This window comes from Hordeum vulgare, chromosome 7H (genome assembly GCF_904849725.1).
Source record: "Hordeum vulgare subsp. vulgare chromosome 7H, MorexV3_pseudomolecules_assembly, whole genome shotgun sequence".
In the NCBI taxonomy this organism is placed as follows: Eukaryota; Viridiplantae; Streptophyta; class Magnoliopsida; order Poales; family Poaceae; genus Hordeum; species Hordeum vulgare.
This window is the reverse complement of record NC_058524.1, coordinates 2,837,644-2,909,732: the sequence shown is the minus strand read 5'-3', so window position 1 is coordinate 2,909,732 and position 72,089 is coordinate 2,837,644. Positions and strand designations below refer to the sequence as shown.

At 45.0% G+C, this 72,089-nt stretch overlaps 2 protein-coding genes across 2 annotated transcripts; one reads left to right on the top strand and one right to left on the bottom strand.

The window, feature by feature from the left end:
- The first annotated feature begins 31,809 nt into the window (after positions 1-31,809).
- Positions 31,810-36,329, top strand: LOC123412702. Its single transcript, XM_045105642.1, has 3 exons — positions 31,810-33,060; positions 35,075-35,260; positions 35,337-36,329. Exons 1-3 carry the CDS (start codon positions 31,900-31,902, stop codon positions 36,255-36,257), a joined length of 2,268 nt encoding a protein of 755 aa, XP_044961577.1. The 5' UTR covers positions 31,810-31,899; the 3' UTR covers positions 36,258-36,329.
- Positions 36,330-47,151: 10,822 nt separating this feature from the next.
- On the bottom strand, positions 47,152-49,034 carry LOC123410604 (E3 ubiquitin-protein ligase WAV3-like). The gene has a single exon (XM_045103546.1). It carries the CDS (start codon positions 48,872-48,874, stop codon positions 47,309-47,311), a length of 1,566 nt encoding a protein of 521 aa, XP_044959481.1. The 5' UTR covers positions 48,875-49,034; the 3' UTR covers positions 47,152-47,308.
- Positions 49,035-72,089: the final 23,055 nt, after the last annotated feature.

Sequence of the window (72,089 nt, the reverse complement as noted above, 5' to 3'; positions counted from 1 at the left end):
GATGGTTACCACGCCAAACGCCGAGTTGCCCCGGGTAGCGTTAATAAGCTGCTCTATTTTGGACCAACACTCATGAGGAGCACTGGTCCGGGGGTTGATTAAAATAGTCCGCGGGTGGCGGCGGGTCCCTATGCAATTTTATTAGGTGATTAGGCAAATGTAGTACCAAAGTTGGGCCTTGCCAGACCAGCTTTAATCTAAAACGAATTATCAAGGGGGTCCCCATAACAACCCTGATCGTGTTAGGAGCGCTCATTTATGGAACATAACACTGGTAGCCGGTAACTAAAGGGGGCAAAGGTGGAACAAAACACCAGGCTAGAAAGGCCGAGCCTTCCACCTTTTACCAAGTATATAGGTGCATTAAATTAATAGCATTAATAAGGTGATATAACAAGGAACCCATGCTTTCACATGGAAGCATCTGCACCTGCAACTAGCAACGCTAACAACAGGGTTAAGCAAGCAGTAACATAGCCAATCAGTGGTTTGCTAGGTCGAACAGGTTGAAGGTTAACATGGCATTGTTGACAGGCTGATATTTAACATGTGGTAGGCAACGAGACATAAACGGTAGCAACGGTAAAACTAGCATGGCAATGATAGTAATGGTATCTGGGGAAATGATCATCTTGCCTGAGATCCCGCTTGGAAGAAAAATGACTCCGTGAAGCAGACGAACCAACGTAGTCGGACGGGTCCTCACAATCCGACAGGCTTGCGGAACTCTAACGAGACGAAGCAAACCGGAAACAAGAATCAACACACGATATTCACCACACGATGCACAACACAAATGATGCATGAGCAGCGGAATACATGCAAGTCACGGCATGACAATTCACACAAACAGACACTACACATTAAGTGAAGTTCAATATGCAACGAGTTGCATATTGACGAAACTCCACGTTAATTATTTAGTTTTATCCCGATTAGATACACGACAATATTAACTGTTGTTAACATGGCAAGGGGTGAAGCGGTGATTCTACATGTCATCCTAGTCGGTTAACACGTGGACCATAGAACGGAGCTACGTTCAAGAGACACGCACAACAGGAAGCACTAACTAAAATGATGCATGGATGCTCAAACCCTAACTATGCACTTACACCAACCCACGAGGTCAACAAGTGCCACCTCATCACAAAGTGACACCTTTGCATAACTGCTCACAACTGGAATCCACTGCCACCATTGGATTCATTGGGTTCTTCTACCCCAAATCCATATATAACACTGCTATAAATGTGTGCAGAAAAACACCAAAACAGCAAAGGAGAAACTACACAGGATCAAACTACGCTAATAACAAGAACATGAGCTGTTCTTGATATGCCAGATTTGGCAACAATATGCACAGGGAAAAAAATAACATGGAAGAAGGGGGACTCGAACCCACTTCCTACTTGCAACACAACAGGACAATCACCACTGAGCTAGGCTCAAATCACTGCCCTAACAGGAGAAATAACCTACTTATGCCACCTATGCAGGCAACGCAACCACATGAGAACAAAATAGCAAAACAAATTGGGTTGCCTGGGGTTTGATCCCAGCACCTCTCGGTTGCAAAACGATGAGCTAACCAGCCGGGCTATTGTACCTCTATGATAACAAAATGATCCTTACTTTACTTAAATCTTACCAGACGCCGGTGGAACAACAGGGCGCTGACCAGCTGGGCTAAGGCCGACTCGTGGTAAGAAAAAGGATGCCTATGCTACATGTACAAAGTCCACGTTGAACGTGGAACCTGAACAAATCTGAATCGCAGGATGGGGAAACTAAACCTGACGAACACGGCTGGCCCTGGTTCTGCTCGCGGCGGCGCGGTGCTGTAGCGGCTCTCCCGCGCGGATCCTAGGGGAACGGAGGTGCCAGACCCGGCGGTTGGGGCTCCATTCCCATCACCAGGAGCTCGAATCGAAGTGGGGACGACCAAGGCATGAGCTGCGAGCTCTCGTCCATGGCGGGGTGGAGCTGTACCTGTTGGACAGGACAGAGAGGGAGAGAGACGAGGTGAGAGAGGGAAGAGGGAAGGGAGAAGGAGCAGGGCAGGCGGCACGACGAGGCCAACCTGGAGGTCCCGGCGGCCGGCCGGAACAGGGCCACGGCGGGCCTGGAGGAGCACGGGGCGAGGCTGCGCGGCGGATGCTGGCTCCAGCGACGCTTGCTGCAGGTGACGGCGGCAGGGCCTGAGCGGCAGAGGAGCTCCCGGCTGCGCTTGGGGCAGACGAGGTGCGCGGCGTGGTTCCCTCCAATGACCACGGCAGGGACGACCTAGCGAGCTGCTGCTGACTTAGCAAGGCATTGGACGCAGCTGGCCTTCCTCGAGGCCGAGGAAGAGCTCGGGCTCCTGGCTGCTGCTTGCGCACGGAAGAAGAAAGCCACGAGCATCCATGGAGGCGTCCGGGAGGCAGGGGAGGAGGCTGACTCGAAGGCTTGGGTTCTTGGCTGCTGATTGGATCTGGGGGATCCCGAGGTGGAAGGAGACCTGGAGTGGGTGGCGGCGGCTATTGGACACGGGGAGGATTTGACGGATGGGACACGGGTCCTAGGTTCTAGGGTTTCATCTGCTTAAATAGCTAGCGGAATCTCAAGCCTGATCTGGACCCTCTGATTTGATCGGACGGTCGAGAATAAATAGCCTGAGGAGTCTAATGGACAAACCGATGACGATTTGCAGTAAAACCGGGTTGATCCGGACCCAACGGTCACGAGCACCCGGTTCGGGCTTCGGGAAGTTTTCGAACTAGGTTGCGTGTAGGGTCGGTGCACTGTGCAGAGGGGCTAGGCGGAGATGAGAGGTAAAACGGGCAGCCCGGCAACGAGATTTAAAATACCGGAAAGCGTCTGACGGTAGACCGAATACGGTGCCGCTACGGTCGACCGTTCGGGTACCAGACGGACTCCGATCGCGACGATATTCGACAGGCGGCCTAGCTATATCTAATCGCGACCGCGTGCCAAGTTTCACCTGGATCAGAGAAAGTTTTAAACGCACTTTAAAAACAGGGTTTCGACGGTGCCGCGGGCGCGTGCGAGTGCGGTCGGGCTCGGAACGGACAACGACGAGAACCGGCGACTACTAACGAATGCAAGTTTTGAAAACGGGCGGCAATGGAGACACCGATGCAATGCTGATGATGCGCATGATGCGATGATGACACGAAAAATAAAATAAGCCAAACGACGAAAACGGAAAGAGAGGGGAAGCTTCTAGAACGTCGGCATCGGGCTGTCACAGAGTGTTTCATCGGCTGCCCTCCCCATTAGGGTTCGTTCAAGCACATCTTTTCCGGTAGATCCCAAACCATCAAACGACTTAGCCAGTCGGTTGATAAGACACATCTCCTCCAGCTCTGCGGGGGCTTAGGTTTCCAGAAAAAGAGTCGGAGTAGTTATCCTGCTCTTCAGTTAAGTGAGTCGGTCAGGAACTGGCAGTCGACGTGGTTCTACTGCCAGGATATCGCCTGTCCGAATGCGTCGACTGGGCTGCCTCCCTTTAGTTTAGATCGGCCCGCCCCGCCTAAGCAGCTCGCGCTCACGAAGGCGGAGAAGAACGACATCCAGCCTTTGGTGGAGGCACTCGTAGATGTCGTCAGGAGGGGGGTCACTGGAATAGACTTGCTGGAGGTCTTCCTCGGTCGGCGTATCCAGCCTCTGCAGGCTCGCGACCATGCCATGTGGCATTACACGGGGCCCGAAGACTCCACTCGGACCAACGTGGTGGGCGTGACTGAGGAGAAGGTGACCTTGTGGGTGCTCCAGATCACAGGCCCCTGCGAGAATCCGAAAGGATCTCGGCGAGTGAAGCCTTACTGCGCGGATCATCCTCCTCCGAATAAGGTGAGTAACACTTGTCGAGTGCGCTTAACCGTCTTAATTCTTGTCGTTTGTTTGAATCTCTGCGTGATGTCTGATGTTGCCGACTGAGATTTATGCAGAAGTGGACCAACTGGTTCTCCCCCGTCTCGAATGGGAACCCCGCCAAGGAGGAGGAGGAAGGCAGCCAGGAGGACAGCGTGGAGAGCGCTGAGTATGTCTCCGACAACGGGGAATCGGAGGAGGAGACTAGCAAGGAGGAGGAGGAAGACGAAGAGCAGGACTCGCCGCCTCCGCAATTAGAGCATCGGACCAAGTGCCGACACGAGCCTGCCGTTCCCTCGTCTCCTCCTGCGTCCTCGAGTGCTCCGCCCACTGTCCCGGTGGCCCCGAGTGTTCAAAGTGCCAAGAGGGGTAGGGATGCCGCCGCGGAGCCCGCAGGCAGTCTTCTAAGGCGGCCAAACCGAGTGGGCCTAAGCCACGGAAGGCTCTACCGCGAATGAGGGTTGCTGTCCCTGTCACCTCCACGTAAGTGTATCAAGCTTTCAATTCCTTCTGATATCCGAGTGAACTTCTATTTACTGGTCGAATGGATTTCACTCAACAGAGTCGCTACTTCTGCCACCTCTCCGGCGCGCCAGGAAGATGACCCCATGGACACGGACAACGTCGTCTCGTCCCAGCCATGTGTGTTGTAGTGACGCCGAGTGCTTTATACTATCGCGTCTCAAATTCTATCATAGGTCCTGCTTCTTTCTTTTTCTGAGACCTCGTGTCATTCGGCCTGTCACGGGCGATTTGCCTGGACGAGGGCGACCAGGGGAGAGCCGAACCAGCTGCGGAGCCTGTTCTTGAGGCTGCTCCACCTGCTGCTGCTCTCGCCGCCGACGTGCAGCCGACTGAGGCGCTGCCACAGACTGAACCGGTGCTGGTGGATGAGGAGCCGACTGGAGCGGACCTTGGGATGCCTCGGGAACTTCCGACGCTGCCAGGCCCGTTGAATGTCGAGTTCAACATTCAGCGTCTCCCGGAGGAGCAGGTGGGAGCGGCCAAGGGAGCCATGGTGTAGGCGGAGCTGATGGCTGGAGAAGGCAAGAGGGCCTACGACTCTGTCGCATCCTTGTACCAGCGGAGCTTGGAGCTGCGAGATGATATCCGAGTAAGTGGGCTAGTAAGTATTTACTTTTCTCTTGTAACCCACTGGGTGTTCTTGGATGGCATCTGTTGTTTGCAATGGGTTCACTCTGAGTGAACCCAGTGGGTGTAGTCCCCGAGACTTCTGTCGAGTGCTTGCACCGGCAGTTGTCTTTATGCATAGTGTCCTTGCTTTTGTCAGGTCTGTAAACAGTATGACCGACTGCGAGCAGTTGTGGCACTCGGAGTGCACTTACTGTAATAGTCCCCGAGAGTAAGTTTTAGTTAGGTCGGGTAGTATTGGCCTCGTAGGCGTAGGTGGTAACAGGCATCTCAATAGGGCGGGCCTGCTTGAGTTGCATGCCAGTGGGGTCACAATTAGTGAACCCACTGGGTGCAGTCCCCGAGACCGCTGTCGACTGCTTGCGTTGGCAGGGGTCTGAAGAAAACTTGTGAAATGGGAACAGCCTATGAGACTCTCAGGGCGGAGAGGAATCAGTTCGCTGGTGAGCTGGAGGCGGCGCATCTTGCAATGGCTGGCATGAAGGATGCTCTGGAGGGACGAGAGAAGTCATTGGAGCAGGCTCGTGAAGCGAACAAGGTGTTGACTGAGGAAGTGGAAAAGATGAAGAAACAGAGGACTACTCTCACGGGTCAGATGGTCGTGCTGAATAAACGATGCATAGCTCAGGAGAAGTATGTCAGCGACTGGGCTGGGCAGATGATGACGCGTCTGGCTGGTAAGTCCTGTTTTTGCCGAGTGTTTGTCCTATGTACATCACACTCGATGCTTATTGCTTGCTTGTCCTTCTGTTGCAGATTTTTGCGTTGATGCTGAAGTTGAAGCAGCGGACGTGGAGCGATCGATTCGCGACAACGTGCCACTCGGCGAGGACGCCAATCGGGATTTGCTCCGGGCGCACATCCGCGTGGGCAAAGTTGGCCCTTTCATCGGTCGACTGAGAGAAGTCGTCGGCCGAATCGACAAGAAGCTTTGGCCAGAAGATGAGTCGCGGCAAGAGATGGAGAACCTCATGGCGCGACTGGAGGAGATTCCGAACCGAGTGTAGTCGTGGAAGAAATCTGCAGCTCGTTGTGGTGCAGATGTTGCTCTGTCCTTGGTCCGAGTCCATTGCAAGGAGGTCCGCGAGGAGAAGCTGAAGACATTGAAGGTCGCCAATACGAAGAAACTTCGATTCGAAGACTTCATGGAAACTTTCCTTGAGAGCGCTACCCGCATCGCCGACGGTATTCATCTAGACACGTTCGTAGAGCCCTCCAGTCCTTGCGTTAATCCGGATGAGGCGTAAGAACACTTTTATCCTCGGTATGCCGAGTGTTTATCTGTAAGGTACTTTGGCCACTGCTGTTGGCCGTCACATTCTTAGATCGGTGCGGGTAAGCTTGATCCGCACCGAGTGAGCTATCTTTGCTAGAACTTTTGAATCTGAATCAAAGCGTTTGCTCTTGTGTTGCAATGTTGTTCCGAGTGCGACCTTTAGTGCACACTCGGAGAAAGTTATTACTTAGGTGATCCTTGATCATAGCGAAGTCCCCGAGTGCTACGTTTAGTGCACACTCGGAGAAAGTTATTACTTAGGTGATTCTTGATCACAGCTAAGTCCCCGAGTGCGACGTTTAGTGCACACTTGGAGAAAGTTATTACTTAGGTGATTCTTGATCACATCTAAGTCCCCGAGTGCGACGTTTAGTGCACACTCGGAGAAAGTTATTACTTAGGTGATTCTTGATCACAGCTAAGTCCCCGAGTGCGACGTTTAGTGCACACTCGGAGAAAGTTATTACTTAGGTGATTCTTGATCACAGCTAAGTCCCCGAGTGCGACGTTTAGTGCACACTCGGAGGAAGTTATTACTTAGGTGATTCTTGATCACAGCTAAGTCCCCGAGTGCGACGTTTAGTACACACTCGGAGAAAGTTATTACTTAGGTGATTCTTGATCACAGCTAAGTCCCCGAGTGTGACGTTTAGTGCACACTCAGAGGGAGTTAGAACTTAGGCGATTCTGGATCGCAACTAAGTTTTTTTGTGTGTGACCGGAGTCCGCGACCACGGAAGAACTCTGAATCTGCAAAAACTGAATCTGCTTTGTATTATTTCATCAATACTTGTTCTTTACACTGCTTCAGTCGACGATCACGTGTAGAAGCGCTTCAGGAGGTCTCCATTCCATGCACGCGGTTCGTCTGTCCCCCTCTCGATGTTGTAGAGTCTGTATGCTCCGTTGTTCAGCACCTTGGAGATGATGAAGGGTCCTTCCCAGGCCGGGGCTAACTTGTGAGGTCTTTGCTGATCCACTCGGAGCACCAGGTCGCCTGCTTGGAACGTGCGACTCCTGACGTGGCGTGCGTGAAACCGCCGCAGATTTTGTTGATAGATGGTTGAGCGAGTCAGTGTCATCTCGCGCTCCTCCTCTAGAAGGTCCACTCCATCTTGCCTTGCTTGTTCTGCTTCAGCTTCGGAGAAGAGTTCGACTCGTGGCGCATTATGAAGCAAGTCACTCAGAAGGACCGCTTCTGCTCCATAAACAAGGAAGAATGGTGATCGTCCTGTAGATCTGTTCGGGGTTGTGCGGAGACCCCAAAGTACTGAAGGTAACTCAGTGACCCATGCGCCAGCGGCGTGGCCCACCTCTCACAGGAGTCGGGGCTTCAAACCCTGAAGAATAAGTCCATTCGCCCGCTCTAATCCCCAAACCGCAAACGGCCACACGAGCGGGATTGTCTTCAACGCAGATGTCGGCTTGTGGGACTTGTTGGAGTAGAACTGACAGCCCTCACATTGGTCGACCATCTCTTTAGCCATCTCGTTCGCCTGCAGCCAGAAAAAACCAGCCCTGAATGCCTTGGCGACGATTGCTCTCGAAGAGGCGTGATGACCGCAGGTCCCCGAGTGAATATCTTCCAGGATCAACTGCCCCTCCTCTGGGGATATGCAACGTTGGAGAACGCCTGAAACGCTCTCTTTGTACAATTGACCATCAATGACAATGAATGACTTCGATCTGCGGACTATCTGCCTGGCCTGGACTTCATCTTCTCGTAGTTCCTGTCTCGGGATATATGTAATGATCGGCACAGTCCAATCGGGGATGACAGTAAGAATCTCCACGACCAGATCAACCACAGCAGGTACGTCGACTTCAGTCGGATCTGTTGAACTCTTTGGTTGTACTGGTTCTTCTGTAAAAGGATCTTCTTTGACCGAAGGGAGGTGAAGGTGCTCGAGGCAGACGTCACTCGGGACTTGTCTCCGAGTGGATCCGAGTTTCGCCAATTCATCTGCTGCTTGGTTTTTCAGTCGCGGAACATGATGGAGTTCCAAACCTTCAAACTTTTTGAAAAGGACGTGGATGTCGCCTAGAGGGGGGGGGGTGAATAGGCGCTTTAAAATAGTTAAGGTTTAGGCTTGAACAAATGCGGAATAAAACTAATCGTTTAATATGTCAAGCACAAAACCTACAAACAACTAGGCTCACCTATGTGCACCAACAACTTATGCTCAGCAAGATAAACAACTAAGTGATAGCAAGATATATTACAATAAAGAATATGTCTATCACAAAGTAAAGTGCATAAGTAAAGGGTTCGGGTAAGAGATAACCGAGGCACGGGGAGACGATGATGTATCCCGAAGTTCACACCCTTGCGGATGCTAATCTCCGTTAGAGCGCTGTGGAGGCACAATGCTCCCCAAGATGCCACTAAGGCTACCGTAATATCCTCACGCCCTCGCACAATGCAAGATGCCGTGATTCCACTAAGGGACCCTTTGTTGGGGAACGTCGCAAGGGAAACAAAAATTTTCCTACGCGCACGAAGACCTATCATGGTGATGTCCATCTACGAGAGGGGATGAGTGATCTACGTACCCTTGTAGATCGTACAGCAGAAGCGTTAGTGAACGCGGTTGATGTAGTGGAACGTCCTCACGTCCCTCGATCCGCCCCGCGAACAATCCCGCGATCAGTCCCACGATCTAGTACCGAACGGACGGCACCTCCGCGTTCAGCACACGTACAACTCGACGATGATCTCGGCCTTCTTGATCCAGCAAGAGAGACGGAGAGGTAGAAGAGTTCTCCGGCAGCGTGACGGCGCTCCGGAGGTTGGTGATGACCTTGTCTCAGCAGGGCTCCGCCCGAGCTCCGCAGAAACGCGATCTAGAGGAAAAACTATGGAGGTATGTGGTCGGGCAGCCGTGAGAAAGTCGTCTCAAATCAGCCCTAAAACCTCCGTATATATAGGTGGGAGGGAGGGGAGGAGGCAGCCTCAAAACCCAAAGGTTTGGCCGAAATTGGAGGTGGAGGAGTCCTACTCCAATCCTACTTGGAGTAGGATTCCACCTTCCCACTTGGAAACTCTTTCCACCTTGTGTTTTTTCCTTCTCAAACCTTATGGGCCTTAGTGGGAACTTATTCCAGCCCACTAGGGGCTGGTTTATCTCTTCCCATAGCCCATGAGACCCCTTGGGGCGTGACACCCCTCCCGATGGTCCCCGGCACCCCTCCCGGCACTCCCGGTACACTACCGATGAGCCCGAAACTTTTCCGGTAATGCACGAAAACCTTCCGGTAACCAAATGAGGTCATCCTATATATCAATCTTCGTTTCCGGACCATTACGGAAACCCTCGTGACGTCCGTGATCTCATCCGGGACTCCGAACAACATTCGGTAACCAACCATATAACTCAAATACGCATAAAACAACGTCGAACCTTAAGTGTGCAGACCCTGCGGGTTCGAGAACTATGTAGACATGACCCGAGAGACTCCTCGGTCAATATCCAATAGCGGGACCTGGATGCCCATATTGGATCCTACATATTCTACGAAGATCTTATCGTTTGAACCTCAGTGCCAAGGATTCATATAATCCCGTATGTCATTCCCTTTGTCCTTCGGTATGTTACTTGCCCGAGATTCGATCGTCAGTATCCGTATACCTATTTCAATCTCGTTTACTGGCAAGTCTCTTTACTCGTTCCGTAATACAAGATCCCGCAACTTACACTAAGTTACATTGCTTGCAAGGCTTGTGTGTGATGTTGTATTACCGAGTGGGCCCCGAGATACCTCTCCGTTCACACGGAGTGACAAATCCCAGTCTCGATCTATACTAACTCAACGAACACCTTCGGAGATACCTGTAGAGCATCTTTATAGTCACCCAGTTACGTTGCGACGTTTGATACACACAAAGCATTCCTCTGGTGTCCGTGAGTTTATATGATCTCATGGTCATAGGAACAAATACTTGACACGCAGAAAACAGTAGCAACAAAATGACACGATCAACATGCTACGTCTATTAGTTTGGGTCTAGTCCATCACATGATTCTCCTAATGATGTGATCCCGTTATCAAGTGACAACACTTGCCTATGGCCAGGAAACCTTGACCATCTTTGATCAACGAGCTAGTCAACTAGAGGCTTACCAGGGACAGTGTTTTGTCTATGTATCCACACAAGTATTGTGTTTCCAATCAATACAATTATAGCATGGATAATAAACGATTATCATGAACTAAGAAATATAATAATAACTAATTTATTATTGCCTCTAGGGCATATTTCCAACAGTCTCCCACTTGCACTAGAGTCAATAATCTAGTTCACATCACCATGTGATTCCAACGAATCCAACACCCATATAGTTATGGGGTCTGATCACGTCTTGCTCGTGAGAGAGGTTTTAGTCAACGGTTCTGAAACTTTCAGATCCGTGCGTTCTTTACAAATCTTTATGTCATCTTATAGATGCTGCTACTACGTGCTATTCGGAAATACTCCAAATATCTACTCTACTATACGAATCCGTTTCACTACTCATAGTTATTCGGATTAGTGTCAAAGCTTGCATCGACGTAACCCTTTACGACGAACTCTTTAACCACCTCCATAATCGAGAAAAATTCCTTAGTCCATTAGTTACTAAGGATAAATTTCGACCGCTGCTAGTGATTCAATCATGGATCACTCTCTGTACCTCTCAACATACTTTGAGTCAAGGCACACTTCAGGTGCGGTACATAGTATGGCATACTTTAGATTCTACGGCTAAGGCATAGAAGACGACCTTCGTCTATTCTCTTTATTCTGCCGTGGTCGGGTTTTGAGTCTTACTCAAATTCACACCTCACAACGCAACCAAGAACTCCTTCTTTGCTGGTCTATTTTGAACTCTTTCAAAAACTTGTCAAGGCATGCATCTTGTTGAAACTTCTATTAAGCGCTTTCGATCTATCTCCATAGATCTTTGATGCTCAACGTTCAAGTAGCGTAATCCAGGTACTCCTTTGAAAACTTCTTTCAAACAACCTTGTATGCTTTACAGAAATTCTACATTACTTCTGATCCACAATATGTCAACCACATATACCTATCAGAAATTCTATAGTGCTCCCACTCACTTCTTTGGAAATACAAGTTTCTCATAAACCTTGTACAAACCCAAAATCTTTGATCATCTCATCAAAGTGTATATTCCAACTCTGAGATGCTTGCACCAGTCCATTGAAGGATCACTGGAGCTTGCATACTTGTTAGTATCTTTAGGATCGTCAAAACCTTCTGGTTGTATCACATACAATGTTTGCTCAAGGAAACCGTCGAGAAAACAATGTTTTGACATCCTACGTGCAATATTTCATAAATAATGCATCAACAACTAACATAATTCCAACAGACCTTTAGCATCGCTACGAGTGAGAAAGTCTCATCATAGTCAACTGTTTGATCTTGTCGAAAACATCTTTGCGACAAGTCGAGCTTTTCTTAATAGTGACTTATCACCATCATCGTCTGTCTTCTTTTAAAGATCCATCTTTACTCAATAGTCTTATGACCATCAAGTAGTTCTTTCAAAGTCTACACTTTGTTTTATACATGGATCCTCTCTCGGATTTCATGGCTTCCAGCCATTTGTCAGAATCTGGGCCCACCATCGCTTTCTCCATAACTCGTAGGTTCACTGTTGCTCAACAACATGACCTCCAAGACAGGGTTACCGTACCACTCTGTAGTAGTATGCGACCTTGTCAACCTACGAGGCTTGTAGTAACTTGATCCGATGCTTGATGATCACCATCATCTGCTTCCACTTCAATTGGTGTAGGCGCCACAGGAACAACTTCCTGCACCCTGCTACACACTGGTTGAAGTGATGGTTCAATAACCTCATCAAGTTCTACTACCCTCCCACTCAATTCTTTCGAGAGAAACCTTTCCTCGAGAAAGGATCCGTTTCTAGAAACAAACACTTTGCTTTCGGATCTGAGATAGGAGATGTACCCAACTGTTTTGGATATCCTATGAAGATGCATTTATCCGCTTTGGGTTCGAGCTTATCAGACTGAAACTTTTTCACATAAGTGTCGAAGCCCCAAACTTTCAAGAAACGACAGTTTAGATTTCTCTAAACCTCAGTCTATACTGTGTCATCTCAACGGAAATACGCGGTGCCCTATTTAAAGTGAGTGCGGTTGTCTCTAATGCATAACCCATAAACGATAGTGGTAATTCGATAAGAGACATCATAGTATGCACCATACCAAATAGTGCGTGGCTATGACGTTCAGACACATCATCACACTATGATGTTCCAGGTGGCATGAACTGCGAAACAATTTCCACATTGTCTTAACTGCGTACCAAAACTCATAACTCAGATATTCATTTCCATGATCATATCGTAGACAGTTTATCCTCTTGTTACGACGAACTTCACTCTGAAACGGAATTGAACTTTTCAACATTTCAGACTTGTGATTCATTAAGTAAATACTCCTGTATCTACTCAAATCGTCAGTGAAGTAAGAACATAATGTGCCTCAGCACCCATTGGACTGCATACATCAAAATGTATCACTTTCAACAAGTTACTATCTTATTTCATCTCAATGAAAACAAGGCCTTGCTCATGTGGTATGATTTGCATGTCACTAGTGATTCAAAATCAGGTGAGTACAAAGATCCATCAGCATGGAGCCTCTTCATGCAATTTATACTAACATGACTTAGGCGGCAGTGCCACAAGTAAGTGGTACTATCATCATCAACTCGTATCTTTTGGCACCAATATCATGAACATGTGTAACACTACGATCGAGATTCAATAAACCATTGAAGGTGATTATTCAAGAAAATAGAGTAACCATTATTCTCTTTAAATGAATAATCGTATTGCAATAAACACGATCCAATCATGTTCATGTTTAACGCAAGCACGAAATAACAATTATTTAGGTTTAACACCAATCCCGATGATAGAGGGAGCGTGCGACGTTTGATCATATCAATCTTGGAAACACTTCTAACACGTATCGTCACCTCGCCTTTAGCTAGTCTCCGTTTATGCCGTAGCTTTCATTTCGCGTCACTAATCACTTAGCAACTGAACCGGTATCCAATACCCTCGTGCTACTAGGAGTACTAGGAAAGTACACATCAACATCATGTATATCAAATACACTTCTTTCGACTTTTGCCAGCCATCTTATCTACCAAGTATCTTGAGTTGCTCCGCCTCAGTGATTGTTCCCCTCATTACGGAAGCACTTAGTCTCGGGTTTGGGTTTAATATTGGGTCTCTTCATTAGTGCAGCAACTGTTTTGCCGTTTCACGAAGTATCCCTTCTAGCCCTTGCCTTTCTTGAAACTTTAGTGGTTTTACAAACCATCAACTATTGACGCTCCTTCTTGATTTCTACTTTCGCAGTGTCAAACATCACGAATCGCTCAAGGATCATTGTATCTATCCTCAATATGTTATAGTTCATCACGAAGCTCTCACAGCTTGGTGGCAGTGTCTTTTGGAGAACCATCACCATCTCATCTGGAAGATTAACTCCCACTTGATTCAAGTGATTGTCGTACTCAAACAATCTGAGCACACGCTCATCGATTGAGCTTTTCTCTTTTACTTTGTGGACAAAGAATCTTGTTGGACGTCTCGTACCTCTTAACAAGGGCACAAGCATGAAATCACAATTTCATCTCTTTAGAACATCACTTATGTTCCGTGACGTTTTACAACGTTTTCGGCGCCTTGCTTCTAAGCCATTAAGTATCTTGCACTGAACTATTGTGTAGTAATCAGAAACGTGTATGTCGGATGTTCATAGCATCCACAGACGACGCTCGAGGTGCAGCACACCGAGTGGTGCATTAAGGACATAAGCCTTCTGTGCAGCAACGAGGACAATCCTCGGTTTTACAGACTCAGTCTGCAAAGTTTGCTACTATCAACTTTCAACTAAATTTTCTCTAGGAACATATAAAAACAGTAGAGCTATAGCGCAAGCTACATCGTAATTCGCAAATACCATTAGACTATGTTCATGACAATTAGTTCAATTAATCATATTACTTAAGAACTCCCACTCAAAAAGTACATCTCTCTAGTCATTTGAGTGGTACATGATCCAAATCCACTATCTCAAGTCCGATCATCACGTGAGTCGAGAATAGTTTCAGTGGTAAGCATCTCTATGCTAATCATATCAACTATACAATTCATGCTCGACCTTTCGGTCTCATGTGTTCCGAGGCCATGTCTGCACATGCTAGGCTCGTCAAGCTTAACCCGAGTGTTCCGCGTGCGCAACTGTTTTGCACCCGTTGTATGTGAACGTTGAGTCTATCACACCCGATCATCACGTGGTGTCTCGAAACGAAGAACTGTAGCAACGGTGCACAGTCGGGGAGAACACAATTTCGTCTTGAAATTTTAGTGAGAGATCACCTCATAATGCTACCGTCGTTCTAAGCAAAATAAGGTGCATAAAAGGATTAACATCACATGCAATTCATAAGTGACATGATATGGCCATCATCACGTCCTTCTTGATCTCCATCACCAAAACACCGGCACGATCTTCTTGTCACCGGCGTCACACCATGATTTCCATCATCATGATCTCCATCAACGTGTCGCCATCGGGGTTGTCGTGCTACTCATGCTATTACTACTAAAGCTACGTCCTAGCAAAATAGTAAACGCATCTGCAAGCACAAACGTTAGTTATAAAGACAACCCTATGGCTCCTGCCGGTTGCCGTACCATCGACGTGCAAGTCGATATTTCTATTACAACATGATCATCTCATACATCCAATATATCACATCACATCGTTGGCCATATCACATCACAAGCATACCCTGCAAAAACAAGTTAGACGTCCTCTAATTTTGTTGTTGCAAGTTTTACGTGGTGACCGGGGGTATCTAGTAGGATCGCATCTTACTTACGCAAACACCACAACGGAGATATATGAGTTGCTATTTAACCTCATCCAAGGACCTCCTTGGTCAAATCCGATTCAACTAAAGTTGGAGAAACCGTCACTTGCCAGTCATCTTTGAGCAAAGGGGGTTACTCGTAACGATGAAACCAGTCTCTCGTAAGCGTACGAGTAATGTCGGTCCAAGCCGCTTCAATCCAACAATACCGCGGAATCAAGAAAAGACTAAGGAGGGCAGCAAAACGCACATCACCGCCCACAAAACCTTTTGTGTTCTACTCGAGAAGACATCTACGCATGAACCTAGCTCATGATGCCACTGTTGGGGAACGTCGCAAGGGAAACAAAAAATTTCCTACGCGCACGAAGACCTATCATGGTGATGTCCATCTACGAGAGGGGATGAGTGATCTACGTACCCTTGTAGATCGTACAGCAGAAGCGTTAGTGAACGCGGTTGATGTAGTGGAACGTCCTCACGTCCCTCGATCCGCCCCGCGAACAATCCCGCGATCAGTCCCACGATCTAGTACCGAACGGACGGCACCTCCGCGTTCAGCACACGTACAACTCGACGATGATCTCGGCCTTCTTGATCCAGCAAGAGAGACGGAGAGGTAGAAGAGTTCTCCGGCAGCGTGACGGCGCTCCGGAGGTTGGTGATGACCTTGTCTCAGCAGGGCTCCGCCCGAGCTCCGCAGAAACGCGATCTAGAGGAAAAACTATGGAGGTATGTGGTCGGGCAGCCGTGAGAAAGTCGTCTCAAATCAGCCCTAAAACCTCCGTATATATAGGTGGGAGGGAGGGGAGGAGGCAGCCTCAAAACCCAAAGGTTTGGCCGAAATTGGAGGTGGAGGAGTCCTACTCCAATCCTACTTGGAGTAGGATTCCACCTTCCCACTTGGAAACTCTTTCCACCTTGTGTTTTTTCCTTCTCAAACCTTATGGGCCTTAGTGGGAACTTATTCCAGCCCACTAGGGGCTGGTTTATCTCTTCCCATAGCCCATGAGACCCCTTGGGGCGTGACACCCCTCCCGATGGTCCCCGGCACCCCTCCCGGCACTCCCGGTACACTACCGATGAGCCCGAAACTTTTCCGGTAATGCACGAAAACCTTCCGGTAACCAAATGAGGTCATCCTATATATCAATCTTCGTTTCCGGACCATTCCGGAAACCCTCGTGACGTCCGTGATCTCATCCGGGACTCCGAACAACATTCGGTAACCAACCATATAACTCAAATACGCATAAAACAACGTCGAACCTTAAATGTGCAGACCCTGCGGGTTCGAGAACTATGTAGACATGACCCGAGAGACTCCTCGGTCAATATCCAATAGCGGGACCTGGATGCCCATATTAGATCCTACATATTCTACGAAGATCTTATCGTTTGAACCTCAGTGCCAAGGATTCATATAATCCCGTATGTCATTCCCTTTGTCCTTCGGTATGTTACTTGCCCGAGATTCGATCGTCAGTATCCGTATACCTATTTCAATCTCGTTTACTGGCAAGTCTCTTTACTCGTTCCGTAATACAAGATCCCGCAACTTACACTAAGTTACATTGCTTGCAAGGCTTGTGTGTGATGTTGTATTACCGAGTGGGCCCCGAGATACCTCTCCGTTCACACGGAGTGACAAATCCCAGTCTCGATCTATACTAACTCAACGAACACCTTCGGAGATACCTGTAGAGCATCTTTATAGTCACCCAGTTACGTTGCGACGTTTGATACACACAAAGCATTCCTCTAGTGTCCGTGAGTTTATATGATCTCATGGTCATAGGAACAAATACTTGACACGCAGAAAACAGTAGCAACAAAATGACACGATCAACATGCTACGTCTATTAGTTTGGGTCTAGTCCATCACATGATTCTCCTAATGATGTGATCCCGTTATCAAGTGACAACACTTGCCTATGGCCAGGAAACCTTGACCATCTTTGATCAACGAGCTAGTCAACTAGAGGCTTACCAGGGACAGTGTTTTGTCTATGTATCCACACAAGTATTGTGTTTCCAATCAATACAATTATAGCATGGATAATAAACGATTATCATGAACTAAGAAATATAATAATAACTAATTTATTATTGCCTCTAGGGCATATTTCCAACACCCTTGAGGGCGGTCACCGAACCCGTACAAATGGAAACCCTTGGGGGCGGTCACCGAACCCGTACAAATGGCAACCCTTGGGGGCTGTCACCGAACCCGTACAAATGGCAACCCTTGGGGGCGGTCACCAAACCCGTACACGTGGCAACCCTTGGGGGCGGTTACCGGTACCCATACAAATTGCTCGGGGCAATCTCCACAACCTAATTGGAGACCCCGACGCTTCCCGGAGCTTCACACCACACTGATTGAGCTCCGAGACACCACCAAGCTTCTAGGACGCCAAAGCATCCACGAAGAACAATATCAAGGGTACTAAGTACCAAAGGTAGTAAGCTTCTCAACTTCTCACTTCCACGTATCACCGTGGAGAACTCAAACCGATGCAACTAATGCAATGGCAAGAACACACGAAGTGGTCAAGTTCCTCACACTCAAAATCCCTCCACAACAACAAAAGCTATGGAGAAATATGAGAGGAAGAACAAGGAGCTCACAAAGAACTCCAAGATCAAGATCCAAGGGGTTCCCCTCACATAGAGGAGAAAGTGATTGGTGGAGATGTGGATCTAGATCTCCTCTCTCTTTTCCCTCAAGAACAAGCAAGAATCATTGGAGGGATAGAGAGTAATCAAGCTCTAAGAATGACAACAATGGAGATAGAACAATAGCTCAACGGATGGATAAGACCAAGGGGGAAGAAGACCCCCTTTATATAGTGGGGGAAAGAATCAGACCGTTACCCCCACTCTCTGCCCGAACTCCAGCGGTACCACCGCTGGCTGTAGCGGTACTACCGCTGTCACTCCAGCGGTACTACCGCTGGCACTCCAGCGGTACTACCGCTGGGCCCCTGGTAGTGCAAAGGCACTACCACCGCCAAGAAAGTCTTCGCAAAAAGGTCCGTCCACGAACAACCGCTAGGCGGGCGGTACTAAGCTCCTGGAGCGGTACTACCGCTGACCAGGGGCGGTACTACCGCGAGCCAGCGGTACTACCGCTAGGGCCAGCGGTACTACCGCCAACTCTAGCGGTACTACCGCTAGGTCCAGCGGTACTACCGCTCGCCACTGAAACAGCCATAACTTTCGCATACGAGCTCCGAATCGAGCAAACCCAAGCTTGTTGGATTCAGGACGACAAGGGCTATCCCAAGCTTGTTGTTGGAAATCTTAAGACCATGCGGTTATGAATATGCCAAAGATATAGAGATGTGAGTCCTCTATGAATGATGAACCGGCAAAAACTCCAACATCGAAAACATCATAGTAGTTGCATATGGACTCCGTTTTCGATGAACTCGAACTTGTCATGAAGATGACCATAAGCTCTAAAACTCACAAAGAGAAACACCAAATAAGAACCAAGAAGTATGATGCAAGGATGCAAATGGTTTGAGCTCTCAACGAACGATACGATCAAGCTACTCACTTGAGAGCCCCCCTTGATAGTACATCAATCTATCCTAAACAGAAAACCTATCAAGGGCAAACCTATACCTTGCACCTTGTCCTCTTGAGCTAGATGATGATGATCTTGGCTTCCTCAAGATGGACCACCTTTCTTGATTGCGTTGGCTTGACGAAGACTAGTTGATTGCTCCCCCATACTCACTATGGGTGAGCCACTCTTCAGCATATCTTCACAAGTCCATTGCCACCACAATGAACAGCAGGCTTCAAGCAAGATATCTTCATGTTGATCCACTTGAACTTGCACACCGCCATCTTGATGACGATCACCACTTGACGTCATCCTTCATGGGTTGTATGAGATCTTCCTCTAGACGCAAGCCCATGGAAACACACCTAACCCCCACATAGAACTCTCACAAAGACCATGGGTTAGTACACAAACACGTAATGGACAATGCTTACCATACCATGGGATCACTTGATCCCTCTCGGTACATCTTGTACGCTTTGTGTGTTGATCATCTTGATTTACGCTTTGTCTCAGATCTTGATCAACCTTGTGTCTTGATGACAATCACCACTTGATGGCATCCTTCATGGGTTGTATGAGATCTTCCTCTAGACGCAAGCCCATGGAAACACACCTAACCCCCACATAGAACTCTCACGAAGACCATGGGTTAGTACACAAACACGTAATGGACAATGCTTACCATACCATGGGATCACTTGATCCCTCTCGGTACATCTTGTACGCTTTGTGTGTTGATCATCTTGATTTACTCTTTGTCTAAGATCTTGATCAACCATGTGTCTCTATGACCATTCTTTGGATAATACCTTGAATACCATCTTGGTCATCATATAAACTCCTTGAACCCAACTGATGGACTTCAAGAAGTGCCTATGGACAAATCCATACCATGGGATCACTTGATCCCTCTCGGTACATCTTGTACGCTTTGTGTGTTGATCATCTTGATTTACTCTTTGTCTGAGATCTTGATCAACCATGTGTCTCTATGACCATTCTTTGGATAATACCTTGAATACCATCTTGGTCATCATATAAACTCCTTGAACCCAACTGATGGACTTCAAGAAGTGCCTATGGACAAATCCTATAAATGTAACTTAAGGCAACCATTAGTCCATAGGAATTGTCATCAAGTACCAAAACCACATATGGAGATATATGCTCCAACACTTTTTCTCGAGCTTCCTCACTGCATTGCAGTATGTGGTCATGGTGGGGTTCCTGACATCCCACTCTTTCATCACTTGATTGACCACCAAATCCGAATCGCAATAGACCATCAGGCGACGGACGCCGAGTGAGATGGCCATGCGCAATCCGTAGAGGAGAGCTTCATACTCCGCCTCGTTGTTGGAGGAATCGAAGTGTATCTGCAGCACGTACTTGAGTTTGTCGCCCTTTGGCGATATGATCACAACGCCAGCGCCGGAGCCATTCAACATCTTGGATCCATCAAAGAACATTGTCCAATGGGCCGAGTAGATGTGAGTCGGTTGCTGTTGTTCTACCCATTCTGCTATGAAGTCAGCCAGGGCTTGAGACTTAATAGCTTTCTTGGCCTCGAACTTGATATCGCAGTACAGCATCTCCATTGCCCACTTCGCCACTCGGCCTGAAGCGTCTCGATTGTGGAGAATTTCCGACAACGGAGCATCAGAAACGACAGACACCGAGTGGTCTTGGAAATAATGAGCCACCTTCTTTGCAGTCATGTAAATCCCGTAGATAAGTTTTTGATAGTGGGGATACCTCTGCTTGTAAGGAGTCAGGACCTCGGAGACGTAGTACACTGGTCGCTGAACTTTGTATGCTTTGCCTTCTTCTTCTCGTTCGACTGTAAGAACAGTATCGACGACTTGATTTGTAGCCGCGATGTACAGAAGAAGGGGTTCTTTACTGAGCGGAGCAGTAAGAACCGGCTAGGTGGAAAGTAGGACTTTGAGGTCGTCGAATGCGACTTGGGCTTCATCTGTCCACTCGAAAGTATCTGATTTCTTCATGAGTCGGTACAGAGGAAGTGCTTTCTCGCCGAGTCGACTGATGAACCTGCTCAAAGCCGCTAGGCAACCTGTGAGCCGTTGAACGTCGTGTATTCTGACCGGCCTCTCCATTCGAACGATGGTCCCGATCTTTTCGGGGTTGACATCGATCCCTCGTTCGGAAACAAAGAAACTGAGTAACTTTCCGCTGGGAACGCCGAATGAACATTTGGCGGGGTTGAGCTTGATATCGTACCTACGAAGGTTGGCGAATGTTTCTGCTAAGTCAGTCAGCAGGTCGGAACCTTTGCGTGACTTGACTACGATATCATCCATATATGCCTCCACATTCCGACCGATCTGGTCGAGAAGGCAATTTTGGATCATGCGCATAAAGGTAGCTCCTGCATTCTTCAAACCAAATGGCATAGTGATGTAGCAGAAGCACCCGAATGGGGTGATAAAGGCTGTCTTTAATTCATCGGGACCATACAGACGGATCTGATGATAGCCCGAGTAGGCATCAAGAAATGACAAATGCTTGCACCCCGTAGTCGAATCGACAATTTGATCTATGCGGGGGAGCGGAAAATGGTCCTTCGGGCAGGCCTTATTGAGGTGCTTGAAGTCGATGCACATTCGGAGCGACTTGTCCTTCTTGGGCACCATGACAACATTGGCGAGCCACTCGGAGTGGTGAACCTCGCGAATGAAGTTGGCTGCCAGCAGCTTGGCCACCTCCTCCCCGATTGCTTTCCTCTTGTGCGCGGCGGACCAGCGCAAGCGCTCTCGGACGGGCCAAGCGACGGGGTCCACATGCCGTCGGTGCTTAGCCAACTCCCTGGGTACACCTGGCATGTCAGAGGGTTTCCATGCGAAGATGTCCCAGTTCTCACGGAGGAATTGGGTGAGCTCGGCTTCCTATTTAGGATCGAGGGTGGTGGAGATGTTCGTCGGGGCAGCAGTGTCGTCCGTCGGGTGGATGCTGACCTTCTTCGTCTCTCCTACCGACTGGAATGCGGATTCTGAAGCTGGCTTCTTCGAGCGCATCATGTCGACGGGGTCGACTGTTTTCTTGTACTCGTCGAGCTCGAGGACGGCCATCTGCTGGTCGGCGATTCTTGATCCTTGCTGCAAGCATTCTTCGGCTCGCTGCCGATTGCCTATGATGGTGATCACGCCTTTTGGGCCTGGCATCTTCAGCTTCAAGTATACGTAGCATGGACGAGCCATGAAACTCACATACGCCGGGCGGCCCAGGATTGCGTGGTAAGCGCTCTGGAAATCCACCAACTCAAATGTGAGCTTTTCCTTGCGAAAGTTCTTGTCGGAGCCGAAAACAACGTCCAACGCGATCTGGCCGAGTGACTTGGCCTTCCGTCCAGGGACGACTCCATGGAACTGCATACTGCTCTCGCTGAGTTTGGACATCGGAATGCCCATCCCCTTGAGAGTGTCGGCGTACATGATGTTCAAACCGCTGCCGCCGTCCATGAGGACTTTGCGCAGTCGGACTCCTTCCACCACTGGGTCGACGACCAGAGCTTGTCTTCCTGGGGTGGGAACATGCGCTGGATGATCCGACTGGTCAAAGGTGATCGCAGTCTGAGACCATTTAAGGAACTTGGGGTTGGTTGGAGTGGCCATGTTGACCTCCCTGTTCACCAGCTTCAGTCGACTCTTGCTTTCGACGTCAGCAAAAATCATGAGTGTCGCATGGACTTGGGGGAACGGATCCTCCTTATCCTCCTCATCTTGTTCATTGACCTTCTCACTCGGTTGCCCTTCGCCGAACCCATGGATCAGGAGGCGGCACTGCCGAGTGGTATGCTTCGGATATATGGGGTTGCCCTCTTCGTCCATCTTCGTATGAACCGGGCATGGTTGGTCCAGGATGGGATTATTGAACGGCTTCTTCTTGGGGGTAAACTGCGCCTTCCCTTTGCCCTTGAACTTGGCATTGGTCACGACTGCAGCTTCTTCCTGCGGAGTGGATGAAGCTTTTTGCTTTTGCTTCCGAGTGTTCCTTCCATCTCCGTCGCCGACTGTCTTGTGCTTGCCGCTTCGGATGCGGTCTTCTTCTTCGCCATTTGCGTAGCGAGCTGCTATCTCCATCATCTTGCTCATGGAGATGTCACATGTTCGACCGAACTTCAGGTACAGCTCTCTGTACCGCACGCCTGCCTTGAAGGCGCAGACTGCTTGATGCTCGATGACGTTCTCCACCGTGTGGTAGAGAGTTGTCCAACGCTGGATGAAGTCGCGCACGGGCTCATTCGGTTTCTAGATGCAATGCTGGAGCTCCACGAGGCCCGCAGGACGCTTGCACGTCCCTTCGAAGGTCTTGATGAACACTCGGGCCAGATCTGTCCAACTGTAGATGCTCGAGGGGGATAACTGATTCAGCCACGCTCGCGCCGAGCCGTCGAGCATCAGAGGGAGGTGCTTCATGGCGACATGGTCGTCCCCTCCTCCGATCTGGACTGCCACTCGGTAGTCGTCTAGCCATGTTTCTGGCTTGGACTCTCCTGTAAACTTACTGATTCCCGCCGCCAATCGGAAGTTGGGCGGGATGTCAGCCGAGCGGATGGCTCGACTAAAACACTCGGGACCAGACACGATGGTCCTGCTTCCACTTGGACGGTCCATATCGTGACCATCACGGTGGGCTCGGCCCCTGTCGACTCTTCGCTGGGCGATACGCCCTCTTGCGTCGGGTCTAGGGTCGTAAGTGTCGCCGACTAAACGCCGATCATCATGATGTCGGGACCCATAGGGTCCACCCCGCGGAGGGGTGCGTGAGCGGCAGCGATCTTCGTGATTCGTGGAACGGCTGCCTCCCCTGCGGCGCTGATGGGAACCAGGGCTATGAACTGACCGATGCGTATTCGCATGAATGGAACTGTTATGGATCCTGTTGTGCGACTAGGAGACCGCCGAATTCTGCTGCTGCGCCGTGTGCAACAGGGCTCGGATCTGCTCGATCCCTCTTCCTGCCTCTGAATCAGTCGGCTGGAGGGAATCGGCTATCTTGGCAGCCGCAGCCAAGTTGAGGAGGGGTGTGCGGAACAACTCTACGTTGCTCCGCCGAGTGTGCCGACTGGCAGAACGGCAAGGTGGACGGCGCGCGCCGGGCGTTTCGCCGACCTCGCGCTCGCTTCGGCTAGCTTGACGGGGATCTTCATGGGAGTTGGCCATGTATACTTCTGCTGCGAGCCTGCGACCCGCATACTCGAAAGGAAACTCAGTCGAAACCGAGTCCGAGTGCTGGGACAGCGGGGCAACCACAACAGACTCTAGAACTGCCACTTGTGAAGATGCGTTCTGGCGCGCCTGGGCGTGTTGCACCCAACGCTGGAGCCGCGGACGGCGAGACCGCTTGCTGCGGCGCGTGACGACGGTGCGGGTCGACACCGGAGTCGACTGTTGGAGAAGAAGAATGCCGCGGGCACCGGCACGGAAGTGCGTAGCCCCACGACGGGGAAGCGCCTCGACGTCGAGAGGAGCATCCCGAAGCCACGCCGAATCATCGACGATGAAGGAGAGAGCGCCGAAGAAGATCTGGTGACCCATGCTCGAACCTCCACCGGACGACATGACGAAAGGAAGTAGTCGCAAACTCGCCGGAAGTCGCTTAGACGCCTGCCCCACGGTGGGCGCCAACTGTCGTGGGTATAAGCCTGACAGTAGATGTCTAGGGTACGAAAAGGATGGGCAGAGTCCTAGCTACGGCGAGGATGTATGAGTTCAGGCCCCTCTGCGGTGGAGGTAATAGCCCTACGTCTCAGTGCTCAGGGAGCTTGTTGTCGAGTGGAATAGGGAATACAATGAGTTGCTAACCCCTTTACCAGCGGAGGAGGGTGGCTTATATAGAGTGCGCTGCCCTCCACAACGGTTCCGGTACAGGGGTGGAATAATGGCGATTGAATGTGTACGTTACAGGTAACGCACGTCCTAAATGCTAATAAATGCACCTGGAAACGTACGACCGTTTCCCTCCAGGGGGTTACGATGTACCGAGTGGTATCCAGTCGGTTAGCTTGTTATGCTCCGAATGCTAGTCTCCGACTGGATGATCGAGGGTACGTTACCGACTGGATGACAGGGACTCCTTAATTCAGTCGGAACTGACTAAGGGTCTAGTCCTTTGCGAGGGGTAGTCCTTGGGTAGGACCTACAGGGCAGGCCTATGACCCTACCCTAGGACTATAACCCCATCACTCGGGATATGTGCGACATGCCTCACCTGCGAGACGATAGGTTCTTCAGCATGAAGTTTGACGAGAACCGCGATATGTACCTCCCTTGTCATGCAAGAAGGTATGTGTTGGAGAGGCTCGGTTTCGAAGACCACGAGAGAATTGAGACGAGGAGCGCTAAGCTAAGAACTATACATGGTCACACATTTGTTATCCAAGTATTTAATTCAGTTTTTCAGACAGAATTTGGATGCCCAAAGTGGAAAGATCTTTGCAAGGCATAAGGATTTCAGAAGGGAATGGAAATCACATTCGATCTTCGTCTTGAAGATAATATGCCAGACAACATCGACATTTGGGTGGTTGTCGATGATATGCTTCCTGTTTTACCTCCATGTGAGTTTCTCAACCATATTTGTCAAGTAATTTGCATTTATATTTATAAATAGTTGGTGTAGTCAACCTGTTTTCCTCTCGCAATTTACATGTCATGTGGTGTTCATCGTATATGAAAACTTTGGCCACACGTTGCAGGTTCCTAGTTATTGGGCCATAGTTATAATTATATCATGTTACATATTGTACAAACAACAACAACAACCCAAATTGTCCTTTGAATGATCGTAGCACATGTGGTCGTTTTGAATGGTTTATATAATGCCCACATCTTGTGGACAATTACAAAATTTCTAATATTTTTGAAACATTAAATTATTACAAAATTTGTGTGGTTGTCGATGATATGCTTCCTATTTTACCTCCATGTGAAGTAATTTGCATTTATATTTAGAAATAGTTGGTGTTCATCTATATACTAAATTTGTTAAATTATAATTTACAGCTTATTTCGTTGCTTCGACTGAATTACGAAAATTAATTGACACGACACACTACACGTATGGATCACATCTAACTTGGGAGGAGAAGGATGATCTTCTCCACTTTCTTGTTGCTATTGTTCTGGCTTCTAGGGATACCTTCCCGTATCATTTTGGAATTGGCCAAAATTATTCATTTTACATGCCACTAGTGCATAGGTTGAGTCCAGATGACATTCGCCGAAATGTCTTGGTAAGAGTTTCCTAATTAAGTACGCTCGACTATTGCATAAATGGTGTTGATTACATTGCTAACTAGGTTATTATTATGTTTCTTCAACAGCAACTGCCACATGATGTAGTGCCTCCGTTAATGGACCCAGAATGTCAAATGAGAATTAGAAGCCCGCTGAGGGCTGAGTTCTATGCTCAATACTTGATTAACTTCAAATCAAGATCAAAAAGACTCCAAATTGAAGCATGGAGAGAAATAAAGAAGGTTCGCAAGCCACAAGCTGAAGACCGTTGGATCTCTGGGATTCATCATGGAGCCATAGGTCTTCTATTTTATGACATTATATCTAAGAGCGAGGACTAGGTCTTATGAGAGACAAGTTATTCTAGTTTATATTATTACTTGACATGGTCGATTAATTAGGATGCATGATGCATATGATGATATATATATATATATTATAATGTTTCTCTGTTTTATTTTATGTGTATCATATGATAACTTGGTATATGATTAAGTTGATGATGAGTTGTTAGATGATCGATTAGAATACTATTGCCATTCGACGAAAATGATATAAAATGATATAGTGTAAAAAAGATGCATATATGTGCATGTAACTCGTGTCTACATTTTGTAAATATGTTCGACAAAGCACGACGGATGACCAAGCACGGAGATATATAAGAGAGGACACTTTTCTCTATTAGCTAGCTAATAACAACCTAAATTAACCCCTAAACCAGCCCCTTTAAAAAAAACTCAGCTCCAGCAAGGTGCTGACGCGTGGATGCCTTTTGGTCCCGGTTGGTGTCATCAACCGGGACTAAAGGCCCCCCTGTCTGGCCTGGCCGCAGCGGCCACATGGAGGCCCACCTGTCCCGGTTCGTCTAAGAACCGGGACTAAAAGCAAAGGGCATTAGTAACGACCTTTTTGTCCCGGTCCCAAAACCGGGCAGAAGGTCCTTATGAACCGGGACAAAAGGCCCTTTATTCTACAAGTGAAAATAGAATCCAGCCCTGCCGGCCCCTAGTACAGTTTTTGATTGGAAAGACAATTCAATCAAGGGATTAGCTAACACACGTGCAAATTCATAGAGATATCATTAGTTCTGAACGAAAAACGCACATATATTACAGAGATATTGGCTCTAAAGATCATAGACAGAATTTGGCAGCTGATCTCAAAGAAATATTGCATGAATACTTGGCTCAGACAGATTATTAAGAGATGAGGGATCCCTATTCCCTAACCTTAATTTCGGCGGAGGATTCTTAGTTTTCTTATTGAAGGAGCTGCCGCATCCGATTGAGAGAAAGGAGGGGTTGACGCCTTGAGGGACGAGTAGATTGCCTGGGCACTTGGCATCCGCTCCATGCCGGCAATGCGTCTCGCCATCTAGGGTTCTAGCCGCCAGTCCCTGCGCTCGCCACCTGTGAGAAACAAAGAGATAGGGATGTTGAGCGATCCATTCGTCGATTGTACGTATGTCCTCACCACGTGAACTCGTGTTACGGAAGTTGTTTCTGCCTGGACTGCAGACTGGAGTTCAGTTAGGCTGTGAACCTAAGAAACGAAGGCCTAAATTATTTTTTACCTGTGTAAAGCAAGATGCCGAACATGGTTTAGTCCTTTATTAATCCGTGGGCGGTGCCAGCCAGCGAGCCTGGACAAGTGCCCAGGGTCGCTCGGCGGTGTCTCCGCCACTGATTATGAAGATAATATCATACAGTATTATCATATGCATGATACTACTATATGATACTCTTCACTATGACCAGCCTAAAGGAATCTACTCTATGAGGAGTAACAAAGAGCATCATGAAAAAATCTCACCAACCAAGGTAGATGGCGAGTGGTGGAATAATTTATGTGGTTTTCTGAAGTACCCAATTAATGGGTTTGTTTTCCTCAAGGCTTAAGAAAAAACTCACTGACTAATGCATGGAACCATTTAATGCGCCATAAAATCTTAACATTTGAGTGGGAGTAAAAAATCTAGACTTGTAAAATGGAGAAACTATTTTGTTGATATATAATAAGCCCTGTAAACCGGAAGGGAAGGAGTCGTCTCTTCTTATGAATTTGGATGATAATGAGACGTGTCACGTACTATACATATTCCACTGGTTAGATCCAATCTACTGGAGTATCAAGGAGCCCTTGCAACCACAGTTGGAGTTGAAGAAGGTGGTTGAGGGAGGGGCTGGCTTACTCAATACCTTAACTGGCCACCCAGAGAGACTTGTCAAACAACTGATTAATACTCGGTACATGCACCAGCAGCTGCACATGCACTTAAGGAGTTAACTTCGTGTCGACGAACATGCACCAGCTGCTTTGATAGCCTTTTACGTGTCAGGGCAGGACCAACGGAGTACTGGCACAGCTACCAACTGCCCCCAGCTCGACGGAGGGTAGCACATGCGTGGGCGTGCAGATCGATGGCTACCATCACGTCATCGTGCTCACCGTGGTTGTCGTCACTTAACCTGGGCGTTCGGATATTTTGGTTATTTCGGTTTGGATAGTTTGGTTTATGGCTAATTCGGGTATTCGAAAATGAAAACCAAAATTATCTTTGTTAAAAAAAACCTGAATCCAAATTATCCAAAATTCGGTTCGGTTAATTCGGGTACTTAAAATACCCAAAATATTCGAAGCATACATCAACTTTTGATATGAATAACTCGGATAGTATGGGTATTTTTGATAATATGTGTATTTTAGTTAGTATGGGTAACAAGTTAGTGTAATAATAGCATGAAAATTTTAGACAATATGAATAATTTGGATAGTATGAGTATTTTGGGTTCTACAGACTAGAACCTAACCCTAACCCAAAAACTGAATAGTTAAGAAATGAGAACCGAACCCTTACCCGATACCCGAATAATTCGGATAATTCGGTTCAGTTCGGTTCGGATTCGGGTACCCAAACTCCTAGGATGAGTCGTTACCATGGGCGTACCCCACTATTATTATGTACGCTCACTGAGATGCATGCATGTTTGTTTGCTCTTCATGGTCATGAATGCTTGCGCGTCTTGCCCGTTCACACACTGACGCCATTATAGTCTGCACTCACTAGATACACGCATGTTTGTTGTTGTTTAGGACATGTTTGGTTCATGACTAACTTTGCTACAATTAACCTTAGGCAAAGTGTAGCTGCCACAAAAAGTGTGGCTAACAAAATGAACACCACAAGTGTGACAAGATTTGGCAAAAAATTAAGTCTATGACATGTGGACCATATACCTATAAAAGAGTGGCAAGCCACAGGTGTGGCAATGAACCAAACACATGCCTAAAGTATTATGGCGTGACTAAGGTTAGATGTGGCAACCTTAAGCTGGAAACCAAACAGCCCCTTAGTCGACCCACACTGAAATCATATTTATAAGAATAGAGAGAAGACTCTCAATCTGATTCTCGTAGGAAATGAGTAGACTCGAATTCGGACCGATGTGCATGTATACGTGGACGCGAGTTGTCGTAGTATACATATACATGTATGTAAGCTAGTTTGCAATGTGTTTATAACAAACTGTCCACTTATGTCATTATGTGTTTTATGCAAATATATCAATCTCATATACAAAGGCTATCAAAGCAAAAAAAAAAATATTGGCTTTGTAAGCCTTTCTCTGTCCTCTTGTTATAACAAGTTTTTAGCAATCCAATATACAAAGGCTATTGGAGATGCTCTAAAGTCGTATTTTTTTTATGTTTGTGTGCGTTGTTGTTAGTTGTGTGTCCTAATCATGGAGAGACCGAGTGTAAGCGCATGATGTACTTGTTGGTTTGTTGTTCATAGTCATGAATGCTTGCCCGTCTTGACAGTTAACACACTGGCATCACTATGCTTACATGTTTGTTGTTGTTAGGAGGCCCACACTGACACCATATTCACCACTCATCTACTTAGGAGCATCTGCCCGGAGAACCACACTTACAAATCAAACAATGGGCTTGCAACTGAGGTGAGAAAAAAGGCCGAACTTGTTTACAAACAAACAAGGACGAGCAAACCCCCTAGTTGACATGCACATCCTCCTCGTGTCGTCTATATTAAACAATCAAAAGGAAATGCAGCAAGAAAATGAGCAGGCAACAACAAAATGGACGTGATATAGAAGCGACAACAAGCGAAGACATGTCGCTTGCAATTCTATAACACAGACTAGTAATGAACAACAAAAAAGGGCCATGGAAATGGTCCAGGAAAAAACAAACATGCCAAACGAAAGATGGGCCTAAAAAAGAGTGCGTCCGGCACGAACAACCCGATAAACTAGACATTCGGATGACTCGGCCAAGAAATAACGCACCGAAACGGGCTGCCAACACGTCATGATAAATGGATCGACAATAGTGAAGCCAAAATGGCCAACAAAAAGATGTGCGACAAACGAATAGTGACCAGGGAGGCGAGGGATCGAGCGCTTGAATGAAAATTATAGACACTAAATAGAATGGTGGCAAACTTAGATGAGACATCACTTCATATGAAAAATCATTTATGAATTTAGAAGGTGTTTTCATAAAAATATTCACAAATTTGAGAAAAGGGAAAAAAGACAAAATGAAAAAGAAAGAAAGAAATAAGATAAAATAAAAACGGACACAAAAAGAAAAACAGACAGAGCTAATAGTGAAAGGAAAGAAATCTACAAAGAACAAAAAGGTTGATAATGAAGGAAAGAGAACGGAAGATGTAAGAGAGTGACAACACAGAGTTAGAGGAAAATCGATGAGCGGTCTTGGTTTACATGGGTTAGCCGGTAGACTTTCGAATCTCGCAAGCCATTGAAAAAACGAACAAAAAAAGCAGAAAACAAGCAGAGCCCATCCTCACGGCGGCTAAATAACGGGTTGATAGGGAAAATAAATGATAACGGTTCAAAACAATGACCATGACGAAGCGCGCTATAGAACGATGTGAATCGCAGTTGCGGCTCCATCAATAGATAAAACGGTCAATAACTTACTCCATCCGTTCCTAAATATAAGACCTTTTAGAGATTACACTACAAACTACATACGGATGTACATAGACATATATTTTATAATGTAAATTCACTCATTTTGCTCCGTATGTGGTCGTCGAATGAAAACTCTAAAAGGTCTTATATTTAGGAACGGACGGAGTAGATGTGAGATAACTATTTCACATCTAACACAAAAAAATTATTTATTTGATGAAACACAAAGATTGATGCAAGTCCACGTGAGAGGGAGAGAGTCAAGAATAGAAAAATCATAAAGACGTTACGTATTGCCTAGATGTCTCGCAGCAGTTCAGTGAAAAAAGCCCAGTGAAAAAAGCAAAAGGCAAAACAGGCCCAAGCCCGAACGCAAGGACAACGGGCCACACAACACACAAGGAAGGAAAAAAAAACAAAAGGCTACCTACGCGGGACGTCAAAGGAACGGAACGTACGATCCTCAACATGGTCAGCGACACGAATCAAAGGGCACGAAAAAACAAGCGACAAACATATCTAACGGTGATGGATTTAGATGTAAGATACTTATTTCACATCTAGATGTAAAATATCAAATCAAATGAAAAATTATCAATTTTGCCTTCTTCTTTTTTTACCTCCGGTGTTAATGTTTTTCATCGTGAAAATTTAGGAACATATTGAACATGTAGAATTTGTTGACCCTCCAAAATCCAGTTTTCAGAATTTTCTAATGCAAGATTATTGGAGGAGCTCGAGCACACAAATGCCGCACTTATTATAAATAAAGCATCCAATCTGAGCAAACAAACTCAGAGCAGAGCTAGAGGAACCGATACAGAGAACAACTTATTGCTCAATCTATCGCACGCCCGCCAGCCATGGGGGGCGACGACAGCGGCCGTGGCAGCATCGCCTTCTTCGGGACCTACCGCCCGCCGGTGCCGCTGGACATCTACTCCTGCCCGGCCAACCCGCCGCCGTCCTCTCGGGAGGACGAGCTGCACCTCACCGACGGCGTCTCCTACAACCAGAACGGCCGGGCCATCCCAGCGCCCGCGCTCAAGGATCTCCTCGCGTTCCTGGGCAAGAAGAACCCCGGTCTCGCCGCCGAGTGCGGCGCCACGCCGGACGACGCCGAGAAGGGCCGCATCGCCGGCCTCGTCTTCGTCTCCGAGAGGGACAACGGGCTCGAGACGCTGCATGTGGCCCTTGTGCGCCCCAGCGGCGAAGGTGGTGCGGTGAAGGTGCTGAGCCTGGGCGACGTCTACGGCGCCGACACCTTCGGGGGTTCGCGGCTGGAGGACAGCGGCTGCATCGCCGGCGGCTTCAAGGTGGGCGCTCGGGCCGTCGGCCACTCGCTCGTGTACGTCTCCACCAAGGAGCCGGTGACAAGACGCCGTACGCCGTGGACCGTGGTGTACAGGACCAACCTCGGCGACGGCAAGACCGAGCGCCTCACCCCGCCAGGTCAGTACGATGTGAGCCCGGCCGTGTCGCCGTCCGGGAAGATGGTGGCGGTGGCCAACTTCCGAGGGAACAGGTGGACCGGCGAGATCGAGCGCCTCAACACCGACATCGTCATAATGAACGTGGACAAAGCGGCGCAGGGCGGACTGGGGCGCAAGATCCTCATCAGGGACGGCGGGTGGCCAACGTGGGGCAGCGACAACGTCATCTTCTTCCACCGAGGGACTGGGGAGTCCCCGACGAACTGGGCCGTCTTCCGGTACGACATCGCCACCAAGAAGACTGTCCAGGTGACGCCGGTGAGCATCGACGCCATGACTCCGGCGGCCATCAGCGAGACCAGGGTGGCCGTGGCCACCATCCGCCAGAAGTCTATGCAGGCCGCCATGACCACGCCACGTGAGGATGCAGAGTACCGGCACATCGAGATCTTCGACGTCGCGTCACCGGAGCCGCCCGTGCAGATCAGCCAGAAAATCAGGCCGAAAGCCGACCACTACAACCCTTTCGTAGTCGACGGCGGAAGCCGCATCGGCTACCATCGGGTCAGAACTGATGATCTCCTCATTGGGGTATGTCTTCTCTTTTGCTAATTCTCATTTGCCTGATATAAATCTCAACCAACTAAAATTGCACTCTCTTAACCATGGAACTTCAGTGAAACAAGTTCTAGTTTTTATGTCGATTCTTAAGTGATTTTATATGTGGAAACGGTTGGAAATATAGCTAAGATGGATAAATAAATGATACCCCGGGCGTTGCTATGAAAATTTGTTGCGATTAATATATATTCATGAGACTTAGTCGTCTGATATTTGGATACACAAATAGAAAATAAAAATACATATGTTTTAATGTTTTTGATATAATTAGTTGTTAGTATTTCTCATGCATATGCATGATGGAAGAATATAAGTAGTGGGATCACCCTCAAAAAATAGGACCCTGATATTCACCGGAGTGCGGCGGGCGGGCGGGGGGGGGGGGGGGGGGGCATTGAGGGAACGCCCCATGAAGATATCAGCGAAAATCTATTGGGGTTCCTGTTTTTAAAATATTTTATCTCTTAAATGAAAATTCTGATTAAAAAATTATTTTGACCATTAAATATGTCGAGATGAGATCTTTAAAACTAGATCTCATATCAATATGTTTCGACGAATTTTATTGTTTTGGTTAAAATTTGAAATACTTATTGCACATAAATTGCCAAGGTGTTTACACTTAATTTGTCATGATATGTTTCAACTACTTTTCCTTCGACAATTAAAGTAATTTTTTATATATTATAAAAATTGGGAGTTAAGAAACTAAATGTGTCACATAAAGCTGTCATGATCCATGAAATAATTTTGACCAGGTACATTATTAAAAACAAAACTGTGCGTAAGTACTTTAAAAATGCAAGGTTAGTGACTCAAATTCCATGAACCATAAACCAAAATTGCAACGATGAATTGGTTAAATTTGCGATGATACATGCACTCAAATTTACCATGGTTCATACAAAAAATAATTTCGATGGTCAAAAAACTAGAATTGCCATGGTCAAAAATACTAAAATTGCCATGATCTATAAACAAAATTTGCCATGATGAATTACTGAAAATTACCATGATGCATGAATTCAATTTGCCATGGTTAATTCCTAAAAACTGACATGGTCAATTAATTAAATATTCTGTGAAAAGTAGTAGAAAAGAAAACGGTAGCTTTAAATCTAGAAGAAAAAAAATAGACAAATCATATCATGACAACTTTAGTGTAAACTCTATAGCAATTTCAGTGTAAATATCATGGCAACTTTTGGCCCTAAAAGAAGTCATTAAAACATATAAATATGGAATCTAGTTTTAAAGATCTCGTCGAGAGACTTATTGATGAAACGGACTTTTAATCAAAAAAATTGTTTAAGAGATAAAATATTTTGAAGTCCAAACAACCGAACAGATTCCCATGATGACATATGTATGACGTGCCAAGATGGATGAGGGTGGGGCATTTAGACCATGTTGATTCGTGCCACACATATGCCATTCGGCTTTGCTAAAAATCAGTCGACTGAGAGAAGTCTCAGTCGATATTGTAGTCCGTTGATTTTGCATCAAGATTCGTGCAAATAAAAAAAATTCCCAGTTTTTTTTCTTTTCGCATGCTATATTACTTGACTGAGACTTGGTGAAGTCTCAGTCGACTGAGACGTAGGCAATCCCTATGCCATTTATCGTATGGGGAAAATATGAGGGGAATGCTAAGGTGAAAAATGTGGCGAGTTGGGATGTGTGTGTGGCAATAAAGAATATAAATAGCATTTCCCATACATGGTGAGAGAAATACATGGATGTGAGGTGGCATGTGTGGTGAGGTGGCAAATGCGTATGCTGAAAGAAATAAAGTAGTGGGGATCAACTCTTTAGGTATATAGGATTAAACACGTATTCATGACCTTTTGCCTTATCTCATTCATCATAATTATACATATGTATGCACATACAAGATGAAATTATCACAAGCTTTGACAAATAATAATGTGTTTAAATGACTCCTGATTAAGATTACTTAATTGTGGGCATGATATGTATGCAGAATAATGTTGCTGCCCCTACGAAGAGCTTCGACAAGATACACTCCCCTCACATAGATGTGGGGTTGTTCAGAGTGACAGGTGTGTTCCCAACCATTTCCAAGGATGGCTCCAAGCTTGCCTTCGTCGATAACGAGTTCAAGGCCGTCTGGCTTGCCGACACCCAAGGCTTACGCGTCGTCTACGAGGTATCTATCTACCATGCATTGTCCCTCGAGAAGTAGAAAGAATTAATAGAAATCTCACACAAGGAAAAAATTGCAGAAGCGGGGTCCCAACAGCGTCTTCTCGACGGCGTGGAACCAAAACCCCGACAAGGACACATTGTACGTCTGCGTGGGGCCGTCCTTCTCTGCCAGCAAGCCGCTAGAGATCTACGCCATCTCCAATGCGTCTGGGCCATCCGCTGGCCGAAAGGTGCAGCGCCTCACCGCCGGGAACTTTAACAATGCCTTCCCATCGAGCAACGCACAGGGAGACAAGTTTGTGTTTCGATCGACAAGGGATGGCGGCAAAGAGAAGTTCCACAAGAACCTCTACATCATGGAGGACGCAGAGGAGGGGGAGTTTGGTGAGGGCACAGTGAAGCGGCTCACCAATGGACCATGGACCGACACCCATTGTAGTTGGTCACCCAAGGGTGACTGGATCGTCTTCTCTTCCACGCGGGAGATGCCAGCCAGCGCGCCGGAGAAGGCTTTCCTCGACGCCGGATACTTCGCTGTGTACCTAGTGAAGGTCAGCAACCCCACTGTGGTGGTGCGGGTGGTGCAGAGCTCGGCGACCCTTGCAGGACACGTGAACCACCCCATTTTCAGCCCCGACATGAGGAGCATCGTCTTTGCCTCCGACCTCGCCGCCGTCTCCAATGAGCCCATCTCCATGCCCGTCTTCCTCCACTCCGTCAGGCCCTACGGTGACATCCTTTCCGTTGACCTCCGCGACACTGACGACATCACCAAGAACAAGGACATCCAGGAGTTCCATCGGATCACGCATAGCCGATACGAGTACTCCACTCCAACATGGACAAAGTTCGCCACGAACGACCCCAACGAGCAGTGGAACATGCTCGCTGCCAAGGGCAGCACCCCCTTCAGGCCAGCGTGCCCCTACATGTACCCTGACGGAGGAGAAGGGTGGCACATGGCTGGTCACCTCACCATCCCAAAGAGATGCTGCTAGCTTCCTCAATTTGTTTCCATTTTATAATTCTGCTGAATTGTGCAATTGAATAAAGTGTGTTTTTATGTTCTATTCTCTGCATACATTCCTCGCCTTCCTTGTTACGCAACAATCCAATAATTTACACTTTCTCTGTTTTTAAATATAAGACCTTTTCAAAAAATTAATACACACAATATACATAGCAAAATGAATGAACTATCACTCTAAAATATATGCATATACATCCATGTATAGTCCATATTAAAATCTGAAAAGTCTTATATTCAAAAATAGAGGGAGTAGTAAATAGTAAAATTTCGCGACCTATGAGCCTTGTGAGCGCTTTGACATCCTTGCATGCCACCTTCTCAGTGCTTTGACATCCTTGTCCGTCTGATCTGGAACCAAACGTCAGCTAGTCAGGCAGCCACAATATGCATGGGCCAATTTCACCGTGCGTGCTATAATCGGTCCTATGTAGTTGGGCAGCTGCTCGATGAATCGTGAGTGGACATGCAGCGACGCGAGGTTGATATCCACATCGTTTGCAACTCTAATACAACGAGCCGGTATAATGTTTTATATACCTCGTATACTAAGTGGTATAGTCTGCGTATTACGACTGACCGCTCCTGCTAACAAGTCAGACTCGCGCATTGAAGTGAGGCTAGCGTCCATGACATGTCAGTCCCAATGAGCTACTACCCACAGTCTTTGTAATTTTCTACTCTCTTTGTACACTAATATAAGAGCGTTTAGATCACTACTTTAATGATCTAAATGTTCTTATATTAATTTACGTAGGGAGTAGCTTGCAATCATTCTTCTATGTGCTCCTTCTCTATTTCTCCCAGTCTCGCCGTAGTTCACAAGCATGTGTTCATGGCCATGATGAAATATGGCTGAAGAACATTTCCATCCCGGGGCTCCTAAACCTACTGGGGATGGGCATGAGGTTCATGCACAAACTCTGAAGCTTATACCCTCTGCGAAGGGACTGCTGTTGTTTTTCATAGGTATTTCATTTTCATGTAGCTGCTAGTAAGTGTTGCATGCTCTTGATCTTACCTCTTAACCCACCAACTTCATCATCAAGGGTTAGGTATTATAGCAAGTCGTAATAGAGCGGTACACAATTACGTGAACTCTAATTACGAGATACCCTGCAAAACAAATGAAAATACACCAAGCAGCAGGACCGACATTAATATAACGCATTGTGCCTGCACCACATCCACTCAATGTCAACAAATCATGACTGGACTGGATAGCCGACATGCGTTTAACTACACAACAAAGGTAAATTAAAACACCCATCAATTCCACCGAGCTCCCCTTACAGGTTGCAGCCCATCACGACTCTCAGCAAATTGTGTTAGTGTTGTTTCCAGTGCGATTACCCTTTCAACACTCGTATTCTCTTCTGTGGCAGCTCTCCTTTTCCTGAAATCAGCGAGCAACTGTCTTTTTTCTCGTTTGAAACCACAAGATCTGTTCCTTGGCCAACATCAACGGAATCCTACAAATCCGTAAATCTGTTGACGGTGGGCACATTCGCTCATAGACAAAGAAAACAAGAATAACGGATCGGGTATAGTATAGTCGGGCTAACCTGTTGAACTACGTTTCTGCAAAGCTAAAGAAAAGCCCGTTTCTGCAGAAGCCATATCCTATTCTCCCTCTGTTTATCCACATGGCACGATTTGGACAAGATCTACAATGTGAGCCACTAATGAGCACGCGTGGTTAATGATGTCTGCCTAACGTCTAAGAGCAGTTATGCCATCGCCCGAAGTGTGACATGGGCGTCTAACAGACAAGCATGTATTCCTACGAACATAAATTCCGTGTGACCCAGTAGCTGGTTGTATAGTACGATGTAGGGGGTGTTTGTTTCCAGTGACCTTTTGATGTAGGGACTAAAAAAAGTCCAAAAACTCCCATATGAAACAAACAGGAGGGATTTTTAGGGACTAAAGTGGGGTGTTTGGGACTATTTGGAGAAGTACCTGTGGGAGGGACCTTTTGGAACTTTTTTCTACCCTGCCCATCGCATCGCGTTATCCGCTCGCTCGTCTCCTCCAGCCGCTCGTGTCTCCACCTCCCGCTCGCGTCTCCCACCTCGGCCGCCGCCGCCGCCGCCAGTTCCCTCGTCCGCCGCCGCCGCCGTCGCCAGTGCGCTCGGCCGCCGCCGCCGCCGCCGCCAGTTCCCTCGCCCGCCGCCGCTGCCAGTGCGCTCGGCCGCCGCCGCCGCCCGTTCCCTCGCCCGCCGCCGCTGCCAGTTCCCTCGCCCGCCGCCGCCGCCGCCAGTTCCCTCGCCCGACGCCGCCGCCAGTTCCCTCGCCCGCCGCCCCCGCCGCCGCCGCTGCCAGTGCGCTCGGCCGCCGCCGCCGCCATGGATGAAGACGACGAGACGCAGCTCCCCTCTCCGTTCCGCACGCATCAACCGACATCTCAGGGCTCCTCCGCCGGTGGCAATCTGAGAAGGGGATTCGGTTTTTTTTATCTGAATAGCAACGTGGATGACTTCCCCGATTTGGGCTCCTACCAGCAGCTTCTCCTTGACGAACAGGCCGTCCATGGTTCTCCTTCGGCTGGCCCTGGTCGTGGTGGGGCTGTGTCTCAGGGAGGAGGAGGCCTGACCCGGTCTGTGAGCATCGACAGCGCTCACAGACGTCCATTCGTCGCCCCTGCCGCAGCTTCTGCTGGCGGAGGCGTCAGAGGGCGTGGGAGGCCCTTGTTCCAGGGCACTGGACGTGGTGTTGGTCGAGCCCGTGGTGCCTCATCAACTGCCATTCGAGGTGTCGCAGGACGGGGCTTTTCCATCTCTGCAACCCGGCAACGTGCATCATCATCCGTTGTGCCTTCAGAACAAGTGTTATTTAATAATATGGTCAGGGGTAACATGATCTTTTTACATGTCATTTAATGATCTTTAGTCCCTGTTTAGTCCCTGGAAACAAAACGGGTAGGGACTAAGGACTTTTAAGTTGTGACTAAAAAAAGTCCCGGAACTTTTGAAACAAACAGGGCCGTATTCACGAGCGCTGGGATTAACATGTCAGGTAATGCAAATGAGGCTATAATAAGTAGCAATCGCGATGCGCACGCGAACGCACAGGATTTCGGCATCGCGTGGCCGTATGTCCCAAAAAATCGCGCCCGGCAGCTGGTCCGCTAAACTATCTGGGCCAACTCACATTCATCCAACGCTCCAGTCCGTCAGATTGGAAATAGTTGGCCAAGATTGGCATTCTCGATAGCAGACACCCTCCCGTCCCGACACGATAGCGATGGTAGTCTTCTGTTGCCCTGTTTCCACGCCCGACATCACTCTCTACGCTCCCTACCGACCGCCAACGTGTTCTCGTCTAAAGGTTTGCCCCTCTCACAAACCGTACAAGAACAATATGGTCATTTAACCATAAGGTATACCCACATCTGTATGTGGCATGTACAGGCTGTAGGTAGACGTACACAATCGATTTGCCTGCCGTCTTAGGGCCTGACCCATATATTTATTTATTTATTTTAAATCTGTTGGATTGGAAATAGTTGGCCAAGATTGGCATTCTCCATAGTAGACACCATCCCCTCCCCACACGATAGCAATGATGATCTTTTATTGCCCCGTTTCCTCGCCGGACATCACTCGTTATGCTCTTTCCATGCTGGCCGCCAATGTCTTTCCTTCTATCCATGCTCTCCTCTATAACTCACTTCCTCTGCGGAACGGCTCACCCCTATCAAGAGGCAGGTCAAGCCTCAAGGGCACGCAGGAACCAGGGTTGTACAACTCGTTGGGGCCCATAGGGACCCCAGTTTGCACGGGGTAATTCTTTTTATACATGTGATACTCGTGTAGGAAAGCCTAACTATGGCGTGACAAAAATAGTTGCTGGCATGGATACCCGACGCCATCAAATATGACGCCACAGTTAAAAAATATTGTTGGTGTTCGACCCAACGCCAACGGTATTTTGAATACCTATGGCATCGAATTATGTTATACGTCGTCATTATGATCTTTATCTATGGCATTCACATTATTCCGACATCATAAATACTAGAAAACATTGCAGGCGTTGTAACTTATCAGCACGCCATTACTTCATTTGTAAGAATCGGAAAATCGCTGCCGCGGCAGCTTGCGAACAGGAACGTTCGGATGACAAAATAAGGTAACAAGTAAAGACATTCAAAGACATTGAAGACAACCATGTAACATCGTACATAGTGCTTAAATAATTAGGGCTCCTTTGATACAAAGGAATTTCATTGGATTTTTGGAGGATTTGGATCCTTAGGATTTTTTCCTACGATGGCCGTTTGATTCATAGGATTGAAATCCTTTGAAATTTTTTCATAGGATTCATTTATACTACATTTTGAAGGAAAATTTCCATCCACTCAAACCTCTTTGTAGAATTCCTTTGTTTTTCCTGTGCTATCAAACACACTTCCAAATTTTGTAGTGTAGAAAAGGACATGCCACTCTATTTCTACGTTTTTTCTATTCTTGTATTTTGAAAATCCTACGAATCAAAGAGGCCCTTAGTTAGGCTAGATAGCTAGTCAAGTTTTGAAGTACGATAACACAAACATGTAGGTGATCAAGCTAGTAGTAAAGTAAAACCAAGAACATAGGTAGCTGACACTATCCTATTACATATTGGCATATGTATCATTAACGTATTTCTTCGACGGATATGCGATAGACACATGACCGTCATCATCAAGCCCCTACTTTCGAAGGCGAGCTTTTATCTCCTCCGGGTCGGAAGGTGCGCCGCCATTGAAAAGCCCGGCATGGTCGATGTCATCCTTGTTGAGGATGGTAGGAAACTCACTTGGATGCCTCTGAATCCATATCTGTTATTTCCCGGGCTACTTTCCTCCATTTTATTCCCCCATGCGATGACGTCTGAGTTCTTTGTAAGGCGTTCTACCTCACGTATGTACTCCTCCATGTGGTGGATGACGTAGTAGCCGTCTATATCACTATTTTCTGGCTGCTGCATGCAACAAAAGTTTGTTTTGTGGCCGAAGTGTACCGCTTTAAATTTGTCGAACTTCCGATATCCGTCTCTAATCACTCCTTCCCGTCTGCTATACTCAAAAAGTGCTTCATCCAGGACCTTTTTGATGCCTCTGTAATCTTTTTTTCGCTTTCCTCATCGAATCCAAGAAATAAGTTTTGGAGAACTTCAGGGTAACAACGATGAGGACACAATATTCTTTGTGTAAAAAGTCAAATAAATGGTTTTACTTGGAATCATGCATAATGAGATTGTACAAAATAGTAATCTAGCTAGACAAAATGACTTACTTCGGATAGTAGGGCACGAGAAGGCAGTCTTTGTCCATGTTGGTAATCATGAAGTGTGTCAAATACTTCCGCATAGCTTGTAGGCTCTCAGGGTGATTGGCATTGCTCTCGTGCATGAGGTAAGGGTCCGCTACAGCGACATCCTTGTTGAGCTCACATTTGCCAGTGTAGGCAGCATTGATTGCCCATAGGGGTACTAAGGAAGAACTAAGCTTCATTTGAAGGAACATGTTGAAGATGTCTTCGAACGGCACATAGAATATTTTCATGGGGAAATCATCGCACAAACCAAGATTTGGTGGCACCATCACTAAAAAAACAGGGCAAAATCCATCTCCAGTGGAGAATGCATACTTCTCCCTACATAGAAATTTATCATGCAGAATCCTCAATCCTGTCTGCAGAACATCATTGAGCTCCTTTGGAAGGACGGGATCACCTGGAAATGGTAATTCCACCATGCAATGACGGGCCGAACTTGTTTACTCTTCTGAACCGGCTGGCTGGCGGCATTGACCTCGTCCTATTACCTGGTCACTTTCTCTTTTCTTGCGTGTCGGGTAAGGCTGGCTGGCTATATTGTCTGGCAATGCTTTTGTGACCGTCGCATTGAGTGTGTTTGGACTCAGCAATGCTTCCCTATGTGGTGGCACATGTGTGTGTGGTGGCCTGAAGTCCTCACTAAACAGACTCTTCTAGCAAGAAACAACACGTTCCTGTTAAAAAAGCATATCAGCTGGCATAGATGAGAATGCTTCCACAGGACCAGCAGACATATGTCCATCAAGATTGCACATGCTGGCAGCTGATTTCTGATATTCGTCAATCATGAAGTGTCGATAGACAAGTAGAGTCTCCTCACCGTCAAGCACGGACATTTTTTGAATCTTGAAAACAAAATTTAGAAAAGAAGAACAATTTGGAAAAAAAAACCGAACAAATTTGAAAGTGCAGACAAATTTTTAAAGCACAAACATTTTTGGAATTTTGACAACAAATTTTGATATTGGGTACAATTTTAAAAAGAGTGAAAAAATTTGGAAGCGCAAACAAGTTTTTAAAGCACGAACATTTTTCGAATCTTGAGAACAAAAATTTGAAAAGGAGATTTTTTTGAAAAAAAACCGAACAAATTTGAAAGCACAAACATTTTCTGCATTTTGAGAATTTTTTGAAACCGAGAACAATTTTCAAAAAACGTGCACAAATTTGGAAGCACGAACAATTTTTTAAATACACGAAAATTTCTTGAATGTTGAGAACAAAATTTTGAAAAGGAGAACAATTTAAGAAAACGCCCAAACAAATATCAAAGAGCGAACAAGTTTTTAACAACCAAATATTTTTTGAATTTGAAAACAATTTTTGAAACCAAGAACAATTTTAGAATAATGTGAACCAATTTGGAAGCGTGAATAATTTTTGACGTACATAATTTTTTTGGATAACATAAAAATATTCATAGTTTACAGAAAAATTATAAAACATGAGCATTTTACAAACATAGAACATTATTCTTAAGAAAGAACATTTTTTTCAAATTTGTGAAAAATTCTTGAAACGGGAACATTTTTGGGACTTATCTACATTTTGAAAACAGGAACATTTTTTGAACTTACGTACATTTTTTGAAACGGCAAATTTTTTTTGTAAATTAAGAATCTTTTTAAACTTTCCGAACATTTTAAAATCACGAATAATTTTAGAATTGGCAAACAAAATTTGAACTCCTTTTTTAATTTGTCAACAAATTTTTAAAAAAGAGAAACATTTTTCGTAAAACCGGAGCATTCAAAGATAACTTTTGAAACACGAAATTTTTCAAAAGTTGAAAAAAATTTGGAAGCAGAAACTTTTTGAAGCACGGACATTTAAATATAAACTATTAAAACGGGAACATTTTTTAAATTGAAAAAATATAAAATATCAAACAAAAAAATAGGAAAAGGAAAAAATTAAAATGGAAACAATAACATTTTTTAGAAAAGAACATTGTTCAACAATGGCGAACATTTTTTGAAAATCTTGAACATTTTTTAAAGCTATGAATGTTTTTGAAATACGGTGAATATTTTAAATTTAGAACATTTTTAGAAAATCAAGAATGTTTTCTAAATTTCATGAAAAGGTTTAAAACATGAACTTAGGTGACAAAAATACGATAGAAAAACAGGAAAAAAAAGAAACAGAAGAGAAAAAATGAAACGGCAAAAAGGACAAAAAATTAAGCTAAATCCGGAACTTCCTGCAGAGGGACATAGGCGCGGCCCTGCTGCTGGGCCAGCCCACCTTGGGCTCGCCCCCAAAATGGGCTGGCCCAGCTTACTTTTTGTTTGAGAAAATCAAATATTTGTTTTCCCTTTTTACAAATTCTGGAACATTTTTTCAAATTCTGGAATATTTTTTCAAATTGTGGAACCTTTTGAAAAAATTCCGGGACCTTTTTTCAGATTCCGGAATATTGTTTGCAAATTTTCGGAAGATTTTTAAAATTCCGGAACATTTTTCCACATTACGGAACAGTTTTCCAAATTCCGGATTTCTTTTTAAATTCGAGAACATGTTTCAAATTCCGGAACATATTTTCAAATTATTGAACATTTTTTAAAATTCCGGAATATTTTTCAAATTCCAGAACAGTTTTCAAAATCTGGAACATCTTTTCAAATTCCACAACATTGTTTTAAATTCCAGAACATTTTCTCAAATTTCGAAATATTTGTTTTAATTCCAGAACATTTTTCGAAAATCTAGCACAGTTTTGAAACAGAAACACAAATAAAAAAACAAAAAAAATAAAGAAAAAAAAACGGTTCAGGAGATCTTCAAGAAAGTTCTCAAACCTACAAAAAAACCGGTTAAAATTCTCTAGAAAGTTCCAGATTATGAAAACGGTTAGAAACCTCTGAAAAACGGTTAGAAATCTCCAAATAACAGTTTAAAATGGGGATCGGTGAAAGTGCTAACGGGGCAGCTCGTGTGCGTTTACCCACCTAACTGAAAGTGATGTGGCTTCTTTCGCATAGGATAGAACAGCGATCGTTTCAGGGTGGGCTGTCCCGTTTAACGTTCCGACGCCTCTGGTTTTAGGAACTTTTAAAGGTTCCAGGTGGTTATATTTGATTTGTAAAAACTTCTAGAAGGTTTTCAGAACCACTTTTTCGATTTGTTCTGATTTTTATTTCTTTTTTCATTTTTCATTTTTCATTTTTCTGTTTTCTTTTCTATTTTATTTTTTAAATTTAAAATTTGTGCGCAATTTGAAAAAGTTTAAGGTTTTACAATTTCTGCACAACTCAAAAAGTCTTCAAGGCTTCAAACAAAATTGACAAGTCGAAACATGTTTATGGTTTCAAAATTTGTTCAAATTTTTTTAGTTTTGTTAACAAATTTGTAATTTGTTCATGTTTCAAAATTTGTTCACAACTCGAAAAATGTTCACATTTTATGGAAAAATGTTCATAATCTTACAATTTTATTTACGAATTTAAATTTATTCATGTTTTAAATTGGTTCAGAATTCAAGATATATTTACGGTTTCAGAATTTAACCACAATTTGAAAAAAAATCATGTTTCCAATTTTGTTCACAGTTTGGGAAATGTTCATAGTTTCAAATTTTTGTTCAAGAATTTGAATTTTTTTTATGTTTTAAAACTTGTTCACAATTCGAAAAACGTTCTCCGTTTCAAAAAATGTTCGTGGTTTCTAAATTTATTCACAATTTAAAAAATGTTCAAAATCTGATAATTTTGTTCATGAATTTGTAATTTGTTCACAATTCAAAAAATATACGAGGAATCAAAATTTGTTGACAATTTGGAAAATGTTCGTTATTTTATAATTCTGTTCATGAATTTGAAATTTGTTCATGTTTCAAAATTTGTTCACAAGTTGAAAATGTTCGCGGTTCCAAAATTTGTTCACAATTAAAAAAATGTTCATAAATTTATAATTTTTTCACGGTTCTAAAAATTGCTTGCATTTTCAAAAAATGTTCGTAATTTCGAAAAGGTTCTCCAATTCAATTTAAGAAATTCAAAAAATTTATAATTTTCAATTTTGTTAATTTCTGTTAAATTAATGTTTAATTTTTTAAAAATTATAGAATTTGAAAACATGATATATTTTTCAAATTTGAAATTGGAATAGAAAAACATCTTCACTTTTCCGAAAATGCGTCATTTCAAAACTGGTTGCAATATACAAGAATTGTTTTCCAAATATCAACGTTATATACTACAAAAATATAAAAAAAAAATATTTTTTTAAGATAAAGGTATGATGAGCACAACTTTCTTTCAAGCGGCCCGCAACGGCGACCCCAACCACTAGTTTCAATAAATCATGTCATCTCTCTTCATGCTCTCAACGGTTAGCGCTAATAATAGCATGATATATCTTCTTGTCATCAAAATAAGCATATTTCAATTTAAGGCTACTATTTTTTGGGAGAAAAAGATGTTGAAAACAAATCTGGATGCTAGCAGTTTCCATATTTGTAGTTTATAGCCTAAAAAATCATGCTAAAGTTGAAAATTGAACTCAAGACTTCAATATTCTGATCTTAACACACTAGCCAACTCACCCAGTATTTGCCCCCTCACAAGTTGAAATAAAATATCGCTTTTTTGACCATACGACATGAAAAAGTTGTAGAAATATACCCTGATAACTTCTGTGTAAATAAGATGGTAACTTACGTACAACTAACCTGGTAACTTACATCTAAATACACTGATAACTTTTCAACTTGGACGAAATGTTCTAGAAATATCCCCTAATAACCTAGTGCATATAGTATGGTAATTTACGTACCAGACACCCGATAACTCACATATAACATATTAATAACTTTTTACCCATAAAAAACATTACTCAAACATGCCTCGATAACTTCTGTGTAAATAGCATGGTCATTTATGCACCGAGCACATCATAACTTGCGTTCAACCACCATGTTAACTTTGAATTCGAGGCAAATGCATTGAAACATTACTCCTCTGATAACTTTCACGTAAATTTATGACAATTTTATGCATCACAGACTAAATATCTTACGTTTAAACACCATGTTATCTTTCATCCAAGGGGAAAACGTTTTTGAAATATTTCACCGGTAATTTTTGTGTTAAGTTAGCATACTGTCCCATGCTTTAACCTTCTCGTACTGTAGTTATCAGTCTTATCATGTTATAGTTATTATGTTACTCATACTATATTTATCACGCTGGTCATGTCAAAGTTATCAAGTCAATCTTTATTATTTTTTCTGACATGACATTAATAAGAAAGGTTCAAATAGCATTGCTTATCTACAATAGGCAACAACAAAAGGTGACTTAGTTGGTTAGTAGACTCAAGAACTATTGCATACACCTGTGTTTGAATCTTTTTCAAACACTTTTATTTTATTTTCATATTATATGCAGCAAAAAATCAGAAAAAAAAAACACTAACGATTCACTATCGAGAGAAGGAAAAAAATCAAATGCAAACGAGCATGGGATAAAAGCGATCAGGTAGAAACGAATTGTACGGATGTGTCGCTAACTATCGGTAGACTGGAAGTTAGCATTATCCTTAATTAAACAGTGTCCTTTTATTCATTTCAACTCAGGATGGAGCAAACTAAGATACAGGAAAATTACAATCACGCATGAAGATAAAATGGAGTACATGGAGTGATGAAACGCGTAGTACTAAATGGAGTGATAATATAATCATGGCTTGTTGTTTTTTATTTGGTGGACGGGGCGACGAGCTGCTCGATCTCCTGCAGCGCCTGGATGGCGACCCTGATGTAGAATGCGATGGGAGCCGAGATGGCGGCGATCGGGTTGGCGGCCATCTCCTCCTTGACGTCGTCGTCCGCCGACGGCAGCGGCGCAGTGGGGTCCTCTTCGAACTTCTTGGCCTGCTCCAGGTAGGTGTCCATGCGCGGCGTGGCGAACAGCCGGACGGCGTCCATGTCGCCGCCCCTGGCCGCGTACCGCTGCCGGCCGTGCGACGTCTCGGAGGCCAGCGCGTACGGCCGGCCCTCCGCCTCGTACAGCTCCTGCGTCTCCATCAGGTCCAGGAGCTGCTGCAGCTCCGCCCGGAGCATGCCCACCAGCTTCTCGCCGTCGTTCAGCACGATGTCCTCCAGCGCGTTCTGAGCGTCCGACAGCTTGTACCGCGCGTCCTCCAGCTTCTTCCCGTCCGCCATCTCCCGGGCCTCGCCGATCGCGCCGGCGTGCTGCCGACGTGCCATCTCCGCCAGCACCGTCCGCGCCTTGCCGCTCACCGCGTCCTCAGCGGGCGGGTTCGCGGTGCGGTTGATGAGGATGTCCTGCGGGGTCTGGTTCTGCACGGCACCCTGCACCGTGTAGCTGTGCTGCGCCTCCGCCAGCGGCGCGTCGTAATCGTCCGTGTCGCTGCTCTCCAGGAGCGTGAAGTTGACGGCCACCTTGCGGGTCTCGCCGCTGAAGAGGGTGCCGAACTTGATGGTGATGACGCCGTCGCCGTCGGTGGTCTGCGTGTAGTCGGTGCCGGGCGCCACCGTCATGGTGTCCAGGTCCCGTGGGTCGTCCGTCTTGGGCGTGAGCGTGAGCTGCACGTCCTGCGCGACGATGGTCAGGAGCCCGCCGAGGAGCTGTGAGAAGGGGGCGCTCACGTTCCCGCCGTCCGGCACCGAGTTGAACGTCCCGCCGGGGGACTTCTTGGCGATGTCGCTGAGCAGGGCGTGGTCGGCGTCCTTGCCGAAGCCGAACGTGTAGACCGCCACGTTCCCGGGATCGACTTGCCTGGCGTCGCCGTCGGTCTGCTGGCCGTCGGACATGAGGAAGACGTTGGGCGTGCGCGCTTTGGTGGTGGCGCGGCCGGCGATGACGGCCAGGGCGGTGTCCAAGCCGGCCTTGATGTTGGTCCCGCCGTTGGCGACAAGGCCGTCCACGATGGCTTTGAGGTCGGTCTGGGCTTGCTGCGTGACGGAGCGGAGCGGGCAGTGCCTGGTGGCGGAGCTGGAGAAGGAGACGACGGAGAGGCGGTCGACGGGGGTGAGCTTCATGATGACGAACTGCATCGCCCTCTTCATGCTCTGGAGCTTCTCGCCCCGCATGCTGCCGCTCACGTCCAGCACCACCACCAGATCCAGCCCTTCCCGGACGGCCGTCGACGAGGTGGCGTTCAGCTCCACCACCGCCGTCACCTCGTCCGCCGTCAGGGCCGCCGCGTCCTTGCTATACGTCGGCGTGGTGATCGTCACCAGGCCCTTGGTACTGCCAACATTAGAAGCAGGAGGCTTCTCGTCGTCGTTGAACGCCATGGATTACGAGCTAGCTAGCACCTAGCAGAGCAGAGCTCAGCTCACACTCACACACCAAGCAGCTAGCAGAGCAGCTTGCTTCTGTTTCTCGTGTGTCGTTGGACGCGCATGCACACCTTTTTATAATTATACATACCCTAATCTCGCGTGTGATTCTTCCTTGTGAAATTGTTTTCAGCAATGAATTATGGGAAAGTTTTACCTTGCACCTGCTCATCCGCGCGATCCATCCCGCTCGTCTGTTGGATCTCGCCTCGACCTAATAACCGTTTTCTGAAACTGGACCGTTGTTTCAGAACTTGGGTAGTTGTTTCAAAAATTGGAACAGCGTCTAATCGCGAACCATTTCCTAAAACTGGATCGTTGTTTCAGAAACTGGGCAGTTGTTTCAGAATCTGAAACAGCGTGGTGACCAGCTTCCCAAAGGCCGGGAGCACGTCGGCAAGGTCGGACCCGTGACGGCCGCGAACGCCGAGGGCGACTGCGGAAGGTCGGCGTTGGGCACGACGAGCAGCGTCAGTAAGGACCGCCTGGACGTCGATGGCAGCGGTCGGAGGAGCGCCAGCAGCAGCCCCGCCAGCGCGAGGAGGATGAGGCACCGCGAGATCTGTCCCCGCATCTATTGTTTTCGCAACGCGGCTATTGTTTCTGCAACTCGACCTCTGTTTCATGAACTATTGAGTGCGGGAACGTAGATCGGACGGCTGCACCGATACATCCAAAGATCGTTGAGGTGGCGGATGTTTATTAAACATCCGTCGGTGGACGCGTAGCAGCCCCATGAATTATACTGTATACTTTTAGTTTACAAATAAATTCCAAATTCAAATATGTTTTACTACTAGTACGGAAAGTAAAACAACACGTTTCTAATTAAGACATCATCTCTTTTGTAGAATAGAGGCCTAATGCATGCATGCTGGACGGGGTTAGAGAAATGCTATATTTATGGGCAGATCATTACAGATTGCTAATTACGTGATGATGTTCCATCATGTGTTGTTGGACGCCTATGCATCCCTTTCTATAGAGTGTAACCTAACTTAGCTAGCACGATTCTTCATTGTAAAACTATTTTCTATGATGAATTATATACTCTGTCCATTTTCTTATACAAGGTCATTATGGAATTTACATTTTGCATCACAAGGCTACAAATAGTCATCGCAAAAAAAAAGCCAAGTTCAAGATCTGCGAGAAGAGTGGTGCTGGTGGTGAATCTTTTGCAGCTGTGGTGAAGAAGAGCATGGATCCACGGATTCAGCAACGTCCTAAGAAGCAGCCTGTCAAGAAGGGAGGTCACGGTGCTCCTCCCCCACAGCCTGCAGCCCCTGTTGTTGTGGGTGCACCTGCAGCAACCAAAGCCCTAGGTAATACTACTAAGGGAGGTCCAAATCAGGTGACAACCTCTGTACCTCCTCCAGGACCTGTTGTACAACCCCTTGATCCTAGGTACAAAGACATGATCTGCTTCAATTGTAGTTGGTCTGGTCACTATGTGGGGAACTATGTTGAAGCCAAAAAATGCTTCATATGTTCTGGCAATCACAATGTGAACAACTGTGTGGCTTGGGCCAAGTTACAACCTGCAGCTGAATATTTTGGAAGTGCAGCAGTAGGTTTGGGATTTTATCACATTGATATCCCTGTTTTTGCTGAATCTAACTGGATGAACTTCAAAAACTGTGCAATTCTGAAGGTGTTGAAAGGAGAAGTTTCTGCTTCTGATCTGATTATTCAACTGAATGGGATCTTCTGCAAAGGTAAGGAATGGCCATGGCAAATCAGGGAGTTGGAAGAGAAGAAGTTTTTGCTGAGATTTCCTCATTGGAAAAAGGTTGAGGATTTAATTGAATTTCCAGCACTTGATCTCCCAATTGATGGAGTTTCTGTGAAAATCTGTGAATGGGCTGGGATGATTGAATCTTATGGAGAACTAAAAGAGGCCTGGATTCAAGTGGAAGGGATACCTCCTAATTGGTGGGCTTGGAAAGTATTTGCTCAAGTTGCTTCATGTTTTGGAATATTGGTGGATGTGGATTGGAATGGGATATTTAAGAGTTTCTATGAAAATATTAGAATTAAGGTGGCTTGTAGAGATCCCACCAAAATTCCATTTGAAAGGCTGGTGGAGATGAAAAAGAAGATGTATATTCTGGCCTTTACTGTGGAGGTTTTTTATCAGATTGGTGATGATCTTGATGAGGATGGTGATGACCCAGATCTAGACATTGAGGATGAGGACAAACCTGAGGATGATACTGATGTGAACAAAGATTTTCTAGATGGATATTGTGAACCTATTGATGAGTTAGATGAGGCTAATTTCTCTAAAACTCAGAAATCTGGATGTGGAAATGGGAAAGATGAAACATTTGTTTCTGCAACTACGTTTCATCCCAGGCTGCTGGTGGATGAGGTGCATGAACAGTTTATCAGAGAAGCTGGAATTAATAAGTCCTATGTCCAGATAGAGGAAACAAAAGATGGAATGATCCCAGACAAAGATGATTTTGACATCCAGTCTCATATGGAATATTGCTCTGCTCAACTTAAGAACTTTGAGATGGATGTTGATGGAGAGGAAGAGGAGATGGACCTGCCTGAAATGGTGTGCCTACATTTGGAGGTGGCTACAAAGATTGGCTCTGTTAAGATATCTCTGATTGAAACAATGGAAGAAACTGAAAAAAGCAATGTTAAGAAGGGAGATCCTACCTTGAACAAAAAATGGGGTCCTGCGCTAGCTACCAGACCAGTTACAAGACAGCATGGGAATGTGAAGATCATGGAAAAAGCTACTGCCTACCTGAAAAAGAAGAATCTGGAGATTCCTGCTTCTTTCCAAGGTAAATCTTTTGTTAGCATTGATACTGATCTGCTTGCTGCACAAGTTTCCAGTATTGATATTATCATAGGAGATAATTGTGATGAACAGGAAGATATAGTCCAAGATTTAATACTGAGAGAAAACATTAGATGTTTAGATTTTGCTGATTCCAATCCAGAAACTGTTTTACCAGAAAATTTAGATACTCCTCCGCATGGGATTGAGAATGTGTGCTCTGATTTTGGTGCTAGAGTTAATCTCAAACTAGGTGACGCTGCTAGTTTGGATAATTCTTGCCCAGACATTAAGCAAACCAAGAGGCTTTGTAGCCTGTCTCACCCCTTTAAAATATCATGATAGGTTCCTTTTGGAACGTTCGGGGGCTTGGTCAACCTGGAAAGATTCAGCGTCTGCAGGAATTTATTAGAGATAACGGAGTGGATTTTGTTGGTTTCTTTGAAACCAAGAAAGAAGCTATAGATGAGAATAGTTAAAAAAGAATTGCGGGTAATAGAAATATGATGTGGCATCACTTACTTGCGCATGGCTCAGCTGGTGGTGTGCTTGTGGGCATTGATGGTGATATATTTGAGATTATTGGTTTTATTGATAAAGAATTTTGTGTGCTGACTACTATTAGGAACAAAACTGATAACTGTGTGTGGCAATTTGTTGCTGTGTATGGGACTGCCTATAATGATAGGAAAACTGCATTTATTGATGAACTTCATGAAGTGCTTGGCATCATTTCTTATCCTGTTATTGTGGGAGGAGATTTTAATCTCATCAGATCTGCTGCTGATAAGAGCAGTGGCAATATTAACCAATCTATTGCTTTTCTTTTCAATGATTGGGTCAATAAATGGGGTCTGATGGAGATTAGTATTGCTAATAAGAAATTTACGTGGAGCAACAACCAGGAGGATCCCATTTATGCTGCTATTGATAGAGTCTTTGTGTCCCCTTCCTGGGATGCTCTTTTTCCTTTATCGACTTTGAAAGCTCTTCCGAGAATTGGTAGTGACCACACTCCCCTTCTGATTGATACACTGGCGAGGAGAATTACATCTCCAAAATTATTCAGATTTGAGAAGTGGTGGCTGGATCAACCTGATTTTAAGAACATAGTTGAGAATTCGTGGAGATCCCCAGTTTTTGTGAGAGTTGCTATAGATGTTTGGATGTGTAAATCTAAACGTCTTAGAAAAAAGATTAAAGGTTGGAGTGTCAATATCGATTCTGCTATTAAGAGATTAAAGAAAGACCTGATTCAAGAGTTTGACATCTTAGATGTGTTTAATGAGAATGATCGCATTTCTGTGGAGGACAAGACTAGGATGAAAGAAATCAAGTTGGAATTAGAAAGTATTATGAGGAAAGAGGATACTGCCTTGTGGCAGAGATCTAGAGATCGTAGAATTAAAGATGGGGACAAGAATAATGCGTATTTCCACGCTCTAGCTAATCATAGACATCGTAAGAATCACCTAACGGAGTTAGTTGGAGAACGTGGGGCTGTGCACACCACGGGGGAGATGTTAGACGTGGCAACTTCTTTTTATAAAGATTTATTTAGCCACGAAGAAAGACATAACATTAGTCTGGGACCTTCCTTTTGGAGGGAGGAGTTGATTTCTGAAGAAGAAAATGAGAATCTTCAGAAAAATATCTCAGAGATGGAAGTAAAAGAGGCCATTTTTCGCTCTTATAGTAATGGTGCTCCTAGTCCTGATGGGTATTCCTTTCTATTTTATCAAACTTTTTGGGAACTTTTAAAAACTGACTTTATGGCTATGGTTAAAGAGTTTGAGGAGGGTAGGTTAGATATTCATAGAGTCAATTTTGCATTGATTATTTTGATTCCTAAAGAGTGTGGAGCCAATACTATGAAGAAATTTAGACCAATCAGCTTGAGTAACTGTGCGGTTAAAATTTTCTCTAAGATTCTTACCAACAGATTGTCCCCCATTGGTGATAGGTTAATCTCTCCTAATCAAACTGCTTTTATTAAAGGGAGATATATCCTTGAAAGTGTGGTGTTAGCTCATGAAGTGATCCACGAGGTTAAAAAATCTGAGAAGCGTGGGCTTGTGCTCAAATTGGATTATGAGAAAACTTATGATAGAGTTAACGGGGAATTTCTGTTTGAGATGCTGGAATCCCGTGGTTTTGGGGCTAAGTGGATCTCTTGGATTAAGTGCTTGCTATTACAGAGCACCTTTAGTGTGCGGATCAATGATACTACTGGTCCTTACTTTGTTGGAGCTAAAGGGCTTAAACAAGGTGACCCTATCTCACCTATACTATTCAATCTGGTTGCTGATGTATTTTCTAAAATGCTCATTAAAGCTTCCTCCTGTGGATTGATCTCAGGCCTATTAGATAATATCATTCCCGGGGGAGTTGTTAGTCTCCAATATGCAGATGATACTCTCCTCTTTTTAGAGGATTCATATGATAAAGCTAGGAATTTTAAATGGATCTTATCCTGTTTTGAAAATTTGTCGGGGATGGAAATCAATTTTCATAAAAGTGATCCTATTAATATTAACGTGGCTGAGGATAGAGCTAGGGTTTTTGCCCAGATATTCTGTTGCAATTTGGGATCTTTTCCTATTAAATACTTGGGGGTCCCTTTACATTATGATAAATTGAGAAAAGAGGACCTCCAACCTTTGATTGACAGAATCATTAAAGGTATATCTGGCTGGTTAGGTAGATACTTAACATACAGAGGCAAGATTGTCCTGTTGTGTGCTTGTATTGTGAGTATTCCAGCCTACCCAATGGTTGTCATAAAATTTCCAAAATGGGCTATTAAAGCTATTAACTCCCAGATGTCCCACTTCCTATGGGGGAACATGGGGGAACAACATAAATATCACCTAGCCCATTAGGGCCTGGTTTCTAGGAAGAAAGAATTTGGTGGGTTGGGGATACCCAACATTAGGGAATTTAATATGGCTTTGTTAGCTTCATGGGGGAAGAGATTTTTTAGTGATGTGGACAGTGACTGGAAGAAGATTCTGAGATATAAATACAATGTGTCTAACCCAAACATTTTGTGGTCTAGACAGCAAGGAGGCTCTCCCTTTTGGAAGAGTGTAACCTGGGCTTTGAATGCCACTAGAACCTTATATAGATGGAAGATTGGCAATGGTGATCATATTAGTTTTTGGCATGACATCTGGGATGGAGATTGTTCTTTGAAAGTAAGATTTTGGAACCTATTTGACATATGTAATCAACAAGATTGTACAGTGTCTCAGGTTTGGGATGGGACATCTCTTAGATTGTCTTTTAGAAGGTGTGTCGACAATAATGGTATGGAGGAATGGAATAATCTCATTGACTTTATTAAAAGCTTTTGCATAACTGATGTACATGATACACCAATCTGGGAGCTGGAATCCAATGGGATCTACTCTGTACGTTCTTTCTACAGGTTTATAAACTTTGGTGGTGTGGTTTCTCCTTTTGGAGATAGCTTGTGGAGAACTATGTGCCCTCAAAATATTCATGTCTTCCTTTGGCTATGTCTGTATAATAAAATATTAACCAGAGACAATGTGGCTAAAAGGAAACATCTTGATGATCTGACATGTTTGTTTTGCAATGAACAAGAGTCCATACAACACCTTTTCTTTGAGTGCGTTAATATGGGTGTTATTTGGACAACTATCTCTGATTTTTTTCAGTGCAATAGGACGCTTTGCTTTCATGATGTAGCTTCCTTTTGGAAACTGAATAAAAAGGAAAAATTGCTCAATATGATTATTGTTGCCTCCTTGTGGAGTGTTTGGACATTAAGAAATGAATTTTGCTTCCAGGGACGCACTTGGAGAGGACTGGGCTGCGCCCTTGTCAAGTTAAGAGGGATTTTGCAACAATGGTCGGCTCTCTGCGACGCTGTTCAACTGGTTATCCTGAAGAATTTCCTCGCTGTGCTGGACAGGCGTCGGGGAGAGCTTCTGAGGATCGCCTGGAATAGGGATCGGGACTAGTTCTTCTCTTATCTTTTGGTTGTAATATATAAAAAGAGTTGTTCGATGGCTTAAAGTTGTAGCTGGGTGATGAGTACTTGTCTCCTTTTTAGATAAAAGGTGTTAGAAGGATGATTTTCAGGCTTGGAGGACGTATCGTTTAGATGCGGTGTTGTTTTGCTGTGCTCTGCTTCAAATAAAATGGGGCAGGGGAAACCCCTTTCTTTAAAAAAAAGCCAATAATAGTGATAGAGGGAAAGTAATTATATTTTCTCGTACTACCAACCTATTTATGGTTGCTGGTACTATAGTAACAATACTTGCATGCACGCAGTCATGATGATACATAGCTTCCCATTCCTTCCTATTTCAACATATGATCAGTTTCCTATTCCTTCCTTGCATGAATGCGTTTTTTTTAATAAAGGAGGTTTCCCCCTGCTTCATTTTATTTAAGCAACGAACCAACAGGTTTTACAGCCGCAGTAACATACCAGCACACATCAAATTGCATCAATGCGTTGTATAAATGATCTGAGTTTGTGACCTTGTATGCAAAATAAAAGTATTACATTTATTACATCCATGTAAGTTACTAATAACTAGCCACTTCAATTTACAGTATATTCAGTTGCCATATTATATTAATTACGCCATATTCATTACCAAAATATGAGTTTCGGTAATGATTTAGTATAAAGTTGCCATATTACTAATAACTAGCCATTTCAATTTACAGTATATCCATATTAATTACGCCGACTTGATTTAGTATAAAGTTATGCTAAAATATCAACAGTAATTAATATGGATCAGAGAAAATAGTGTAATTAGGCCCTGTTTGGAATCACTCAGATTATATAATCCGGTTTTTATAATCTATTATGTCTCCAAACATGACAGATTATATTGCAGTTTATAAAAACTAGATGACCAGATTATTAAAAACTCATAATCTACTCTACCCCAGCTAAATCAGATTATGGATTACTAATGACCCATTACCCTTGGAAACTTAGAGATAATTACCTACTGCCACCACCACTGTCCTCCAAACATGCCCACCTAGATTATTACCTTTGCAACTAAAAAACAGAGGGCAGACATGTCATTGTACAATATAAAACCTGGATTACAGTTTATATAATCTGAGCTCCAAACATGACCACCTAGATTATTTTCATAATCCAGATTATTATAATCTATTGTGGTTCCAAACAGGGCCTTATACGAGTTACAAGATGGAGTACTATATTATATGTAAAACTATTTTCATCGGCATGGAAAGCATGAATGAATTTATGCATGCATTTTGACTCGAGCATAGGCGGGCACAGTTATCCTATTTAGTATAAACACCGCTGACACCTGTGTTTTCTTGAAATCCTTGAATAGATTTGAACTAGTAATTGTTAATTTATGAAGATGACACCGCCGACGTAGAGCTGAACTCATACGATATCTTTTCGATCTGCATTCGTATGTGAGGACAACTACAATAGGAACAACTCTTCTGGTAAAAGAATTGAAAATAAAATAAAATTGCGTCGTTCTATTTGAGATACACGGTCCTGATTGTTTTCAATATTTTGAAACAAGTCGGCGTAAGTTTACAAAGTTGTTGGTGCAAGTTTATAACTTGTGTATGTGCCATCCAACTCCAATCCAATGACTGACATTAGTTTTTTTTTTCTATTACTTCATCATGAAGGTTGTTTCCATTGTAGCCGTCCCTGGCAAAATTGACAAAAATGACCCCTGGGACGAAAGAACTCACGGATTGACCCCGCGGGGGAAAAAAATCACCGCCCTGACCCTTTTGTGTGGCGCCCGACACCTAGGCGCCACACTGTATTGTGTCACGTCTAGGTGTTCGGCGTCACACTGTACTGTGTGACGCCTAGGTGTTCGGCGCCACACCCCCGACCACGTGGCAGGGAGGGGGCCACCCCCCCCCCCCCCAGGGAGTGTGCCGCCTAAGCCTCAGGCGTCACACATTGTAATGTGTGGCGCCTGACGCTTAGGCGCCACACATGGGCTTATACAGCCACGGTCCAGCCCCCTCCCCACCCCCCCCCAGTCTATTTCACATGTGTGGCGCCTAAGCCTAAGGCGCCACACCTTACATGTGTGGTGCCTAAGCCTTAGGCGCCACACATGTTAAAACCTGCTGGAATCTGAATTTAGACATCAAAACAACATTTTTGACAGCAATAAAGATCTTTTGACATCAATAAAGCAGTTTAGACAGCAATAAAGCAATTTTGACAGCAATCATATATTTGAAAGCCAAGGAATCATCAAGTGCAACAATTATTGACATCATCATCATAGCAAATGGTTCACAACAAGTGCAGCAATAACTAAATGGTTCACAACTCGAAATAGTTCACAACTAAAGTAAATAGTTCAGCTCGACAAGTGCAACACCAACTCCAAATCACTTGGGGCCTCGTCCCCTCTTGGATGCTAGCTTCTTCCTTCTCGCAACCACAAATTGCTCCGGGTCATCCGACTCATCGTCATCGTCATCCTCAACCTCATCGTCCATGCTTCTCATCCTTGACAAATGAGAGCCCCCGGCCACCGGATTCTTTCCTTTCGCATAATCATCCGGTGAGTAGCGCTTAAATTCCTTCCTGGGCTTCAACATGTAAGCGGAGCGTTGGAAAGCCTTCAACGTCATGTCGTCCGCAGCCTAATACATATGAAGGTTGAAAGTTCAAATTTGAAGGTTCAAAGCTGAAGGTTGAAAGTGCAAATTGTATGGCTATGTCATACCTGAGGAGTGTCAACATCATCATCCTGAGTATTTCTTTGGGTATTAGCCGCCGAGGTAATGTCACCATCATCCATACGAGCGCCCGAAGAAGCTGAATCGTCAAGAGTATTTCTTTCGGATGAACCGGATCTCGAAGGTGAAACATATTCAGGGTCACGGCAACCTAAAATGTTGGATAGGCGCCGTAACTTCTTGCCCTGTTCCTGTTAGATTCAAATATAAATGACATATATTAGGTAACCTATAATGTTGCATTCGTGGGAAAAATAATAATAATGACACAACACCTTTATGAATAGACGAAGTGCAGATTCTCCCTTTTGTCCTCCAGGTGTGTTATCTAGGATATCTTCGGACTCATCAGCTTGTTTCTTGACCTCTTTGCGCTATGATCACAAGACAATGACAACAAATAAGTGCAAGTGTATAGGTCCACTAGAATTCATAATTTTCATAGGGGAGCACACTTACCACAAAGTTCAGGACAGGGGCGAAGGAAGTTTGGTACCCTTCGCGAATCAACTTGCTGTAACCGCCTTGGGCAAGTGCATCGTACTCAGTGGGTTCTTCCAATATGTCCTCCTCGTAAGCCGGCGGACAAATCTCGACACGAGTACTCTCCTGAAACCATCTTAGGTAGTTGTTGAACGCAAGAGCACAATGCTGGCGGTACTGGGTTCGTTGTATGCTCGAAGTTGCCTGTACACTTTGCTCGAACATAAGGACATAGCTCTTATGATGCTTTTCCCAATCCTTGATTTTTCGCTGCCTCCTCCTATCCAACCTGCTTTGAACAAAACACATCAGTAGCTCGCTCAACACTAAGAACAAAACTAATCACTAATTATTTTTTGTTACCTGTGAAGCTGTGTGTCCGTGTCCACCCACTCCGGCGGGTGTGGCTGAAAGTAACCAAATTGATGCATCACACGATGCGGGAGATGAAACTCAACCGCCCAATTGCATATTAGGGGATAACGCATTAGCCAAAGATGTCTTTCCTCCACGCATAGTGGATTCAGCTGGAACGTGTGTGCATCACCAAAGTTTGTCCCGACACCATATGGCTCCCATTCAACCTACAACACAAGATTAATACCACAATTCATTTCACTCACAACATAGAAGCTGGAAGTCAACTCTGAAACCATCTTACCTGCTCGGGGGTAAGCGAATCCATCTCGTTGGTGTATTGCTTGTACAATAGGTTCACTTCGCTTGCCACCTCCGATACCAAGTCCCACTTGTAAGCCCATGTAGGTTGCCGTACAGGGTTGCCGTGGTCATCCCAGGTATTCCACTGTGAGCTTTTAGGGCGTCCAACAAGTAGGCATTCCCAGCTCCATACTGAAAATAGGAGCATACAACCACCAACTCCACCGTCCTTTGTCGTCCTGCGACAAGCATCGTCCAACTACAAGTAACAACAAACATGCATCAGTTTAGCAGAAAAAGATAACAGAGAGTACTTAATACTAACAATTTATTACCTGCCGATACAAGTAAGCCAGTGCGGCCGAGCCCCAGCTGAACTTGTTGTCCAAAACAGTCAACGCCTTCAGCCACATCCATGGAGCATTGTTGCCTGTGCCGTCCGCAAAGATAGTCCTAGAGATGACGTACCACATGTAGACGCGAGCATACCTCTGGATCACCTCGTCATCTGCGTCCTCAGGACAATGAGCAAAGTTGGCGACAATCCAAGTGAAAGTGGCGCCGGCAGGGACTCTATCTTTCTTCCCTCCATCTTCCACCTCCGGCTCCTGCGGCGACATACCAATAAGAGCCTCCATTTGATGCCGCCATCTCTCAGAATCAGTGCTCATACATAGTGGCTTCCCCTCGATTGGAAGAGCGGTGATCATGGAAACATCTTGAAGAGTAACCGTCATCTCTTCGGTCCGGAGATGAAAACTATGTGTCTCCGGCCTCCAACGATCAATGAGTGTTGTGGCTGCCGCAGCGTTTAGATTGGGAGTTGACCGACTCACAAGTTGCACGAATGGAAGGAGTCCCGTCATCTCGATGTACGGGGTGTATCGCTCATCGTAATGCATTACAGAGGATGCCCCATGAGACCGGATCTTCAAGGGCGTAAGAAATCCTCAGATCTGAAGGAGATGGGGGAGGGGATTAGGGAGGGAATGAGAGCCAGCCGCTGCCGCAATGGAAGTTTCTGTTTGAATGAGGGAGGGGGTGGGGAGGGGGTGGGGAGGGGGCTGGGCCGTGGCTGTATAAGCCCATGTGTGGCGCCTAAGCGTCAGGCGCCACACATTACAATGTGTGACGCCTGAGGCTTAGGCGTCACACTGCCTGGGGGTGGCCCCCTCCCTGCCACGTGGTCGGGGGTGTGGCGCCGAACACCTAGGCGTCACACAGTACAGTGTGGCGCCTAGGTGTCGGACGCCACACAAAAGGGTCAGGGCGGTGAATTTTTTCCCCCGCGGGGTCAATGCGTGAGTTCTTTCGCCTCAGGGGTCATTTTTGTCAATTTTGCCGCCGTCCCTCCTTATGTGATTGCATGGTACAGTATGGTACCAGACAACAAGCACGTGGACAGACGTTCAGCACGCCATCTTCTCCACTATTCTCTCCCGATGGCTGTTCTGTTCAGAGCCATGCATGCAGGCCCGTCTTAGGCCTTCCGTAATGCATTGTCTCTTAGCGCGGTATCCTAGGTAGTATACGATCGTTAGATACAACCATCCTAATGTATTGTATGTTAAGTGTCGTATCTTAGTAAGCATGTATTTAATGATTTTTACCTCATACTAATATGTGATTGGTCTAACAAGTTATTTTGCCTATGATACCGTGCAAGAGCCGTATCCTAAATAAGATACAACAACCTCCTCTTTCCTCAATAAATATAGTGCCACGTCAGCATTTTGCTTATGATATTGTGCCAAGATACTACCATTACGGAAGGCCTTATCGTGGAGCTCACTCACTTAGAGGTTCGTGCATGCATTCATTTCAACCTCAGCCTCGTGGAACACGGGAAAGTATCAGATGTCAATCATTCTTGCTTTCATACCATACCTTACATGATACCATGATACCAACATCCAAAATTCAAATTTAGACATGTAAAAAAATGAAAAATAATAATGGATGTTCACAATACATTTGTCGACAACCCTAAAAAATTCAGATCGAAGTTCGAATTACACAGAGAGAAACGAAAAAGACAAACTCAGATGTGAACAATGTCATTCATGCATTTTGTCTCCTTTTGACACTATTCATGAGAGATTTGTTCTTTTTTATTTCTTTTTGTATATTTCGAATTTCGATCTGAATTTTTTAAGGATTGTCGACATATGCATTACGATCATCCATGATTATTTTCAGAATTTTGTGACATGTTTAAATTCTAATTTTGGAAGTTGGTATCATGATATCATGTTAAGATTTGTATCACCTGAGGTTTTCCCCGTCGAACATCGTACCTGGGCAACCAGATTTCTACGTCATGAATGAATCCATGGCTGGTCCCGACTCAGATTAGATCTCGCTCGTCAAGACTTCTCATCTTCTGGACCCCTCCCTCCCTACGCATCTATTGCTAGGTCCATAGTTAAATTCGAAAACAGTAAGTAGGTCAAGTGTAAATTTGATTGCCCTGGTGAAAAGGAGATTTTGATTGCAACAAAGAAATATATCAATTGAGTACACACAATTTGACTTTAGCCATCCCTACAAGTGTTGGAGACGCTTTGCTACGCCGTTGGCGTTGTTAGTTTTTCATAATTCTTTTACTCCATATATTTCAAAATATACTGTGTATTAGTTTTTTAAAGAGTTAAACATCTATAAATTTGATCAAAATCATAAAGAAATATATCAATATCCATAATACCAAGTCGGTATCATTAGATTCATCACAAAATTAACTTGACCTTGACCGAACTAAAAGAAATTTGCCTTTCAAAAAACTAACACACCTTATATTTTGGTACCAGATGAATATTAGGTTTCGCTAGGGGAGGGGGGGGGGGGTAGGGCATGATTTGTTTTTATTTATAATGCGGTATTTTGGTAGTCCTTTCGTGACGTGATTCTGTGTTATCTATTAATCAACCAATATTTATGTGGAAAAATATATGCGCTAATGACTGCATGTACCATATTGATGTTACAGTGTCACATGTGTACGCTTCTTCTTCTCGGTGGTGAAAGAGTGCGGAAAATTGATATGCTTTTATAGGCCGATTATTGTCGATTTATTTGAAAAATCAATGACACGGCCAAAATATGAACCAAATTCGAAATTGTATGCCCCAATCGTATGGGAGAGCTCCAAATTTGGGGAGGATAGTGAATTAGAAGAACTGAATGAGAAAGCTCCTTGAAAAATTACTGACCCGGTCAAAGTCGAATGGCCCAATCTCAAATTGAAGAACTTAATTGATTGTGAGGGCAAAACTAGAGATCATAGTTTATCAAAGGAATTGAATGAGAGAGCTCCTTCAGAAATTGTTGATCCAGTCAAAAATCTAGTGATTCAAATTCAAATTAAAGACCTCAATTGATTGTGAAACCTTTAAAATTAGAAAGCATAGTGCAATAGTGTCATTAATAGATGTGTGCACACGACATGGTTGTTATAAAAATGTACAAAGGGAAATTTAGAGACCGAGACACAAATAGGAACTAAAATAAAAATGCCTGAATAGTTTTGACATTCAAGATGTTTAGGTGTTCGAGGCGCACGCGATATTTTGTGTTTTGAAGTTTACTATTCATCACGGGTGCGATGCACCAATGCCCATGTTGATGGTTCACAGTGAAAACATCCGATTCCAATTCACCATTCAGATGAGTTAAGTCACGAGTACTGTATTTCGCTTACTAAACTGCATACTCAACTCGACAAAAGAGATCAGATCAAGCTCGGCAAAATTTATATTATACTCCCTCTGTTCGGAAATATTTGTCGGAAAGTATATGAACTAGTTTACATGACGCGCATGAATGGCTCTCAGCAGCACCCATTCTGCAGATTATGTGTGTGGTTGATTGCCATCCGGTTCGTGCCTAAAGTAGTGATTTCTCAGATCCGGAATGTGAAAAATTGCAAATAGTAGAACTGTCGATGGACTCTCATATATACATGGCGCCAATTAATTGTTGTGCTCTTTCTATTGGAACTAGTAGTATATAATGTGTGGACTCTCATATATCCACAGTTAATTGTATTTGGCAAACTTTTAATTGTAAAGGGCCATCTGCACCTAAAAGTGCTATTGTTTACTCTTTTATATCCGATTTTGCTTGTGAATGTATCAAACTATGCATTTTGTAGGTTTTTTTTGCTTAATAAGATGGTTTTGTGGCTAGGGATAATCCTCGTTTTTGAAGAAAGAAACCTAAAGTGCTATTGATTGCTGTTTTGAACTACAACCACCCAAGATTTTGGGCGATTGTTGTGTGTACAATGATCAAAGCTGGAGCATGAATGACATGTTACTGCCTAAGTATCACTAGTACTCCCTTCATCCATATATACGGGACCTAATACGAATGTAGATGTTACTTTGACCATATGTTAGATTAATAATATATCACATGCATGTTACACCAAACATACCATCAATTTTGTGAGAAAAGGGAGTTTCCAATAATATATTTTGTATACCATACATCTTATATAGGAGTATTAGTTTTCTTACCAATGTTCAAATGCAGCCTCAAAAATAGGTATTAGGCCCTATCTATATATTTGTTGATAACCTTGGATCTGACAAGACAAGTGGTTGCCTCCTTGGTCCTGTTTGGATCCATGGTCTAGAGTTAGTTTGAGCTAGTTTGAGTTCAACTAGCCCTAAAGTATCCAAACATAAAGGTTAGATTAGAGCTAGTTTCATCTAACCCACCCAGAAAAACTATCCCACCCAAGAGGTGCTAATTGGAGCTAGTTCTCATGGGGTTCATTAAAATATATTTTTCTCTCTCTCTCCTACCAGCTAATTGGAGCTAGTACTCATGGGGTCCATTAAAAAATTATTTTTCTCTTTTCATAAAATACATCTATTATCAATCTAACCTTTTCATCCAAACACCTCTTTAGCTAGAATTAGTTTAGGATTAGTCATGAGCTAAAAACTAACTCTAATAGAGTATCCAGGACCCTTGAGGAGAAACAAGTGGAGCATAACACTGTAGCGTACCAACAGCGCATGTGATATGATGTGATGTGATGTATGCATTCTCGATTTTCCAGGACACCACCAGCACATGTGATGTGATCCACGCGTCTGTCTTGTAGTAGCGTCCTGCACTGAAGCTGTAGCAAAAGGGGTCCGCGGAAACGCGGCCGTGTGCATGCTTTAACTTGGATTTTCCTACACATGTTTTCCGCTGATAATGACAACAGTTATTATACTTGACCCCTGTCCCCGCACACGATCGAGTACGTTCTAGAATGTACAGTACTACTCTGTTCTTTAGGGCACGTAGAGCATTATTTTATGTAGAGTAATTTGGTACTCTCCCTTCCTATACTGAAATATAAGACCTTTTAGATCACTAAAATCAGTGACGGACAGATTTTCACATTGTCTACATATGATAGAAAAAATAAAAAATATATATTTTTATAAAGAATCACACTGTTGGACCTGCCATGTTCAGCTGCATCTGCCACTCACTAAAACGATCAAAAAATCACAGAGACAAGGGAGATTACAGTTTCTGGAGGCCCTCTTAGATTTAGGAGGTCTATCATTGTGGTGCGATAAATTTTACTGCGACGAACAGTGGCAGTATAGACGCAGCGTACGGCGGTTGCATGACGTGTCTTGATGGATGGCAGATGGTAATCAATAATTCAAAGTGGAATCACGCACGCACAGCTACCACATTGATATGAATGCCCATGCCTTGCACTGTTGCACATAGTGAGAGGACAATTATATTGTACCCGATCCGACTCAGCATGACTCGGCAGGTCTTATCTTCTATCCAACTCTCTCTTTCTTTCCCTCTTTGTCCCTTTTTATACGGCGTTTCTCTCTTTCTTCCATTGTAACCATGAGAGAATTGTGGCCATGGCATGTTTTTCTTTTTTCATTTATCTCAAACCTTATGAAACGACATGTCATGAAGCTATCTCCGTTTGATATATATTTTTTTAAACGAAACTGTAATTTCTAAAGAAGAGCGGTTCTAAACAAGCTCTAACAATTATGAAACGAGACTGAGCTAGCCTACCTCGTTTACTAGTTGTTCTCGTATTTCGCGTATTTGGAGTCATACTTTGTTTAAGTATAACTATAACTAATAAAAAACTAGACATGCCCTTCTAATGAGTTGTCATTTCAATTAATTTTATAATAATGAAAAGTGTCAGGTGTTTCACTGTTTAGGTCCAATCTACAGATGACTTTGAGACTTGCCATGCAGCTGATTAGAACATCTTTAGTCATGACTTGCAAATTCTAACCCTTCAATGTTTACAGATGCGTCCAGTCAGTAACTGAATGTATCCTTATTCGTTCATTCGCATAGTCATATTTTTATTTTCTTCTTCATATGTGTGCTCATTTGCACGTGATTGATGAAAAGTGAGAGAGAGAAAAAAATAATGAATAAAGAAAATAAAAAGATGATCCGACGTGGGATCACGTTCTATGTGGAGGACTGATCGGACGCGTCCGTGAACGCACATATCCTCCTCATATTTTAGATGGATATATGAGGGTTCGGGAACAGGCCGGAAATATACATATGATACGAGGGCGTCCGGTTGAGTCGCTTTTTCCCTTCTGTTTTCCATCTGTTCATTGATCGGGCGTGTCCGTGGATGTTTGTCCGGTCACTGACCGACGCGTCCGCGGACGTATGAGGGGTCATTTGAGGGTCCGACTGTAGATGTTCTTAGAACATCTCTAGCAGACCTCGTATAATGCCCCGATCCATAAAATAACCGTCAAAATACGGGTCGGCGTGGAAAATGCTACCCCACCGTACCCCACAAACTCGTTCGATCCGTAATTTTTTTTTTTGCGGGGCGCGATAAAAGTTGTACCTCAACCTTCAGATTCATGGGGTGGGAGGCCGACCCGAGCTCGCCACTATCCGCAACGAGATTTGACGCGAGGGAAATTTCCGTGTGACCGTTCCCCGCCCCCCTCCTCGACAGCCATTGCCCCGTCACCGCGCGCTCTGGACCATCTTTTCCACCATTCTTTGTCGTCATGGAAGCCTCCCAGCCGTCCCACGTCAATGTGGAGGTCGCGCACGTGCAATCCCCTCCGGCGGATCTCATCGCCAGCCATGTCGTCGGCGCCTCCGCCGTCGCCCAAGGCACCAACGCACTTGCCGGCAAGTGGCAGGGCAACGTTGTCGTATAGGGCGGCAATCCGGCTGGCCCCATAGAAAAGGCACGCGCGCCGGGCGTCGTCGCTGCTGTACTATCTGATTGGCCACCGGCGGAGAAGATTACCAAGGTTTCGGGCGTTGAGCGAAAGAAGGTTCCTACGAAAAGGTTGGCGCCTTCGTCCACTCCCTCCGTCCCGGCAAGAGGTTCCCCGACGATGCCTTTCAATGGCACTTCTTCCACCACAAGCGAGGTGTTTGATGAAATGGCGCCCGGACAGACCCCGTACAACCGATTCATACAAGAACATATTCTGTGGATGCCTTTTTTACAAATCCATTTTGTGGGATTTGACTTTATCCGCGTTCGTGACAGTCCACGAAACCGTTTTTAATAAATGGTAAATGAGTTTTACGGTCGGCTTTATACAGGACGCGTGCCCTTAATATTCATGCGCCAGCACATGCACCTACAATGCCCATGTCGATGGACCGGCACAGCTGGTCACTACGTGCCACGGCAGGACCATATAACTGTGCAATATATAGTAGCTTTTTGGGGGCATGCGCTTGGTTTGATAGATAGATAACGATGGTGCACATGCATGGACGTGAGTGCAGTGCAGATATCTTGTACAATATACACCGATTGGTTTGATAGATACTCCTAGATATATCATCGTACTATTTGGCATCTCCTAGATATATCATCGTACTATTTGGCATCACGTCCTCGTGGTACCCGTGGTTGTCGATCGTGACCACCATTATTGTGTACGTACATACACCGAGATGTACACATGTTTGTTTGTTTGTTTGTTCACGGCCATGCATGCATGCATGAATGCCGTCCCGTCGTGACCCACCATTATGCATGTTTGGCATCACGTCCTCGTGGTCACCGCATTGAACAATGTGGTCACATCCAGCTCCAAAAAATGCCCATCAGATCCAGCACCACTCTTAAACTTGCATCTGTTGAATATGCTTGACTTATAATACTCCCTCCGTTCCTAAATATAAGACCTTTTAGAGATTACACTATAAAGTACATGCGGATGTACATAGACATATTTTAGAGTATAGATTCACTCATTTGCTCCGTATGTAGTCTTTTAATGAAATTCCTAAAAGGTTTTATATTTTGGAACGGAGGGAGTAATTGTTAAAATTTGTCCACAACTAAAATTAAGAAAAAACTAAAATTTTATTTGATCAAGTAGTCTAATAATCCCACCCCCTAGACATACTTCGCATCCTATAGGTGGGCTCTCCCGCCACCGCAATCGTCGGCATGGACCACGGTGGAGGTGGGCCCCAATGTCGAAGGCACCCGGGATCGGCAGTTCGCAGCGACTTCAAGGGTGTTTGTTTCCAAGAGACTTATTAGTTTAGGGACTTAAAAAAGTCCCTATAAGTCCCACCTAAACCAAACACAATGGATTTATTGGGACTTATTGTGGCGATTTGGGACTTAGGCCCTGTTTGTTTCATAAGTCTTTGTATTTTTTTAAGTCCCAACTTATAAGTCATAAGTCTCTACCTGTTTGTTTACAGGGACTTATAAGTCCCGAAGCCCTACCTGTTTGTTTACAGGGACTTATAAGTCCATGCTACACCTAATAATACACTTGTTCACATGGATCGTCATCAGCCAATGCGTACGGCACACAGGATAAGCATCGCTGCAACGAGGCTCAGAAGAGGGCCTGTCCGGCGATTGGAGGCACCGCTGCAACGAACCGAGGCAGAACGAACCGAGGCAGAACGAACCGAGGGGGGCGGCGACGGGGCGGCGAACCGAGGCAGAACGAACTGAGGTGGGGCGGCGACGGGGCGAGAGGCGGGGCGGCGGCGGCGGCGATTGGACCGAGAGGCGGGGCGGCGTGCGGGGAACGAGCCTGGAGCGACGCTGGGTAGGTCCGGCCCGGGATAAGTCCCAATAAGCTCCTCCCTGAGAGTCTTATTTGATAAGTCCCAAATCACCACAATAAGTCTCAATAAGTCCCTTGTGTTTGGTTTAGGTGGGACTTATAGGGACTTTTTTAAGTCCTTAAACCAATAATTCCCTGAAAACAAACACCCTCTTATTAAATAAGACTCTCAGGGAGGAGCTTATTGGGACTTATCCCGGGCTGGACCTACCCCGCGTCGCTCCAGGCTCGGTCCAAGCACACCGCCCCGCCTCTCGGTCCAATCGCCGCCTCTCGCCCCGTCGCCGCCCCGTCGCCGCCCCGCCTCTCGCCCCCTCGCAGCCCCGTCGCCGCCCCGCCTCTCGCCCCGTCGCCGCCCCGTCCCGTTCGTTCCGTCGCCCCGTTTCTGCTTCGGTTCGTCGCCCCGTCGCCGCCCCGTCCCGTTAGTTCGTCACCCCTTTTCTGCCTCGTTGCAGCGGTGCTTATCATGTGTGCCGTACGCTTTGGCTGATGGCGATCCATGTTGACTGCAGGTTATGTGAACAAGTGTATTATTAGGTGCAACATGGACTTATAAGTCCCTGTAAACAAACGGGTAGAGACTTATGACTTATAAGTTGGGACTTAAAAAAATCATAGGACTTATGAAACAAACAGGGCCTTCGTATTGGGATGGCTGGGGCGCTCACATCGGAGGCAGCGGCCAGTGTGGCCTCACTGTTCAGGCAACAGCCGGGGACAGCTTCTCCAGCTCATTGCCTTCGGTGGAGGCGGATCTTGGTGGGCAGCAACGACCGACCATGGGACTGGCCTCCTGCCTAGATCCGTCGTTTGTAGCCTTTGATCAATGGCAGTGCGGTTGGGAGGCATGTACGGAGCTGATCTGCATGACTCGGTCATGATCCAGCAGGTTGGGAGGCTAGATAGAGAGGAGGGCGGCGTGGGGGCTCTTGCCTCTGTCCTATTATTGGTGGTTTGGCTCTAGTTCTCTTCTTCCCTCAAGTCATCTTTTTGCCGGATGTCAACCTCTTCAATCTAACCGCTGACGAGGTCAGATCTTCCCCATTGAATATATACATGGATTAGTGTATGTAGCCCCTAGATATCTTGATCAGAAAGACCCTGGTCTCTCGCGCTCTTATTATCAGCTGTCATGGTTTTAAGTGGGCACGACGTGAAGCTTCAGTTTCTTATCGATGTCACGGGACACGTCTAAGTCAAGATTCCTAAGGCATTGCTAGAGGTGGAGAAAATCATGGCGGCTACGATTGGAGGTATTGAGGCTTTGGCGAAAGGGTGTACTAAATGCGATGAAGATAATGTGCAAGGTGTTTGGTGTCTTGCAACAGCGGCCTCGGCAAGTGAGGGCCGCAACACTAGACAACTGCATCTTTGGTGGTGCTGCTCGAGTACCGAGACTTGGTTTTCAAGGTGATACCCAAGGCCATGCCTTTATTGGTTGTATGTGGCAATGTTTTTGTTGAAGGCATTGTTTTGGATGAAATCTGACTTTCTTCAGCATGAAAATCCAAGATCTTTAATCGGACAACGGCAACGCTTGTGCATTATTTCCTTCTTGGAGGTGTTTTCTTTTTTTTGGAGAACCTCTTTTGTAATTTGGGTGTTGTTTCGGTGGTGGTTAGAGTGATGCTGCTGCTAGTGATTGATCACCATGGCGGGGTCCATTGTTCTTTTTTCTTTATATTTTTTGGTTGTGTGTATCCTTGATGCATTCGGAGGTTTTGTTGGTACAGAGGCCGGGCGTAACTGGTATCTTTGCAATATTAATATATCCTCTTTGCCAAAAATATTATCTAATCTCAAGTCAACATTCTTAAAGACCAAAGGTACCAAAAAATGCATGAAAATGTATTCATCATGAATATTGATTTGGCAATGTGGTTGATGATATTTTCCTATGGGTCAAACCTAATATATATTTTCCACCGACACCACATCTCTCATTGCGGCCCCGGGCCTAATGCGGCCCAAAACGAGATCAACGACACTTTTTCCTAATACCACGGTCAAATTGGTGAATGAACCCAAATTGAGTAAAGGAATCGCAAGGAAGCCCCTCCCTTGGCGAAAAGTACCCGAACTCCAAGGAAACGAAAGAGAGAAATTCATAGCCATTTGTAACCGCCACATTGCAAGTCTATGATTCTGTTTTTTCTCTTGTACATCTGATTTTTTTGGCAAATATGAAATAGTGTCTTGGTAAACTTTTTGAAAAAAAATCTCATACATCGTAACTTTTTCGCAAGTATGTAATGGTCACATGTCTAAATGTTCTGGAGTTTGTTCTCAAAAATCATGTCAATTTTATTTTCTTTCTCTGTTTACGCAATCATATTTTACATCATGCCAATTTTCTAATCATAGAATGCAACTATAGACACATCATGGGAACCACACACATCATGGCAATTTTTTACATTAATTTCCACAAATCATGGCTATTGCACACACAAAATATTGCTCACATGCCAAATTTTAGGATTTGTTTTTCTAAAATCATGGAAACTTCATAATATTTGTTTTGCATAAATCATGGAAATCTTTTTTGTTGTTTGTTATCTATATACAAATCCTAGATATATGGCATATTTTTTACAAATCCTAGTTATAAGCTAAAATTATTATCTGCAATATGGGAACTATCTAGTTCTTTTGAAAGATCATTGCATCTTTTTATTTTTATGTATTACATATATCATGGCTAATTGACTATCTACAACATGGAAATTTTATTATGCACAACATGCCAACTCTCCCCCCCCCCCCGCCCCCCAAGTTCTTTTTAAATATCATGGTGACTTTTTATTTTATGTATTGCATACATCATTGCAAATTTACTTTCTGCACCATGGGAAATACTACCTACAACTGGCAACTCTCTCCCCTAGCTCTTTTTATAGATCATTGCAACTTTTTATTTTTGTTTTGCGTGTATGAAACCTTTTTGAAAGCATGCATGTGGTATTTTTGCCCCGTGGCAATACCCAGGCTAGCCAGTCCACACTTTTTCACACATATTTGCACATGGTACACATATCTAGGGGTGTGGCAATTTTGTATTACTTTTCAGAATGATAACATGGGGCGGTGAGTGTAACTGTTCAAAAAATATAATGGCAACATTTTGTTTTAACTAGGAAATTTATGAATCTTCTATTAAAATTGTTCGAGATGGCAATTTAGGGGATCCATGGAAATGTTTGCATGTTGGCCTGTCAAATCTATGTTCCTTTTGTCTTTCTGTTGTTTATTCGTTTTGCGACGGCAATTTTAGGCATCTTCTTCCTGCTAAATTCATGCATTTTTTTATTTTCCATGATCACAAAAATATTAAGTTTGATATTTTTTATTGTAAAAGGGACCT

Excerpts from the sequence above, each read along its gene's own strand:
- LOC123412702 (XM_045105642.1), top strand. The coding sequence starts at position 31,900 with ATGGGGGGCGACGACAGCGGCCGTGGCAGCATCGCCTTCTTCGGGACC. Across the intron at positions 33,061-35,074 it reads CTGATGATCTCCTCATTGGG|AATAATGTTGCTGCCCCTAC; the intron begins GTATGTCTTCTC and ends ATATGTATGCAG. Across the intron at positions 35,261-35,336 it reads GCTTACGCGTCGTCTACGAG|AAGCGGGGTCCCAACAGCGT; the intron begins GTATCTATCTAC and ends AAAAAATTGCAG.
- LOC123410604 (XM_045103546.1), bottom strand. The coding sequence starts at position 48,874 with ATGGCGTTCAACGACGACGAGAAGCCTCCTGCTTCTAATGTTGGCAGT.